We start from the raw sequence: 69,683 nt of genomic DNA, 5'->3' as shown, positions 1-69,683 counted from the left end.
TCTCTGCTCCTCAACTGTATCACTACCTACAACAACAACAAAAAAAAAAAAAAAAAAAAAACCTTCTCTGATAAGGGCTAAGTGATTCACTAATCGAGGAGTTGGTTTAATACTACACCAATATAGCACAGTAATAGTTGTAGGTTCTCCCATAGAGCCTATGACCTAGCTAACCACAAGTTCCTGACTCTGATATTATTGTCAGATATTGTTTTCTTCCAACTTGTAGATAAGGCTTTAAATCCAGTCAGAAAGTGGTTGGTTACTCCCAAGATATTCATGACACTATCGTACCAATAGGCGTATCTTTCCAGGGCAGTAATTGCTGCAGCTCAAAGTACATAACTAGGTAAGATTGCTCATGACTTTTCTCCTCTGGTAGCATGCATATCACCTTCCAGCACTATGAATTCTTACCAGTACTGATGAAGCTCCCACATAAGTGGCAGCTTGATTTCCTTATGTCTTGGTGGCTCCTAAATATGACATCTTCAGCAATGGTTTTACCGTCAAGTTCTCAGGGTAACCAAAACGCATTGGCAATATCCTGTAATTTGGGGGATATCTATGGGACTTCACTGACCAACAACTCCAAAACGGTAACCCATTGCTGGTAACGGCTTTTTATTTGTTGGCCTGTGGTATCTGGTAGGGTTGCCTAGCTACAGGGTAACTCCATTTAATTTCCATTTCTATGTGTGTGTGTGGATGTTTCAGGAAGCTTCTATGGCAGTAGGCTTCCATATGACTTTCTCAAATATCTTTAATGGTAGTTATCGGTCTCCACTCTAAATAGGACATGTATATCACAGCACCCCCACCCAAGGCTTAGAAATCATGAAAGAAAATAGGGCAGAAAGATTGTAAGAGCCACAGTCAGTGGCAACTATATGGACACAGTGTTTTCTAGGCATCAGCATTTACAGCAGTCGAAACAATGCACATAAGACCTGCAAAGCTCAATCCAGTCGAAATCTCATCATGGAAAGGAGAGGTGGTAACAAAGTCCCACCTGCAGCTGAGGAACAATTGGCAATTGATGGCTTCGAGGAGAGGGTTGACCATGTTCCAGTGAAGATCATACATCCAAGAGCATACAGGAACGCAGCACTTGATGTATGAATAAAAAAGGAAATAAGAAGGAAAGGATGTGACTACTCCAGGGTATGATGGAGAATAAAGTTTATTACAGACATGTAGGACAGTATAGCCAGAGGCAGACGCAGCTTGGAGAGTCCAGAGTGGACCTGACCAGGCTGAGCTGGGCCGTGTGGGAGATGGGGAGGGGAAGGGAGAGGGAGAGAAAAGGATGAGCTGCAGCAGCCAGGAGGCCAAAGGTACAAAAAGGGTGGGGAACCAAAGTGTCTGGAGTATATAGAGAAAAGCCTCTGTGGGAAGGGCAGCCCAGCCCCTGAGCTGGAGAGTTCTCAGTAGTGGGCAGGGATGCCAGCCAGATCCTGTAACAGGTCAGGACTGAAGGATGCTGGGAGAACCTGGAGGCTAGGTCTGCTTTGATATGTTAAGTAGGCACCTCAGCTGTTTGTCCAGGGTTTGAAACTTAGCAATGTGCTTCTTAAAAGAAGAGGACATAAATTTGGGTGGGCAGGTAAGGGGAAAGGGTGGATCTGGGGGGAACAAGGGGAAGGGAGTAAGTATGATCAAAACACAGTGTACAGAATTCTCAAAGGAGCTGATTTAAAACATTCACTCATGAAAAAAACAACATCTGCCAGCCCCAGCACTCTTCCACTCTCTACCCTTCTTGGGCCAGCACGCTCATTAATCACCTTGCTAACAAATTAAAAAACATGAACTGGGCATGAGATCAATTGCTGAATATTTCTTAAGAATGACTATGCTAAAAATTCAGATTAATAATGAACAGGAAATACTAAAATAAAGGAGAGAAAAATACCTCTTAGTAGATGCTGACTTAAGACTTTGTATGGCCCCTTTCTTTCTCTCTTTTGCTCTTTCTTTCTTTCTTTCTTTCTTTCTTTCTTCCTTTCTTCCTATTTAAAATTTTTTTATTCTCTAAGAATTTTATGCAGTATAGTTTCACCATATTCTTTCCTATCCCCATCCCCATCCCCCAATTCCTCCCAGCTCCTCCCTCCCCCGCCCACCCAACTTTATGTGAAAACAAAGATAAAAACAAGGGCTAGGTAGATGGCTCAGTGGTTAAGAGCACTGGGATGCCCTTCCAGGTGACCTGGGTTTGATTCCTTGACCCTGGTGGCTAGCAATCTTCTGTAACTCCAGTTCCAGGAGGTCTCTGCAGGCACTAGACACACATGGTGCACAGCCATTCATGCAGGCAAACCATCCATACACATAAAAATAAATTAATCTAAAAGGGGAAAAAGCCACAACAAAATGGTGTTCAAAATGTGTGTTAGCCAGCTACTCCTGAGCATGGAGCTTGCCCTGAAATGTAATTGATAATGGACAAGAAATGTGATTCAACAGAGTCACTCCACTGAAGAGAATTGATTTTTCCCTTCCTTAGCTATAATTTATGAGTAACTGCCTGGCTAGGGATGGAACTTCATGGCTGTTTCCCTTCCTTTGTGCTGGGTCTGTGTCTGGCTTCCGCTTGCGCAGATCTTGTGCATGCTGTCGCAGTCTCTGTGAGTTCAGATGTGCATCTGCCTTGCTGTATCTGAAAAACAGGTTCCTCAAAGTCACACATCACCCCTTCCTCTCACACTCTTTCCATCTCTTCCTCATAAACTCCTGAGCCTTGACAGGAGGTATGTAATAAAGTCAGACCATTCAGGGCTGAGCACAGTAAGGCCCACTTCTTTTCAAATAGACTTCAGATTGTAGAAGAAACTCAAAGTGGTAGACTTGTGTTATAAAGGACTCACTACGAGATTTGCTTAGGAGACATTAAGCCACACAAGTGGAGTTTAGTTAAGAAAGTACTGCCTCCAACACACCCAAGATGATTAGTATGCTAACCAGGCCTGTTAGAAACAAAGGGAAGCTAGGTCTCTAGGCTGTAAATGTTTATTCACAGACTAAAGCAGCCAATGGGCACCAATTCCTATATCAAAGACATACCTCTAACAGGCAGCTAAAGGTGGGGGACAGTGTATGGTCACAACCATCATTAAGTCTAGGTCAGCCATCAAGTCTCCTGTGCTCTTATAAGGAAACACACAATTCTTCCAAGTGGGCAAAGATGACCCTAAGTAACAACTATTCACAAAAGAACAATGCTCTACTTAAAATAATTCTGACAATATTAACATCTTTGTTGTATAAGTCTTCAGTCTCCTGTCCATGTTTAACTTGTTCAGTGTAACCTGGGGCTGAGACCCTAAGATTTAAGGATGATTTAAGTATGTAAGAAGCATAAGCCAAAGGTGTACATAAACTAATGAAGTCTTCTGTCAGTTCAACTGTTATTTTGGTGTTAACCCCAGTTGGCCGCTCACTTAAGTAAAGATGTTACCTTTATCTCTAAGAGTAATTTCTCACTGAGAAGGCATATTGTTTCTACAGCAAGATCACATACTCAATATGTCAAAGGAAGGCATGTTAATTTATCAATGTGTCAGTATTTATGACAGATATGTCCTCCAGAAAATTCTATATTGTTCCTTGGAACTCTTAGCTGTGTTTGGAAAACATAGTCTTACTTCAAAGAGAATAAGAGATAGTTTATTCTTAGCTAAATATAAAAAGCTGTGGCCCAGAAACACATATTCAGAATAGACCAAATAACATGTTCCAACATAGAAACAATTCACAAGGCTTTTATAGTTACAAAAAAAAAAAAAAAAAGAAAGAAAGAAAAACCACAAATCAAGTCATATATTTCTTGGGACGGCATGAGGAATGGATGGCTAACACAGAACAGGGAAGTGTGATAGGACCCAGCTGCTACCTGGTGGCGTTCTTAGGGGCTGGTGGAAGCTAGTGTTTACAAAAGGTTTTATCCTGCAGAAGGATGTGATTATGTCTGACACAGGATGAGCAGTGGGTGCCTACTAAGGGACCTAAGGACTGCCTATGATAATTTCATCTCTGGTTCTACAACTGACTCTCCACAAACACTTCCAATCAGTCGATCAACCTCACAGAATGTGATTTTTTTTTTTGAGGGGGGAACTTTAGTTTATATAGCTATTTGTTATAAATTGGTTAATAATTTTTAATAATGACCTAAAATCTTATTGTAAATGAGTCTGGATAATAGCTATATCCATGATGTCCACAGCAGACCCAATAGTTGTCTGATTATAACAATTTTCTGGGATAAAAAATAGCCATGTGGTCAACCTTATCACAGTAAAATTATGGAAGAGCTAATCTGACTCTTAGACAGCAGCTGCCTCCTTCTACTTCCCTCTTGGATATTCTAATACCCCCCCAAAACACACACACACACACACACACACACACACACACACACACACAGCAAATATATTGATGATTAGAAGTTAGAAAGAAGGGAGAGTTATTAGCATTCTTGTGTTTGTTCTATCGGGTGCAGCACTCCTGCCAACTCATTTCAGAATCCTCAGACTTCTCTCTGACACAGTTTTAGGATCTACAACCTCAACCACTGGTATAATTCACCTCAGGCTGACACAAAAGCCACACAGAGAGAAATAGTGGGCCTTGCCCATCATCCATTGTCCTGAGCACCAAAACTGTACAGTCAGAGGCTCCAACCACTCTTGGTCAGCTTTAGCTTTAAAGAGATTACCCAAAGTCTGTCATTACTGTGTTCCTGAGTACAAAGGAAATAGTGTAATATTCTTTACCACACATAAAGAAGAAAGTGCACAGCATACACAATGTGTAGACATATATGTATGCATGTGTGTACACACACATGCAACCTAGTCTGTGCACTTTGGCTGTATCATTTTTATGTCATTTGGAATTCTGTACTTTCCCACATAACTGTCTACTTTTTTGTTTTTGTGTTTTTGTTTTTGTTTTTTTCAAGACAGAATTTTTCTATGTAGCCTTGACAGTCCTGGAATTCACTTTGTAGACCAGCTGGCTTCAAACTCAGAGATTCTCCTGCCTCCGCCTCCTGAGTGCTGAGATTAAAGGCCTACACAACCACTGCCCAGCTATCTCCTTTTTTCAGCATTTTCCTCACACACAGTTCAGAGACACCCGCAGATGGTACTTACCTGCATTAGGTATACACAAATCTAATCCATTACAAAATCAAAGACTTTGTAATTAAAAATCCATTACAAAATCAAAGTCTTCTAATAAACAAACTGTCTTAGGGTTTATTGCTATGAGGAGATACCATGACCACAGCAACTCTTATAGAGAAAAACGTTTCACTGGGGCTGGCTTAGTTCAGAGGTTTACTCCATTGGCATCAAGGCAGAAAGCGTGGCAGTGTGCAGGCAGACACGGTGCCAGGAGAGGGATCTGGGAGTTCTACATCTTGATCACCTCACAGGCAGCAGGAAGAGAAAGAGCCACACTGGGCAGAGCTTGAGCACAGGAGACCTCAAAGTCCTCTGCCCCACAGTGGCACACTTCCTCCAACAAGCCCACACCTCCTAATAGTGCCACTCCCTGTGGGCCAAGCATCCAAGCACATGAGTCTGTGAGGGCTATTCCTACTCAAACACAGCATTTTCATCCCTATTAAGTATTTTTAATGCAGCTAGTCCTTATAATTTCATAAATGTGGTTGTACCTTTGAATGTCATTGATGAGGGTTCTTTATTATTATTTGATGCTCAATAATTGGACCAACTATAAAGCCAACTATGGTTTTAAGTGTTATTTTCATGCCTGTAAAAAATACAAAGGTTGAGACAAAGTCCAAGACAAACCTTGATCACAGCAAGAACCCGGAGGTGTATAGTGTCTGTCTTTTTACCTTGTGTTTCACCTCAAACACACACATACAAAAATCTGCTTCAAAGACTCTCCTATCATTAGCTCAGACCTAATCAATAAAACCCACAGAAGGCAGCATCCCTCCATACCATCAGAAAGAAAATGCACTGTCATTATTGAGCCAACCTGGAAAGAGAAAAATTACTTTTCTTTTACTTGAAATAATAAGAAACATAAGTTCAAATATTTGGGATCCAGTGACTTTCGCAGTATGGCTGGAATTTATTCGACAGGATCTTTATAAACTCCTTTTGTGGCTTTAAATTTACCTGCAGAGCTTTGTTAGTCTGATGGTAGATATCATTCAAATGTTTTCTAGGATGGGATATAACAGCGCATTTTCCTCTGCTGGTGAATACAGACTTCAGTGCTGCAGCTGAAGCTTTTCCTTCTCATCTGCAGAAGCAGTTTTTCTCCAGAATCTGGAGCAAGACTGGGTGGTTTGTGTAAAGGGACCTGGCAGATACCAACCAGCATTGCTTGGTGTAGCCATTTGTAACTCTTTGGAGCAAAGTCAGCTGGACCAGGTTCTTGTCCTCCTGGCTTCCCATTGAAATGTGTGCTTGGGCCAAAGTAATTGAATATGCAATGAGAACCATACAGCACAGGGAACACCAGCCCCTAACCCCCCCCCCTTCCCTTTAATTAGATAGATGTTAAAATGTCCTCTCACAGAGAGGTAGACATTTCATATACATATGCCAAGGAGTCCCAGGCTTAGTTACCTACTGTATAGAGGATCTCTCTCTCTCTCTCTCTCTCTCTCTCTCTCTCTCTCTCTCTCTCTCTCTCTCTCTCTCTCTCTCTCTGATGCCATAGCTTTCAGAACTTGGAAATCTTGGGATTTCCATGAATGTGAGAATATAAATTTTAAGATCTACAGTACTACCCACTGGCCATAGGGTCCAGCCTGGTGAGTGTACCCCTAGTCCAGTTTACACTGATCTTAGCAGTCCAGCCCAGTTACAAGCTTCTGTCACCCCTATTTTATGTATCCAGAAGATCTGGACAGAAGATAGTCACCTACTATATAGGTGACTATACACTACTATACTACTATATAGCTACCATTTCTCCTGTCTCAGTTAGTACTCTATTGTTATGGAGAGACACCATGACCTTGGCAACTCTATAAAGGAAATCATTTAATTGGGGCTGGCTTACAGTCTCAGAGGTTGAATCCATTATCATCATGATCAGTAGCATGGCAGTACACAGGCAGACACTGTGCTGAGGCAAAGTAGCTGAGAATACTATATCCAAACCCTCAGGCAGCAGGAAGGGAGAGCAACACTGGGCCTGGCTTTGGCTTTTAGAACCTTAAGGCACACCCCCAGTGACACACTTCCTCCAACAAGGCCACACCTACACCAACAAGGCCACACCTCCTAACCCTTCTCAAGTAGCACCACTCCCTGATGATGAAGCATTCAAACACGGATGAGTCTATTGAGGCCATTCTTATTCAAACTACCACATCTCCATTCATCTTTTTACCACAGATTTCTCTTCTCTCAGTCCCCAAATTCTACTAGTCTGCTGCTGCTTCAGTTGAACTCCTGGGCAGAGCCTCCCCATATTCTGACCTTCTAGTCTTGGTATTGTCTCCACTTCTCATCCTTTTCTACCTGTAGCTGTGACCACACAGCCTGGATTTTCCCATACCACACTGATTTAACAGTTCCATCTTCAGATCATTAGGCCCAACTTTAAATCAGAAATATAATGTAAAATAGATTTATTGTTTCTAGACATCTTTTAACTGCTGTCACACACACACACACACACACACACACTGGCAAATTTAAAATCCATCAAAGAGTTCAGCATACAGAGCAGTCATAACCCAATGTTCCCCAGGCCCTGTGATCCCCTCAGTTCCCTAGTCTACAGAACAGAAACTGCAAGTATCTTTTTACCTTCCAGATGTAGTCCAGGAACCTCTTGTCCTAGTTAGAATTGCTCAGGGCCCAGCAGCAACATTAGCAAATTCTTAACCATTTAAAAGCTAAAAATACTTAAAGAGAGTCAGGGATACAGCACAATGGAAAAAGAACTTGCCTCCAAAGCATGAGGACCCGAGTTTGAACCTCAGAATCCATAAAGCCAGGCCCTCTGTGTGGGATGAAGAATCCCTGGAAGCTTGTAGGCCAGCTAGCTTTGTGCTCAAACCACAGAACACAAAGTCTCAAACAAGGTGAAAGATGAGGACCAACAAGGTTCTCCTCTGACCTCCACATATTCATGTGTGTGAGTGCACAGGCACAGGCACAGGCACACGCACATGCACACACACACATGCACACACACACAGGCACACACACAAAGTGGCATCGCATTCCACTTCTTTTCTACATAGACTGTTCCAGTTTGAATATGGAATGTCTTCCACAGGTTCCTGTGTTGACTCCATCTCCAGCTAGTGGTACTATCTGGGAGGGTACTGGGAACTTTAGGACACAAGGCCTACTTGGAAGATCAGTAGAGGCATGGTTTGTAGGTTATGTGGTCCATCCCCTGCCCTATAATATTGTTCTCTGCTCCACCTCCGACATGAGATAAACAGTATTCTCCTCTACACCATCCTGTTCTGCTCACAACAGTCCCAGAGACACAGAGCCAAATAACCTACTGAGCCCAGAAACTAAGCTAGAGTCCTTCTCCTCAGTTGTTTCTGTCCTGTGCTTTGCTCACAGCTCTGTAACACACACACACACACACACACGCACACACACACACGCACACACACGCACACACACGCACACGCACGCACACACGCACACACACACATACTCTTTTTCAGTGTTTGATTATAAACGCTATTGTGGTGAGATCAGTTCTACTTGTATTGCTCATCCCATAAACACTTCATTTTGTTTGTTTTAAGGGGTGTGCTAGTCTTTCAGGAGGTGTTTGTTTGTTTGTTTGTTTGTTTGTTTTAATATGGATCACACTGTGTACTCCAAGTTGGCCTCCAACTCATGATCCTCCTGCCTCAGCCTACAAGTTCAAGGATTTCAAGTGTGTGCCTAGCTATCATCTTTGTTGTTTTTAGTTAATATTTTAATTTTATATATAATATAAACTTACATTCAATGGTATTTTCATAATATTATAGATACTTTTAATAGTACATAATATTAATTTAATGTAATAATACACTATTTTTTAGGGAAAATTCAACTCTTGGGATTTTTAATTTCTTATTTATTCCTTTGTGTATACAAGTTTTATAAGTATGTGCTTGTGAGGGTGTGTGCATGTGTGGTACAGAGGCCAGAGGTCAATGGGTGGTATCTTACTCTTGAGCTCTACCTTTTATTAATAACTTAAATTTGTTCTTTGAGCAGTTCATACAAGCGCATAACACATTCTGATCAATCTCACCCCATATGCCTCTCTCATCTCCCTCCATTCCCATCAGCCCCTGCTCCTCCCTACAAGTCCAGATTCATGATTTTTTTTTCTTTTATGACCTACTGAGTTGAAACAGGGCCATCTGTGTTGCCACAAGTATGGAACTGCTGTCAGAGCCTGGTAGGCACACCCACAGGTAGACAACTGTAAGCAGTGACTCTCCCCCTCCCACAACCCATCAGTATCCGACAGCTCAGCAGTGAGGACTAGAACCTTATGAGGTTTTTTTCCTATCTACATCCGACTGTTTACTGGTCCATTCTTGTACAGGCTCCATGCAATCACGTGAGTTCGTGATTGTATTACCCCCGCTATGCCCGATAGACGGCATCTTGCACCCTTCGCCCTATCTTCAGCTCTTACATTATTCCTGCCCCCTTTTCCACAATGATCCTTGAGCCTTAGAGAAAATGATATAATTGTCTTGTTTAGGGCTGAGCATTCAACCATCACAAATTCTCAGAACCTTAAACAGCCATAGTCTCTACATTCATGGCCATTCACCAGGAAGAAAATAAAATAAAATAAAATAAAACAAACTTCTCTGATTAAGGTGAAAGTAACATTTGTCAGTATAAATGTAAATATTTAGAGCATAGTCTTATGTCAATTTAAGCGACAGAAGCAAGTTCTCTCCCTGGAGCCTGTGACCTCCCTATGCATATAATTTTTGTTTAGATGATTATTTTTTAATATTTATTTATTTATTTTATGTATATAGGTACTCTGTCTTCTGGTACACAAGAAAGAGGCATCAGATCCCATTACAGATGGTTGTGAGCTACCATGTGATTGCTAGGAATTGAACTCAGGACCTCTGGAAGAGCAGCCAATGGTCTTAACTGCTGAGCCATTTCTCCAGCCCTGGACAATTATTTTTTTAATTGGATTGATAGTACCAGTCATGAATTCCGTCCTGTAGAGCAGGCCTTGAAATCAAACAAAGAGTAGTTGGTAACACTCATAACAATGGTACCACTAGTACACAGGTGTGCACATCTTGCCTGTGAAGTTGGTATTGCTGGTGAGTAAGATGATTTGACACCTTTGTTCCTCTGAAAACCTACATAGAACCTTTCAACACTATAAAACCTAGACAGCAGAGAGTTAACTTCCAGTTCATTTCAAGTTTGACCTCTCTGTGTCTTGCAATCAAGGTATGTGATATCTTCAACATTAAGATCCATCTTTCATTGTGAAAATGTGGGTGGATGTGAGAACAGGCTTTTTAAGTCATTTTCTCCTCAGATATCCTTAATTACTCTGTTAAAACATAATTCTTCCTACTTTAAAGCCTAATAACCTAAAGGTTATGAGAAATATTGTCTCCTTATAGGTTCAGCACCTTCTGTTTCCTCGGCTTATTTGGGTGTCTAACTGTTCAGGAGTTGGAACACTGAACTCTCTCAGGTCTGCTGAACTGTTTCATTTTATAACTTAGTTTTCTAAAAGTCTGGATACAGTGCTCAAGTTATTTTTTATTGACTTAAATGTCACTTCTGCCTTGTGTGGCTTAAAGAACATTTTCACCATGTCCTTTCAAATGATCATTGTCTTTGCTCTATTTTTATTCTAATTTTTCCAAACTAAAATAGTTTAAAAATCATCTTTTTAAATAATAAGGAATTGTTGCTGAGAGGATATAATGTCTACTTAATTTCTTTGAAGAAAAATAGAAGGAGGAGGAAGGAGAGGAAGAGAAGACGAAGAGGAAGACAAAGAAGAAGGAGAGGGAGAAGAAAAGGAGAAGAAGAGGAGGCAGAAGAGGAGGCGACTATAACCATATTCTGGACTTCGTGTGGTTCCCCATGGTCATTCCTTTTATCAGGTGGTTCATGCCTGTGATCCAAGCACTTAGAAAGTTGAGGCAGGAAAACACCGTAAGTTCAAGGGTAGCCTGAGCTACATAGTAAGTTCTAGGCCATCTTGAGCCACAGAGCAACACCCTTTCTAAAAAATAAAATAAATAAGTTAAATAAGGTTTTTTAAGTTCATTGCTCTTATTAAAATTTTTTCCACCCCTCACCCCTCAAGAAAAGTACATATGAATGCTTTCCTACATAAATCTATGTACACCATGTGTGTGCTGGTGCCCAAGAAGGTCAGAAGAGGGCAGTGGATCCCTGGAACTGAGTTACAGGCAGTTGTGAGCTGCCTTGTGTAGGGGTAATATTTTAAAATGGCACCGGATCTGGCTTGTAGTTACAGAGCTGCCATGTTCCCAACTAACCTAGGCCTGTGGCCGCAAGTGAGCGGCAGCAGCGGCGTATTCTCACAGCCACTCGGCTCAGGCGGCCAGAGACACTCGCCTTGCCACCCACAAGATGCCAGCATGGGAGACGGCTCTGCCAATCTTCCACGCTGTTTGCACGAGCTGGGCTGGGCCCAGACCATCCAGCCATCCATGCGGTACCCAGTAGAAATGAGACTCTAATGGTTAAAGATTATCCAATAGCTTTATATATTTGGTAATGCTCAAATATTCAAGATGCCCACAAAATTGGAAGTGTTAACCAATTAACTAACCTAGATATAAGTTGTTACCCAGGACTGCTCTCAGTACATGCGTGGTCATCCATGCCTCCTACATCTCTGCCTCTAGCTCCTCCTCTTCCTTACTCCTCCCACCTTAGCTCCTCCCAACTTGTTGGGAAAATATGCAGCTACACCTTGTACTGGGTGTTTAAACTTTTTAGGGAGCCATTTTAATGCATTCTCCCTTAAGTTACCTTGTGATCTATCTTCTGTATCACTGGAAATCTTTAGTAAAAATTTTAAATTCATTTTAATAGAATTTATAATTATGTTTAATGAGCTCCCATTGCCTCTATACCCCTGGATTATCACACACACACACACACACACACACACACACACACACACACACACACACGCCATGTCAGGCCCTTCTAACCTCTTACTCAAAATATCTTACAAAGAATACAAAGATGAGGTTAGTACTGGCAAGCCACACATTTGTTGTTAAAAATAAAAAACAAAAACAAACAAACAAACAAAAACTTAGAAGGAGCAGAAGATGTAGCCCAGTGGTAGAATGCTTGTCTAGCAAGCACAAGGCCCTAAGTTCAGTCTGTAACACACACACACACACACACACACACACACACACACTTTCTGTGTTTTGTTGTTGCTCTTAAAGTCTCAGAATAAGCCTAAGAAAGGAGAAACAAGGCTGGAATACTGAAATAAAATCTGACCACACACCCCTACTTGTTAGCCACAGTCTAAAGTTTCTGAACCTTTCAGGCATCTGTCTGTTTCCATGGCAACAAATGAGAGAAACAATGAATTATTTCCAAGGTCATTTTTTCAGCTGTCAGTTTCTACAGCGTTAAGTAATGTTTACATTGCAAATGCAAACACTAAGTAAAAAGTTCATATGTATGTGTGCACATGTGCATATGCATGCATGTACACACCACACACACACACACATGCAAAACCTACTTTGATTTCTCTATTTATAACGTTTTCAAATTCACTATTGTTAAGCATAAAATGAATGAAGTAGTGTAAGTAGATGAATAAAGAGGGTAAATAAAGGAATAAAATAGAGAATTTCTCCCTCTGGAACCAGAGCAGCCTCTCCTCCCAGAGACATGCTCCAGTGCATGAGATACCTAGAAGACAACAGGCAGCACCTTGTCAGGCACCAACAAGGCACCAGATCTCAACCCAGTCTGTATGCCAGGGAGGTCTGAGAGCCCCCTGGTGGGCAACGGTGTTATTGCCACCTTCTTCACATCCAGAAGACAAAGGGGGATGGAACTCCCCAGAAGTCTCCAGTGAGGACTTCTAAGAAACACAACCAAGGGCCAGTCCCAGGGGAACAGGCTTCCTTCACCCGAAAAGTGGTCCTTTTGCCATTTGAGGGACATCATTCCCTCACATTTTAAATGTGTACCTCAAAAAAAAAAAAAAAAAAAAAAAAGCCAAATGAATTCCAAACAGGGCGGGGTTAAGTGACTTACACTTTACCAGATTTTGGTCACTCCTAGCAGAAGTAATTTCATTAATTTCGAATAACTAAAATTAATTGGCCTCCCACAAGACTCTTTCTTTTTCTCCTTTGAATTTTATTATACATCATTTGCGCTGTCAAAACACATCTCAAAAAGACATCCCTGGTAGCTGTGGCAGAGCAGTGAGGGATGGGGCTGTTTTGACAGGCTGTAAATGGGAAGGTTGCAACTACTCCACGTTACTGAGCAATCTTCGTGTGCCTCTATATGCCTATTCATTAATGCAAACAGTAAATACTGGCTCAGTTCCTAGTGGGACAGTCATGGCCTAGGTAAGTTTCCCACTTATCCCAACCAAGTCTCTTGCAGATAGAATGGTGGCCAGTAGGGGGCACTAGGAGGAGACTGTAGGTTTAGAAGAGGGAAGAAGTGGGGACCTTAGTGTGTCTAAAAGCCATAGCTCAACATCACACACACACACACACACACACACACACACACACACACAAGCAAGCTCTGCCTGTCCTTCAAACTCCAATTTCATTTGGTCAACACTGGCAAAGCTGTGACTCAAACAATTACTATGGGTTATATGTGACGAATGAAGCAAGCCAAGTGGAGAAGTTTGGGTCTTGCTTGAGAACTTGACTACAATCTGAGAGCCTTTCTGAATCCAGGATTGTGAACCTTAATACCCCAAAGCATCAACTACATCATCATGAATCAGTTTATATCTTTTCCACAGTAGAATGGTACTATGAACCATCCTGGAGGTAATTGAGAACATAGTCACCTAAATTATACTCTGTAAATCTGAATGGGCTCCCAGAAACTGTTGAAAGGGCTGGCCCAATGCTGGTTAAACCTGTCTAGTTCAAAGGAACACACAAAGGATCAGACTCATATAAGCATTGTTGTTTTGTGAACTTATGTTGTGTGTGAAAGTTTCTGGAGGACAGAACCATGCACTGAACCTTCTTCTGCAAAGCTCATTAACCAATTAGAAATTCAGTGATTGTGGAAAGACTAGAATGATGCAAGTCCAGACACAAATTATCTTGGGCCACCTTTAGTCCTCTTAATGGCTGTGTATTGATCTCTTCTGCATGTGAGTTAATATCTTTGTGGCCATTGGGTAAATTTTGGGAATATATAGCAGATACCCAGCTCCCACCAACCAAAAGGCCAACAATGCCATCAGATAGATCTGAGGCCTATAAGAGAGATTTCACCATTTGGCTTTAATCTTCCCAACTGATGTGTACACGAATAAAGATTTATTCCTTTTTATTTTATGTGTGTAATGTGTTTTACCTGCATATATGTACACATACTATGCACATGCCTGCTACCTACAGAAGTCAGTAGCAGGCATTGGATCCTTCTACTGGAGTTACAGTTACACTATGTGAGTGCTGAGAACCAGACCTGGGTTCTCTGCAAGAGCAGTAAATGCTCTTAACCACTAAGACATCTCTCTCCAGCTACTCCACCAATGTATTTTTAAGTGCTTTTATTATTACTTTCTTTGTTCTGTGTTGGGATGATATTTAGGAAACAGCGCCAGGTCTGGCTTGTTCCCAGGCAGTCACCATGTTCCTCAGCTCTGACTGGGGCTCTGGCTAGCTAGATGTGCAGGCCCTGGTACCCACAAGACACCAATCCCTCATGCTGCATCCACAAAGCTCAGCTGAACCCGACAATATCTGCCATCTTCGCAGTACCCGGTAGAAATGAGACTCTTAAAGCTTAATGATTATCTAAAGGATTTATATATTTAGAAATGCTCAGTTAGTAAGATGCCCATACAATTAGAGTTGTTATCCAATATCTAACCTTTTGATAGAATTTGCTACCCAGGACAGCTTTTGACCCATCCATGGTTCTCCATGCTGATAGCATCCTTCTTCTCCTCCCCTCCCTCTTTTTCTCCCCTCCCCTTCCTCTCTCTCTCTCTCCCAGCTCCACCTCCTCTTCTATTGCCTAATCACCAAGCTCCACTGCGAATACAATGTAGCAGAATAAGTATCCTGCTACAGTTCTGTTACTATAAAAATGTTTTTAAAAAAAAAAAAAACAACTTTGTCAAACATTGGAACGTGGGACTTGGGTAGACCTAAATCTGTGTTCCCAAACCATGATCACTCATATTTGGGTCCAGAATAAACTGTTATCCCCTTTGAGAAGAAAACTATGTTTGAGCATTGGACTTCGTGAGTTTATTGAGCTTACTCACAGAGCATGGGCAAGGGTTTACTTAGAGGAATGTGAGTGACCCCAAGGTTCTACACTCTCAGGGATGGCACCCTCATGGAAGCTGCACTAGGGGACCCCACTCGGCCATTTTCCACACACTCTAACACCTCCCGAGATCACTTGCAGCTAGGGGCCGAAAGAGGAGTAATGGCTGGCTGGACAACCCAGTAAGAATACTAAGACATTCCTCTCCTTGCTACAAAGGGATACCAGCAGCTCCACTATTCTTCCCATGATAGACCTAACTACCTCTGTATTGCTCCACTTGATTTTTTTGTACCCTGCCTAGGTAATTTCTACTCGAATGTGGCCATTGCGGAGATAAGGTGTACCCTACTCTAAATTACACCATATTGTTTAAGACGATAGTTTTTCAGACTGTGTTTTGCCTAACAGACTCCATTTTACAAGTAAGTTGGTGAGGTTTGTTAGTTGGTTGGTTGGTTGGTTGGTTGGTTTGGTTTGGTTGGTTGGTTGGTTTTTTTGAGTCTTGTTTTGAGTTTTATTTTGTTTTGTTTTTTGGCTTTTTAAGACAGGGTGGGGTTTTTGGTTGTTTGGTTTGATTTGGTTGGTTGGTTTGGGGGTTTTGTTTTGGGTTTTATTTTGTTTTGGTTTTTTGGCTTTTTGAAATAGGGTGTCTCTGTATAACCCTAGCTGTCCTAAAACTATATAGACCAGGTTGTCCCCAAACTCAAGAGTTTTCCACTGCTTTTGCCTCCTGAGTGCTGAGATTAAAGGTATACACCACCACCACACTCAGCACAATTGTTTTACACAAGCAATTTTTGTACTCCATTTGGAGGGTGGGGATGATTATGCATCATGGAGATTTGCCCAAATGCCACCATCTGTCTGATACCTCCTGTGCCACACAGACTGATGAATGACTTGAGAGGGTAACAAGGCTGCTGCCTTATAAATGCATTGGGGTTAACTGAGCCTGGAGCACATGAAAATCATACCAGGGAAACCAGGCCCTCAAACTTATTTGATTCGCCAAACCTAGAAAAAGGTGTAACTCCTTCACTTGAATGCTCCCACAAAGTGGTAGATACCTGTACCAGATGGCTTTTATGTCTATTTGACACAAGCTAGAGTCATCTGAGAGGAGGGAACCTCAACTGAGAAAAATCCCTTCCTAAAACTAGGCTGTGGCAAACTTACTGAGCATTTTCTTAATTGGCGATTGATATGGGAGGTTTCAGCCCATTGTGCCATCCCTGGGCTGATGGTCCTGGGTTTTATAAGAAAGTAGACTGAGTAGACCATGATGAACAAGCCATAAGCAGCACCCCTCCATGGCCTCTGCATCAGCTCCTGCCTCCAGGTTCCTGTCCTGACTTCTTTTGATGATGAACAGGGATATGGAAGTGTAAGCTGCATAAATCTTTTCTACCCGAGTTTCTTTTGGCCACCGTGTTTCACCACAGCAGAGGAAACGCTACGACAACATCTATCACGATGGTGGCCTGGGCCCATTGACTGTCATCCGATGTGTGCTGTGTTCAGTGCATCAAGAAATGACAGAGTACTCCTGACTGTCCCTGGGTTTTCCAAGTGGCTCAGTCCTGGGTCCCTCTGGTCACATGACCTACTCAGCATGGCTCCCACTGGTCACATGACCTACTCAGCTGGACAGGTCCACCTGTCACCCGTTTGGATCTGAATCTGCTATTCCTGCCTCAGAACCAACTGTTTCTCTTCATCTCTGCAGCTGACTTTTCTCTCATCCCCACCTGTCCCAGAGCCTGACAGCCACAGCCTCTTCCCTGAAGTCCATTTGAGTTCATCATCTTATCAGTACAGACTCTATTACATTTCTATCAACCCACCTCTGAAACTTCTTGAATATCTTGTAGCTGCTTCAACTTATATTAATCCTTCAACTTATATTAATTAATTATTAATTAATCACATACATACATACTTACATACATTTACTATGTGTTATATGATATGAAAATTAATTATTAATAATTAAAATTGGAATAAAAGAACTTGTGACCATCTTGGTCAGATGACCAAGGTAGGTGGGATTATCTGGCAAATCAGTACCTTTGAAACCACTGTATCTTGTCATCAGTAAAAATCTAGCATTGTGGAAAGACACAAACGTGTTCATCTATGTTTCCAACATGGTGTACTGACAACAGCCTTCATGTCATGCCCAGAGGAAGAAGCCATCCTAACCCTCCACCTCTCCTTTGACTCTTTCTGCCCCCTCTTCTATGACGTTCCCAAGCCTTGGAAGAGGTGATATGTCCATGATTGGTTTTTGAGCGCTGGATAATCATGGCAGCAAAAGTCACTTGTTCCCAGTCCTTTAAGTTATGAATCTTCCCATCAGCAACCATCTCCCATTGTATGCTTTATTCCATAGCTGAGTCAGACAGCACCAACTCTCTATGGACATACGCACAAATGTTAGAAAACAATTTGACATGTGCATCACGGCAACTTAGTAAACCAAGAGCAGTTGTTCCCCACTGGAGCACCCTCAGCCACAGGTTTTTGCTCTGGCTTACACGCCCAGGCATGAATTTCCTCTGTGGAACAAGCCTTAACTACAACCAGAGAGTTGTGTGTTCCTGTAACAGCCTGTACCACTACCACACCAGCTGGCACATCTTGCCTGATCTTTGGCTAGTGTAACTCACGGAGTCCACAGCTAATCAGAGTGATTGGTTACCATTCCCCAGAGCAGCATTCACAGCACTACCCAGCACCTATGAGCCAGCCAACAGGGAGAGGCTCCAGCTGGGCCCCACCCTGATGTGTCTATGCTCTGCAATCAAAACCTGCAGACGTCTTCAGCAGTGCCTCTTACCATCTAGTTCAGGCTTGTAGCAATAGTAGTTCCTGTTTGAGGAGTCTCAGGGTCAGGAACTCGTAGAGAGATAGCCCATCCCTGGCACTGAGATTCTCTTTTAACAGCTTATGGCTTTAGAGCTTGCCTTTCTCACTCATGCAGGATACTATTTAAAAAAAAAAAAAAAAAAAAAAAAAAGTCTTCTTGTTTTTCTACCTGCTTTTCCAGCTCTGTAAAGCACTCTAAGGTTAGCATTAAAACACCCATGTAATAAAACCCACATAGTCGTGGATCTCTGAAGGCCTCACCTCTGTCTACTCCAAGCCAGTACCCGTTACTTTGAGAGTGAGGAGCTAACATAAAGCGTTAGCCAGGACCTATGCAGCAGGGAAAGATCCCATCTCTTGTATGAATCGTGTCTTTGGGGAGCAATGCTGGGTAGGGAGACCTGGATGAGAAACACTGCCTAATTTACCTTTCTATAACTCAACCATTTCCCGTCATCCCTGTCTCCTCTGCACCTTGAGGAACTGAAGTAGCTGTGTACAACCCCACTCTCAGTGTTCCTGGTTCAAACTGTTAGACCCCTCCCAAGGCCAAGGGGGAACCGAGCTGCCCTCCAGGCTGTAGCACCTGTCACTCAGGTTGGCCCCTGATCCGTTGTGTCTGGGACAGTGCTGTGTCTAGGGCAGCAGCACCTTCATAAGCCATACCAGGCTGCTTGGAGAGCCCTGGATGAGGTGAATAATTTCCATCTTCAGCCTATCGTTTTGCAAGAAAGAAAGAATGAAGGAGAGAGAGAGAGAGAGAGAGAGAGAGAGAGAGAGAGAGAGAGAGAGAGAGAAAGAGAGAGAGAGAAGAAAGGTGTGCAGAGCTTACTCTGGGCACACAGCTACCCTCTCCTGAGACAAGCTTAGTCTTTTGACTGCAAGGGTTTAGTTTGTGTTTGTTTGTTTAACTTGAGTCCTCTCCCTTGTGCAGAAAATACTTTTAACAAATGAAAATCCTCCTCAGCCCCAACACCTGCTCTGTTTTATCAGTTCTCCCATCTGTAAACTATTCTTTGGGCTTTAAAGTCTACCAGAAGCTTGCCAGCGAGCACGGGGCTTTCTGTCAACTCTTCCTTAGGATCTCCAGCTCAACAGAAATCCTGAGGTATTTGCCTTCAAGTAACTGACAAACCCCCTTGTCTGTCTTGCCGGTCTCCTCTCTCCTTTTGATTGCTTTAGCACATTTAGAACTTGATTCACAGGCTGCTCTAAGTCAGTTGGGGCCATCAAAGTTTCTCCTACATCATAAACATCTCGGCGAAGCTACTAAAACCCCATACCAGCTCTGAGGTCCCTGATCAATTTTCAACTCTCCAGTAAGCACAGTCCTATCTGGCAAAAAGCAAAACAAAACAAAAACAAAAAAAGAAAACAAAACTGGGAATCAAACAGTGCCTTTCTTGTGTCTGGTTCTCTCAGTTCCTTCCCATATTGTTCCAATCCTTGCTATTCACAGGACCTGCTGAAAGCCAAGTTCTCTACTGTCTTGAATGAGCCAATCTGAGAAAACAAGAGCATGCCTCCGAGGCAACCGTATCCATCACGAATAGTCCCTAGTCCCTCTGTGTCAGCTTTCCTAGAAGTCAACTTCCTGAAGCTAGTACCACACATACCATTCCTGGGCATCCTGCTTTAAGCATTAATACGGCCGCTGCTCCACCCAAACTCTGTCCTTTGAGGAAGCCCTCCTCAACCTCTCTGAGCAGCTTCTGGTTTATTCTGAAATGACTCTGTCTTTAAGGTACTTAAGCAACCTCTGCTTTGTTTTCTTCTTACACAATCCCCAGGGACAGAGTTCTCTAACATTACAAATTGTTCTGCCTTTGTCTGGAGGAGGCATAAGTTGTTACATTCTCTCCTTTCTCTGCTTCCACGCCCTTGAGGCTGGTTTCATGAGCCCCCACCCCCATAGCCTTGTAAGCCAGTCTTTTCACTTGTTCAAAAGTCCTTCCCAGCAGAAGCAGTTAACTTACTTGCTATCATACTTTCTCACACTGAGCCCTTGTTAAGTTCCCCACTTCCATTCTGAATCACAGATATTTTTTCCTACTGATTTCTTGGGGGAGTCAGGGCGCAGGCAGGCTTCAAGGACAGTTTTCTCTGTGTAGCCCTTGCTGTCCTGGAACACACCAGTCTGGCATGCTATCTGGGGCTTTCCCTCAGCGATTTTCAGACCCTTACAATGTACAATAATTATTAATTAATATAACCAAAGACAAATTTAGGAGGAGTGACTTGCATGGTCCTTGCTTTGGGTAGCAAGGCATGTAGCTGAGGTTGGACCCTCTGAGAGTAGAGTATCAGTGGAGGCATTGGTTCAATGAGTTGACTTTTCCTAGTGAGATGTACACAAATATTTATTTACCCCCAGATAGAGCACCAATGAGAAACCAAGATAAAAGTCCTCCAAATCCCAATTTGGCAAACCAGCGGGTTTATTTGGCTAACGGAGCATGGGAGAAGGGCCTCAAAACAGTTGCATCACTGCCAAGTCCCACTCAGTCATGCTTGACAACCTCATGGGAGCTGTGTCCTAATGAGCACCTTCCAGCTAACCTTCCACTTTCACAATGTCAAGTGTCCCCAAGGTCACTTGTAGCTGGGGATGGCAGGAAGAAATAAAGGCTGAACTTCCCTCCTTCCTTGTACTAGAAAGATTCAATATCTCCATTACTATTACCATCGACCTAAATAACTTTGTATTGTTCTGTTCAGTTAGTTGCCACTGCTACTCGGCCAAGGTAATCTATACTCCAAAATAACCATCACGTTATGCCCAAAGAAAAAAGTTATAGCACAAAAATTGTCCAAGATTGGTGTTTTGTAAAAATACGGGACTTTTCTACACCTTCCCACGTACCTGAAAAAATGACATGGAGACCTGGTATTTTTATGAATGAACTTCTTGCACTATAGCTGGGCAATCACTGAACTATTCTAATCTGACCACACTGGCCTGGCCTACTTCCCAGCCATGTAGTGCTATCTGCTATCTTAGTCTCACTCAGGCTGCTCCCGCTTTGGCCATCCTCTCCCGGAGACTCTCTCATGACAACCTCCCTTTTGATGACTTCTTAAGGCAAATTGCTTCTCTCTCTGGTCCCCACCAGAGATCCTCTCACCAGAATCTCTTCTGCCCAGCTATTGGCAGATCAGCTCTTTATTAACCAATCAGAGGTGATGGAGAAAATTCCACAACATTGAGCTAGGAGATGCTTGACAATGCCAACATCCAGACTGCAACCAGATCTCTGGGCACAGTAATCAGCTTCTGAGTGCACAGTGCACAGAAACATTCCCCAACTGTGTTTATTTGCAGAATATGGGTTTAAAGGCATGGGTTGCTTCTGGGTGCCCAGAGGAGCCCTAGGAAATCCATGATACATCTCTCAGGGGACTCTATCTGCTGTTTGCATGTACAAAACTCAGAGGATGCTCATCCTGTCAACAAAGCACATCTGAACCATGTGATTAACCAACTCCATTCAATTTCAGCCAAAGAAATTAAACCTATTTCATCTGAAGATGTCTGCCTTTGCAGGATTCATCTTCCAGACCTATGCCCACATGAAAACACCCTTCTCTGCTTTACCCTTCACACTCCCCTACCCAGCCCACTGAGCCCTGTGGGCAGGGAGGGAATGAAAGACTACAAAGAAATTGTTTATGAATAGTAACTATGTTGGTTACTTCCCTGTTTCTGTGATGTTGCTTTTCTGTCACTGTGATAGAATACTGTAACCAAAAGCAACCTATGGGAGAAGGATTTATTTTGGCTTACAGCTCCAAAAAGATTAGAGTCCCTCATGATGAGGAGGCGAGGAGGCATGGCAGCAAGCAGCAAGCATGTCTACAGGACTACAGAAACAGAGATCACATCTTTAACCACGAACAAAAGAAGAGAGCTGGAAGTTGAGAGAGAAAACCCTCAAAGCTGCCCCCAGTAACATCCTTCCTCCAGCAAGGCTGCATCTCCTAAAGGTTCCATAACATCCTTCCCTGCCCTCCTCCACCACAAACAGTGTACCAATTGGAACAAGTATCCAAATATCTGAAACTATGCAGGGCGTTTCTTACTCAAACCTCCATAGCAACTAAGTTTCATGGGATGGTGAACAAGTTGGAGAAAAATCCCTTCAGCTGCCCTGTGTCTGTAAATACGAGGTTGAGCCTCCCCACGGGAGAAGAAGCAACGAAAGGCTGGGCAAGAAGCAGGGATAAATTTCACTTAGTTCATCACTTTCAAGATGCTCCATTGGCATCCTCTTCCCTCCACTGGATTGTAAATCCTCCAAGTGCAAGGACAAAGCTTGTACTATAAATCTTTAATCTCCTGTAGTGTTTAGCACAGTGTTTCTCCTACAGATGCTTAATCAGCATACAGTTGATTAGTTACAGGCTGCTTTGGGGGAAAAGTATTATATGCTTGTAAAGTTTAGGCAAACATACAGTATGAATATGTGTCTTAGCTACTGTTCTCTTTCTATGAAGAGACACCATGATATAATATTGTACACCATGTTCCAAGGATGTCCCTCCTATCCAACACCCCTGTACCTCATGAGAACTGCCATCCAGAGAGTTAGTCAGTGATACAGTCCTGATCTGAGAGGACTTATCACTCCTGGGATTAAGCAGAGCTTCTCCTGGGAAAAAAGAAATCCTGAAGTCACTTTCTTACCAACCCCCCACCCCCCAGGAACAGCAATCAAGTAAAAAACTACAGCTAAAAACCAACCCTCCATTTTTTTCCACCCTTTCTGTTCCCCAAAGCCAAAGGTTTGTCTCCTCCCCTACATGCATGAGCCCTCTATCACTAAACTCTAAAGTCTCCCCAACACTCTGGGCTGGTTACTCCCAGCCAGCAGTCAGCCTCCTCAGCCTATACCCAGAGTTTGCAGCTTGGCTGGGAACATCTCTGGCATGCTCCTCCCACTCCTCCCTGTGATCTGGCTTCTGGTTTCAGGCTGTGACTAACACAGTCCTGATCCCTGACAGAGCTCTCAAAGCAGTCAGGAGGTGGACACTCAACAACTTGGAGGGTCTGGTAGTGAAAACTGACTCTAACAACCCAAACTCATTAGGCATGACTTAGTCTCAAATGCCAATGAATTCAGTTCCTGTGGAGAATTTGCCCTTTCAGTGATGAGAAAAAGGTGCTTCCCACATACCTGCAAGAATATTCAGAGAGACAAAGTGGATGAGGAATCAGACGGGTGACTGGTACTAAAGAATCCTCAGCTAGCTAGGAGGACAAGCCCCGGAGTAACCTTGGCCAGCATGCTCTGGCTTGCATGTCTCAGACAGCATGTACTGGAATGTGGCAGGTAAGGAAGAATACAGAGGAGTCCCAGTTCTATCCTCCCTCCTAGAACAGGATGACTTTACACACTTGGCTCAGAAATTCCAGAGCTCCTTAGGATAGAAAACCCAGAACTGAGTGCTTCCAGGATCCCACAGGCAAGACTCCATGCACTTGACAGTTTTCCTGAACCCTGGGCCACCAGCTCATTATGGTTTCTAGTTTGCCACAGGTTCTTGCTCTATGTCATAAAATAAGAAAGTTACTTAGCCTTGCATATATCAGTATTGTCTCATCCAACTAATATTTGAACAACCAAGTTTGTAGAAAATCTCCTAGGAGTCCTGGTAGAAACTGACAAAATGTTTAGCATCCTGCCCTGGGATTGGAGACAACCGCTCCCATCCAGGGACTGAAACCCATACACAGTATTTGGCTTCAGAGAATGTTGACAGGGGCTGATGAATAACAAGTCCACACAGTGCCAGCATGTCATGTCTATATGAGGAAGAATGGCTGTCCTCTGAGACGGTAGCAAAGACTTTATATAAAGACTCTTAATTCACAGCCATGATTATCTTTCGTTGGTGAGCTCAGAACGCTCCCTCTTGCTAACCGTCCCGGCAAGTTCTTATTTTCTCACATGGAGACAATGTTCCATCATATGCTGACAGACAAGGGCTGCAACTGGCACCCACGTGGCCTGTCTCCCAGTTGTCACCTCCATGCTGTACTTTAGGATCAGATGGTCTTGGCCCTACTCTTAGCAACACTTGTCTTCTGGGACAAATGTAGAGGAAATTTAAATACCTCCCTTCTCCCCACCCAAACCAAGCCAGGGGCCAGACCTCTGGGGTGACTCCCTGCTTGGTTGTCACTGACTCTGCTGTTGGGTAAACATTTTCCTCTTTCTGATAGTCCGAAAAACCATGACAATCAACTATCGTTACCTTTACACTACATTTATCAACTTTGACACAGGGAAACCTGGACTTTGATAGCTATTTGGACGGTTGACTGCCTGACAAGTCAAAAGACCAGACTAGCCAACTGTGTCAAAGTTGATGGCATTTTTTCAGACTCTGAACTAATACATTTTATTCGATATATTTTTAAGTCACTTTACTCAAGTAGGCAATAAAGACCTGGAATTTGTTCTGCAGTTCTTTTTCTGGGGCACCCAAAAAGCTTTCCAGCTCAGTGAACTGTACACGAAATGAAAGAGTTTAAAGAGGTACAGGTATTGGCAGTTCTGGTCTAACCTTTAAAGACAGCTTTTTAAATATTTTGGCTTCTCGGTAAGAAATGAAATTTAAATAAGAACTAATACACAGGCAAGAGTGTGCATATGAGTCACACCTCCACGCCAGCTCCTGGAGTTCACGAAGAGGTGGAGCATGTGCAGCTCCCTACCGTGGATCAGTTAAGGGTCAAGGGGTCAAGGAAGGCACACTAGGGCCCAGGGGCTTTTACCTCCTCTGCACCATACAGTACCTGGCTTTGGGAAGCACAGAGATGGAAAAGTGACCAGCAGAAAAGAGCAGCCCTTGATGCAAGGGCCCTACCCATGGTGATGGAGCAAGTATACTCTCATCCTACGTTTTATGATTGGCAGCCATGGATTTCAGTTTCAGTCCAGCCATTTATATCTGTTATTTAACCTACTTGAAATTTTTTCTTCATTCTTTTCTCTTTTTCTTGATTTTGTTTGTTTGTTTTGGGGGGGGGGGCTTGTTTTTGAGATAATGTTTCTCTGTGTAGCCCTGACTGTACTGGAACTCAGATCACATCTGGCTGGCCTTTAACTCAGAGATCCAACTGCCTCTGCCTCCTGAGTTTGGAGGTTAAATGTCAATGTTGAGAGCTAATCTGGTGCTATATATACAAATGCTAAATTCTGAACTCCAAGATGTGGTTGCCCCCAGACAAGTGAACTCTCACATATACTGGCCTTTGTTGTTTAAACTTTGTTCCCCAATTTAAAGCTATTGATTAAATAAAAATGGTTACAGCCAGTTACTGGGGAGAATAGAGTTAGGCGGGGCTTCAGTTACTGGGCTGGGGGGTTGCAGGTAGGGACCAGGAGGGTAGGAGAGAAAGGGGAAGAAGAAGAAGGGATAGGATAAGAAAGAAGAAGGAGAAAGAAGACAGAGAGAATAAGAAGTCTCCATTAGACATGATGGACCAGGAACTCAAGTGAAATTCCCCCATGAGGATGGACTGACGGAACAGAAATAACCCAGGTGTGCCTCAAACAGTGAGTACTTGGGGAGCTCGGCTGGGAAGCAGCCAGTCTAACATTAAAAAATTAGATTGGGGTGATCTTCTGGTAATTGTGATAAAACTGAATAAATAAATCTAGTAGGCCTCAGTCTCGATTACTGGGGGCTGGCCAGGTCATGTTAAGAACTAATAGAGTTAATAAATAACCTGAAGCAACAGGTGTGCTCCACTGCTGCCCAGTTTCTTTCTTCGTTCTTAAAACAGAATAAAAAGTGCCAGCATTGTTCATTGCAGTGAAATCCTTCCTAATGACACTGATATTTCTAGAAAACAATAGATGCTCAGTGAATAGACAGCTACCGTGAATAATAAACGTGTTTCCAAAATGGCACTAAACTCAGCTCGCAGAGCACTGCCTGGTCCCCTCAACGCTGCACAAAGCAGGCATGAGGACACACGGCTCTGTCCCAACACCCAGACACTGCTGGCGGGAGGTTAAGAAGTTCATCCTCGGCTACACAGAGAATTCAAGGCCAGCCTGGGATTCTAAAGAGTAATACAAAAGTGTATGTATGCTCCCTGTATTAATTGGCTTTCTATTGCTGAAATAAACATCATGATCAAAAGAACTCTGGGAAGAACAAGGGTTGTTTGTCCTACACATCTCTGTCACATTCATTGAGGGAAGTCGGCAGAGCTACAGACTGGGGGGGGGGGGGGGGGGGGGGGCAGAGGATTAAAGAGGAGTTGGTTCTGCTGGAGAAATTTGATCTTCCTAATGGAAGGAAAGCACGGAAATAGACAGCTTTGTCCTCTGGCAAGGTCTGTGACCAGCTGCTTTATTTGTACCTTAGGTATCCTGTTCTGTTCCCAAAGCAAGGGGAGGCAGCTGAAACTACTGTGCATGATAATGTCAAATGTTATCTCCAGAGAGGCCAGACTGGCCACCTCTAGGGAAAAGCTTCTCCATTTAATGTGGATTTAGATGTCAGTATCCCTGAGAATTGCTGCTAATTCCTGAAAGGTAGGGGTGTGTGTGTGTGTGTGTGTGTGTGTGTGTGTGAGAGAGAGAGAGAGAGAGAGAGAGAGAGAGAGAGAGAGAGAGAGAGAGAGAGAGAGACTGAGAGACTTCTGTGGCCCAGTACATCTTTGCTGTAAAATAGAATGCTTCAAGAAAAGGGTACTTTTTTTTTTTTTTTAACAGCATAGCATCAGAGGGCTCTCCATGAAAAGACCCATGAAACCAGTCTCTGACTGCTAAAGCCCAACCCTGAATTCTCTGTATAGATCCTCCTTGAACAAGTCAAGCTAGCAGAAGCTATAGTGAGAGGATTTTTTTTTTTTTTTTTGAAATCTCCACTTCGGGGTTGGGGGCAAGGAGGATGATTTTTAAGATGATGCCCCAGAAATATTAGGACTGGCTGGGATCTACATTGTAAGACTTAAGAGGCTTGGTTGGGATGTGTATAGTATTTGCTTGGTATGCACAAAGCCCTGGATTCAATTCCCGGTACTATGTAAACTAAATATGGTGGTGTATTATAGGTCTGTAATCCTATCACCAGGGTGGTAGAGACAGGAGGATTCAAGATCAAAGTCCTCCTCAGCTACATAGCAAGTTCAAGGCCAGCCTGGGGAGAGAGGTAGGAGGTAGTTACAAAGAAAGCACATGTATACTCAGCAAAGGGGACACATGGTAGGCAGTTCTTTTGAAGTGACCCCTTGAGAGGGGAAGGAAGACAAGAATGGAGAAGTATGTGCCTGCTGTGCATAGCTGGCAAATGCCAGTCCACCCAGGACCTCCAAAGTGAAAGGGATCCTTAAAGGGGCCAGTGTTAGGCAGAGATTCAACATCCTGTAATGCTGTCTTGTTCAGTAACTCCCTGAGAAGATTGTTACCTCCATTCAAAAGATCAAGTGGACCTGAAGGAGTTATCAGCTGGCTCAGTGCTCACAGCTCCACAGGATTCCGCAGCTGGGCTCTGAATTCCATCCAAAAAGAACTGAACACTACGTCTTCAACATCAAATGCTGCCTGCATCTCCATGTCGGACACAACGATCATCTATGCAGGACAGGAAAAAACACAGTTCTGAAAACAGGGCTAGAAATCTAGTTGTGACCATGACGGACCCAGTGGGAATTTATATCCAGTATCCCACCTGGAGGGAACAGGGCCATGTGGTAACCTGGGCTGTGACCCATTCCACTTCCATATCTTCAATGGACTTCTTGGCATTAGAGGAATAAGAACTGGGCAAGTATGGCTGTTACTATCTTAGCCCTGCCCCAGAGCCTGCATCTCTGCTCTCACATGGACACCACACAAGGACCATAATCCTGGAGTTTCTGGGACTGGCCAGTAGAAGAGAGCACAAAGGCACTGCCTGCTTGCTGGACAACCCCCACTCCCAAACACAGCCAAAGAAAGCAGCCCGGAGCACAAGGGGAAGAAGAAGCCCATGCCTGACCCATGGGAGCCTTCTACATGGGGGCCGTGGGAATTCCTGAAAAGGATGTCACAGAGACTGGATAGATGGCTGCCAAATAGTATTCCCAAATATCTGCCTGAATATGGGCTATGAGGAAAATTAAAAATCAGAAATTTAATAAATTATACAAAAGAGCCATGAAATGGTACACAGGACAATACTTCACAAAATTAATAACCCAGACCCTTATGTAGGCAAAGATTGTATCCATCTCTGGCAATTATAGGTCCATTCACTGTTTTGTTTGGGAGAGAATTCTTATATTAGTGAAGGTTATACTTGTTCTTTTATAGTTTGGGATTGTTTGCTTTTATTCACTTTTTTGCTGCTGCTGCTGCTGTTATTGTTGTTGTTGTTGTTGTTTAAAATAGGGTCTTACTATGTAGCCCTAATTAACCTCAGATTCATGATGATCCTCCTGTCTCTGCTTCCTAAGAGCCAGGAAGACAGGTGTGTCCCACCTCAACTAGGTATTTGGTGGTGGTTGTGGTTGTTTAAAGCTAATTAGTTGCCAACATTTTAACAGTCAGATTCCAGGCTTTTGTTTAAAAATTCATGGGACTCAAACTCCCTGTGCATTACACAGAAAGTTGATATTTACTCAGAACTTAAACTATGCACGGGTTTAACCCATTGTCCATTCTGTGCATCCATGAGTAGGGTGGTAGGTGAAATCACCTTTAAAGGAAAACAAGTCTTTAATCCCAGCACTCAGGTCTATCTCCATGAGTTCAAGGCCATCCTGGTCTACATAATAAGTTCCAGACAAGCTAGAGCTTAGTAGTGAGGCTGCCTCTAAAAGGAAAGAAAGAAAAAAGAGAAAAGAGATACAGGGAGGGAAAGGGGGCATCCATCAAAACTGATTATATCATTACAAAGGAAATTTGACTTTCACCAGTTTAAAACATTTGATCCAGACTGCAAATACATGTACAGAAAACATAAGAGAAATATATATCCAAGATGGTCCCGCTGTAATATTGTTTGAAATAGCAAAGCCCTGGAAGCCACTAAAATGTTCATCAGTAGGAGACTGACTAAATACTACACTATACAGACGATCCACACAGTGGGGGTCCTGCACAGCTATTTTTAAAAGCAAGAAATACAGTAGCTCTATTATATACCACTCACAACATTCCCCAAGAATGTATTTTAAAAAGTGAAAGAAGAGGTAAAACAAAAAAAATATATATGAACAATCTGAAGGGTAGTGTATACAGTGTCATTCCACTTAAAAGAATGATTTTTTATGCATGTGGGTGTTTTGCCTGCATATACATCTATGCACTGTGTACAGGTCTGATACCCTCAGAGGCCAGAGAAGGGCATCAGATGGATCAGATTTCCAGAGACTGTGGCTCCAGAAAGTTGTAAGCTACCATATGTGTACTAGAAATTGAACCCAGGTCCTCTGGGAAAGCATCCAGTGAACTTAACCAATGCGTCAGCTCTTTAGTCCCTATGAGAAGGATTTTTAAGAGAAAAAGAAATGCATGTAAATGTGCAGAGAATTAAGGATGGGTACATAAAGCCAACCGGGAGCGAGTTCAATCAGCAAAGGGAAGAATAACGTCTACTTTTCTTTTTTGCCATGATTTATTTATTTTTATTTTTTATGTTCATTGGAGTTTTGCTTGCATGTAGATTACCTAGAACTGGAGTTATAAAGAGTTGTAAGCTGCCATGTGGGTGCTTGGAATTGAACCCAGGACTTCTGGAAGATCAACCGGTGCTCTTAACCTCTGAGCCATCTCTCCTGCCCCTAACTTCTACTTTTCACACCTTTCTATCTCTTTTTAAAACTGTGACATATATAATAGTTATCACTTAAAGAATGTGTATTTTAATGATTAAAACAAAAACAGGAGCTTTTTAAAAAATGAAACAGGGGCTTTAAACCAATGTCTCTCACATACAGAGGGCCGGGCTCACCTACCATGTACAAGATCCTAGGTTGATTCCTCAGCACCACAAGAAAACCAGCAAAAACCAAAACTATAGCAGTCTTAAAAGTAAAATTCTAAGTAAGAGGAAATCACTTTCTGCAGAAGTTAACTTATGTGAAAACCCCAACAATCCTATGGCTATATATATATATATATATATATATATATATATATATATATATATATATATATATCAGCACTGACAGTGGCAGGCTGTTGTGACTCCACCCAATCTCACACATGGAAATGTCAAGGCCCATGGCACTCCACTGGAACCAATAATGGGTTAATGGATATATAAAGCACTGGACACTTGACAACCCTGAGTGAGGCCTCCACAAGTAATGTCGTTAACACTCTGAGTATTGCCTGTTGCTTGTCCCAACCACACATCAGCCCCTCCACGTTATCCAATCCCGACTGATCTGAAGCTGCATGAGTCAGTGATCAACCAAGGATCTCTACTGCAGAAAAACCCAAGCTCTTCTGAACCACACAGTCCTGCCCTGAAAATGGAAGCGTGGCTCAGTCTCAAGTGTTTCCTCAGGATAGGCAGAAGGTATCACATCTCAAAACTTCGTGTCCTAGTTCCCACTCCAGAGAGGTACTGCTACACAAGTGTGTATCCCCAAAAGATGCTCTACCCCACCTTCAACAACATCTTAGAAGACAGGAAGCTTGAGACCCCACACTTGGCTTCCTTATGCCCTTTTCACAAATCCCCTCCCTAACATCCCTGTGCTCTTCCTAAAGAAGTGGCACTAAATGCCAATTTCCAACCTTGCCCACATGAAAGGACACTATACTACTAGGACATGACTCTCTTCCCTGAATCTTTGTCTCCCTCACCTGCTCACCATCCACATCAGATATGCCCTTAAGGCCTGTTCCACTAAGCCAGGCTTTGAGAGCAGTCCACCTTACATCCCTGGGTCCCGGCTACATACACAGGTGATGGTCTGGGAAAGGTTCCCACGGTGCATTAGCTCCAGACAGTGAGACAGGAAGAGTGTGGCGCTTTCCAGCCCCTTCTCAATAATTCATGAGGCTCAAACTGGGGGACCTTTTCCTCCTACATGAGGCAAGCTGTCTTGTCTTATCAGCATGCACTGAGTAACACAACTACAATTTCACAGCTGAGGAAGCCCCGCCCCCCATCCCATAGACCTAGTTCTTGCTGGTCACATCACTGGCTATCCATATGCAGCCCACAGCACACCTTGTATGCTGGACTCCTGCTTTCTGCTTTGTCTTCTTAGCATATATGTGTGTGTGTGTGTGTGTGTGTGTGTGTGTGTGTGTGTGTGTGTGTGTGAAATGATTCTTCCTCTTCCTCTTCCTCTTCCTCTTCTTCTTCTTCTTCTTGTTTGAGACAGGGTTTCTCTGTGTAGCCCAGGCTGTCCTGGCAGATCAAGGTAGCCTCTCTCCAGCTGTGCAGGGCAGAGCATTGCCCTTGGTCTCTGCTTATATACTGTCCAATGGGTGTCATGGGGCGCTAGAACTGTGTCTGGTTATCCTGAGTGGGTGATGTCACTGGGTTCTGCTTATCAGTACAGCCTTGGGTGTCGTGGGGTTCCTGAATAAGCTATTTTTACATGTCTAGAGGCGTTTTCTACTATGCTCATCACAGTGTGTTCATGGGACTACAGGGGTAGGGGTATCACACATGTGCATGTAGAAGCCAGAGGTCAACATGGAGTGATTTCTATCACTCCCCATCTTTTTCTTGAGATAGGGTTTTTCACTGAGCCCGGAGCTCATGGATTAACAAGACCAGATGACCAGAAGCCTCAACAATCACATTGTCTGTCTCTCCAAAGCTAGGAATACAGCAGTTAGCTGCCACACCCTGCTTTTTATGTTAATGTTGAGGATCCAAACTCAGGGCTAGCATGCTTATTCTACAAGCACTTTACCGAATGAGTTATCTGTGCAGTCCTGCATATAAACCCAGGGTTTGTTTGTTTGATTGATTGTTTTATTTTGTTTTTTTGAAGGAAGAATTATTTGGAGTTTAAGGAAGCAAAACAGAAACAAAAATAAATCAATAAAATCTCAAAGCTTCCCCTACAGAGACTGTCCCACGTCCCCACCCCCAAAAAAGGTGGGCCAACGGATGTGTGAGGAGCAGCTGGAGCATGCGAAAAGCTGAGGGTTCCTGGGAAGCCTTGTGGGTGGTCTTGCAGGAAACTTGGACTGAGAATTTGCCGGGAGTCCCAAATCAGGCAAGGGGGCGCGGGGCGCCAGCAGGGAGCGCTCGCAACCGCCGCGGCTCCCGCCTCGTCCCGGGCCGTCGCGGAGCAGGTCCTGGAAGCCAGACAAGCAATCTGGAGAGGCAGGACGCTCGCAGCTAGACCAGCCTCCCGCCCTTTGAACTGTCCCCTCCCCTAGCAGAGTTCAACCCAGCCCCCCGGCCTGAACTATGCAGAAAGCGGGACTGCTGGTAGGTGGCTGGACTCGAGCGTGGAAGTCGGTGAGGATGGCCAGTTCCGGGTTGACTCGTCAGAACCCTCTCGCGAATAAGGTGGCCCTGGTCACAGCCTCCACCGACGGGTGAGTACCAGAGCCAGAGTCTCCATCCAGAAACAAGTACTCTTTAACTCCTGGACTGTTGTCCTGGAGCTTCAGATGCGGCCAAAGGCCTTCCCGGGAGAGAAAAAGGAAACCCACATGGTGGACCAGAAATCGCTCCGAATCCCCGACCAGGCTCTGCCACGGGCTAGCCTTGTGTCACTCCTTCCTTCGGCTTTGTGACAGCTAAACTCTGCCAGGTGGACCCAGGTTCCCTTGCTTCTGGGCTGCCCCAATCGACAGCTCCACCTAGAGTCTGGGAAGACCAAACCAACCAGTCAAGTCTCCCCAGAGTCCTCACCCCTTACCTATATCCTGTGCCCATATCTTTACTTCAGTGTGTATATTTTGGCCTCCGTGCCCAGCCCATCTCACCCACCAGACTCAACTATCCAGTTTTTTTTTTTTTTAATCCCCACAGGACCTTGGTAGATTAAAGCTCCCTGAAAATCTGGAATACAGATGTATATGAAAAGCTAACATCTGACTATGATAAAATACGTAATTGATATTTACATTTTGAGCCATACTTTTTGGTGAAGGCCCCCAAATATAACAAAGGATAGAATTTTGAGGTTGTAGTGTGGTTAGAGAGATATCTGGGGATATGGGCTCCTTCTGACAAGGTCCCTAAGCCACTGCCATGGCAATGACTGAACACTCATCCATTTCTCTCCCCTCTGTCCCAACTGGATATAAGTACAGTACCGGTCATGAGGGCTGTGGTAGGTGATGTCAGTTCTGGGAACTGGGGTAAAAGACAAGATCATAATAAAATGATCTGAGCTTGTCCTTCTGCCTTCACTGTTAAGCCTCCTCTACCTAGTAGAAATGCGTGAAGCTCAAATACAGGGAGAGCAAGGGTCCAAAGCCCACGTGTGCTCTCACTCTTTTCCCTGCAGCAGAGACCTTGACAGTGTGTCTCCTTTTGCGCTTGTAGGATCGGCTTTGCCATCGCCAGGCGTCTGGCTGAGGACGGGGCCCACGTGGTCATCAGCAGCCGTAAACAGCAGAATGTGGACCGTGCAGTGGCCACACTACGGGGAGAGGGTCTGAGTGTGACTGGCATCGTGTGCCATGTGGGGAAGGCAGAGGATCGAGAAAAGCTGGTAACCACGGTGAGCAGGCAGGATATGGGAGCTGGGCCAAGGCGTGGCAGAAGGGAGGCAGCCTGTGCCCTCCTGCCTGATATCTAAGAGAGCACTGGTGAGATGCAACCTATGCTGACCCTTGCCAGCACCCTAACGCTCATACCCAAGCTAGTCTACCAATAATGTTTTAAACATTAATTTTATTATGTTTCGTTGCGAGTATGGTTGGGAAGTACTTGTTCGTGTAGGTGCCTGTGGAGGCCAGAAGAGACTCAAATCCTCTAAAGGTGGAGTTACAGGTGGTTATAAGCCACCTGATGGGGGCGCTGGGAACTGACCTTGGGGCCTTTATGAGAAAAGTACATCCTTTGGCCTACTGAGCCATCTCTCCAGACTCTCACCAATACATTTTTATCGTGTGCCCTTTTCGGTTATGTCTGCACCCCAAAGTCTAAGCATAACCAGATTCTCCCAACCAGAGAGTCAAAAATCACTCTGGTCCTTCAACCTTGCATGATCCCTTAGACACCACACACACACACACACACACACACACACACACACACACACACAAATGCCTGCTCCTGGTTCCCTGGTCTGAGTTAATAAATGCTCTCCTGTTCTTTGGCTCACAGAGCTGTTGGGCACTGGGAAGAGGCAGTTCACTGTGTTTCATTCACCTGCTATGAACCAATCTTGTGTTCAGAACCTTATGTGGTTTTTGTTGTTGTTGTTGTTGACATTGATTTGGTTTGTTTTAGAGGGGCCAGGATCTTGTGCTGGAGCTAAAGTGGTATGTAATTCTTTTTTTTTTTTTTTTTTTTTTTTTGAGACAGGGTTTCTCTGTGTAGTCCTGGCTGTCCTGGAACTCACTCTGTAGACCAGGCTGGCCTCGAACTCAGAAATCTGCCTGCCTCTTATAATTCATTTTTCAACCCTGTCTAGCCATGAACTTGCTCCAATACTGGAAGTACAAGTGTAGGCTACTCCACCAGGCAGGGACTGTTCTCCCTGTATTTACAGAGACTGGATCATCTCATCATCCAAAAAGGAAAAACCTGTAACTCAGGCCAGGCCTACCCTTTCAACACCTACAAGAGCACCAGAAACATCCCCCATTTATGTAGTGCCAAGCCTTGGGTGCCCAAATAGACTTTAGTCTAAGCCCATCAGACTTGACACTTGGCACCAGTCTCCAGCTGTGTAAGAAAATATAAATCAAACTGCAGAGGAGTGTCTTCCCCCCGCCCCAAGTTTCAAGGTGTGCACTATTCCCCAAAATCCAAGGGAGGACCCACCAGCACTGAGAAAGTACAGCATGTGTGAACACATCAGACAGTTGGCAGAAATAATGTGGGCAGCCTTCCTGGAAGAGGGGGCCCTAACACTTGACTAAAGTGTGACAGACAAAATAAGACAATTCCATTATTTTTTATGTTTATTTTATGCATATGAATTTTTTGCCTGCATGTGTGTCTCTACACTATGTGTGTCCCATGCCCATGGAGGTCAGAAGGTGGTGCCATATCCCTTGGAATTGGAGTTACAGGCAGTTGTGCCACCATACAAGTGCTGAGTACCCAACCAGGGTCCCCTGTAAGAACAGCCCGTGCTCTTACCCACTGAGCCATCTCTCCAGCCCCAAGATAAATCTAATTGATTTTTAAAGAACTGTGGACAGAATCTTAAATGTGCATTGCAAAGGGTCAGATATGAGTCTGAGAAAGTTTGCATTGCCTGCCATAGGCTGCTGGAAGAGCCTGGGACTATAGTGTTTGTCTTGAGAAGTAAAGGCCGATTAGTGACAGCCATTTCACACACACACACACAACGGTGCTATTGTCAAAACCAGAGCCATGCACAATTTCATGTCAAAATCCTATGAGGTGGGGAGGGACTTGGGAAATGGTCCAGCTATCAAATGTCTTGCTCCGTCAAGGACTGAGACTAAGACTAAAACTTCCAGGCCCACATAAGTCCCAGGTGTATCTGGGGGCTCACCCGTAATTCCAGTCTCAAAGCAAGCTCTAGGTTTGATTGACAGACACAGACTCAAAAGAATAAGGTGGACTAGCAGCCGAGGAAGATCCCTGATATCAACCTCAGGCTTCCACACGCATATGCACCCACATATGAACATGCAAATACACAGGAAAAGAAGAAAAGCCTTATTAGAAAAGCATGCTCTGGCCCCCAGCAAGTCCACCTAGCTGATCCTGCAGCCCTGGCTCTGAAGTGGAGCTTGAGTCAGACCTTGAAGAGTGAGTGAGTAGTACTAGGTAGCTAGGATGAGGTCAGGGCTCCAGTGACCCTGAAATATGAGCAAACAGCCAAGGACTGAAGAGAAGAGGGGAGCCCTGTCAGTCCTCAGCCAAGAGCTAGACCTGTCGGAAGAGGGCTGCATGGGTGGGGTTCAGGGACTTCCACAGGCTCCCGAAAAAGTGTCAATAGTTGTGAAGCAAATAGAAGCCACGTGAAGCTTGGAGCAAGATGAAACTGACTTACAGAAGGATAATCTGGCAGTAGTGACAATGAATGCAGAAGATGCTGGACCAAGAACATCAGTGAGGAGGCCGTTGGCTGTCATCCCGGTCTAGAGCTGTGGCTAAGGGACCAGTATGGGTTACTCAAGAGACAGTGTGGAGATTTTTCTAACCACGAGTTACATTATAAAATGAGAATAGAAGAAGTATACTCATGCATAGACACGCACACGTACACATATGTAAAAATCTTAAAAGAAAAAACTGTTGGGAAGGCTGAACAGCGGATGTCAGGGTGGAAGGTCACAGAGTGACCATCAGCAGTTTGAGGGGTTCTTTTGTGTCAGCTGTTACCCTGCAGTGAAAACAACTGCTCCCCAAAGGTGGCTGCAGCTCTCACAGCCTCCCACTCTGCACCACAGTCCACAGGCAGTGCTGTGGTGGCACAAGCCAGGCTCCCCACTTGATCATACTCCTGAGGCTGGAAAGATGGCTCAGTGGTTAAGAGCACTGATTGCTCTTCCAGAGGTCCTGAGTTCAATTCTCAGCAACCACATGGTGGCTCACAACCATTTGTAATGGGTTCTGATGCCCTCTTCTGGTGTGTCTGAAGAGAACAATTGTGTGCTCATATACATAAAATAAATAAATAAATAAATCATTAAAAAAAGAAGAAGAAAATTTAAAATAAATAATTGTTGAAACAGACCAGTCCAAAGCACGCTAGTGTGACTGTACAGTTTAAAACAAAGTCTGATGGTCATCAACATGGTCTTTTCTCTTTTGGCATTTTGGAGGGTGGCTTTTTATATTGGGGATTGGGGTTGTGAGGTAGGGTCTTGCTCTATAGCTCAGACTACCTTGAACCTGTGACTCGCTGCCTTGGCTTCCCTTGAGCTGGGATCACAAGCATAGACTCTCATACACAGTTTCTCATGAACATGTATGATTCTATGATGCTCAGTCAACAAAGGCTTCTCCCCTGTGTTTGCAGACAGGCGTGAAAGGGGAGGGAGACAGAAGCCAGAAGACGGCAAACACCCTCTGGCTCAGTCCATACCCTCTCCCCTTTCCAGACAGTTACAGAGCATGGCACACATCACTTTCCTTCTGTTCTGTTCTTGCCTGTCACATGTCAGCAGGCTTTTCACGCAGAGGAAAAGCAGGCGACTGAGACTTTCGGCTACAATACCAGCATTTAGAGCATGAACAAGTGCATTGGTGTGGTTTTAGTGGAGTCTATGACTTTAAATTTTTGTTAAATGAACACGTTGACAGCCTGGGTATTCCTCTAGCAGTGTAGAAACAACTGAGCTTAGCACCTAGTTAGCAAGAATAATTAGTTAAAAGGAGAAGCTGGCAGATGGTGCGCATTGTTAATGACACCCCTCCTTTGCCAAATTGGAGGCACAAAGTTGATTGAGGGCCCATTACATGCTATTTGCCCAGGGCTTCAAAATTGCCTGGTCTGGGCAAATACAAAGCCTGGTTTTATGATAGCTTCTAATTCCTGACAATGCTTGTCGGCCTGTTCTCCCTGGCCTTCACCACCTACTTAGAACTTACTGAGAAGGTGAGATACCTCCTTTCTTGGCTTTCTCAGTTTAAGCCTCAGTCTCTGCCTTGCCTCTTCTGTACTTCTGGGCCAAAAAAGAGAAGAGAAAATGATATCAAAGCTGAGTGTTTTACTGCTTCAGAGCCGGGCTAGTGTTTCCACCAGCACACTTCTCCTGCACAGCTGCTTCATATGCGTCCCGACCTGCTTGCAGAAGGCTCCTAGAAATCAGCTCTCTGCTAGAACTGGAGTCTGGCCTCAGTTCAGCCATCACTTTGTAACCTGAGGTAGGGGGATCCTTTTACTTTTCCCAAACACCAAAGGAGTGGACCTTCCCTCTCTTAGTTGCCTCTACAAAATGATTGCTGAGTTACAATCTTGAAAAATGAACTTCCTCAGACCTAGGTGTCATCACTTCCACCATGAGGAAATTGGGCTAGAACAGTTCTTTCCCAGGATCTCTCTTCATTTGGTTACATGTGGACAGGCCAGCTTTGAGGTCATGGCAACGTATTCAAGAAAATGAGCAGTGGGTGCTTGAGGAAATGGAGCTGGGACTCAAGAGGAGATCTAGAAATAGATTTGAGGTGAAAGGTGAAGGTGTGAGGATGGAGGAACTGAATAAAGAGAAGTGTAAAGGAAAGATGGAGGGGTCAGAGACGCCCTTCAAAGAACAGGCAGATTGGGAGATGCACAGAAATAAAGGCTTCAAATGTCATCAGACCTCAGGGGGCCTTTAGAGAGAATGTGCTTCGAGAAAGACATTTGACAACTGCTTCCAAGAAGAAATTCCATATCAACATTGACAAAGGAGCAGCCATCTCTTAGCTGAAGCCCTGAATCATGCCTTCTTCCTCTCTAGGCTCTGAAGCTTCACCAGGGAGTTGATATCCTGGTCTCCAATGCTGCTGTCAACCCTTTCTTTGGAAATCTAATGGATGTCACAGAGGAGGTGTGGGACAAGGTAAGAGGAGATGAAGGCAACCAGGGACTGGCCTCAGCCCAAGCTTGGCTGGCCTAGAAAATGCCCTGCCTTCCTCCAGGGCATGTGTGAAGGGCTCACCCTGTTGTGGACTTGGTAAAGCATTTGTGAGGGTTAGAGTCCAGTGTCCTGCTCCTCCCCCTCTGTTTTTTCCTTGCTGAGTCTGTCCTTGGCTCTATGCTAGCCGCATCTGCTTCATTTCCCCACCTCTCTCTCCCTAGGCTGCTCACCCGTGCACTTCTTCCTGGTTTATTTCCAGTAGAAATATGGTAGCTAAGAGACCAATAATAACTACTCTGCTTAAACTTACCCACCCACCTATCCCCTCCTCGGCTGTTGGGAAAGAGTGCCTTTTCATTAGTTGGGAATGTTAGTAGCTGCTGTTGAATGAAATACCAATTTTGGTGGAATTACAAACACTGACACTTTATAGCATACAGCCTTGGGATATGACATGTCCTTTTCTCTTCCTAACTGACATTGAACAAGAAAATTGTTCAATTTCTATTGAAATTGCTAGGAGATTTCAGGTGAACGTGTCTTATCACATCATATTCATAATGTAGTTTGTCGATCTATACCCTTTGATGATAAAGCTTTAATTGTAGTATTTGTCTTTGTTTTCTAAGTCACTATTCCCACATGATTTGGATATGGTAAATTTCTTAGGATCCCCTGTGGATTTCCCAGCATGAGAGTTTAAGGATAGCAAGAATATTGTAGTTTATCAGAGCTTCAGACATAAAGACCAAAGTGCCAAAATGTTCTTCAGTGAACCAGTTTCTGGTTATAGTATTTTTTAAAGTAAAGAATCATCTTTTGGAAAAAAGTTAAATTAGTTTGTAGCTTGGTGATTTTTTTTCTTCTCCTTTTTATTTGAAAGGCTTTTTTATTATTTTTTAAATTTGTATGTGTGTCTTGTCTGTATTTGTGTCTGTATACCACATGCATGCTCACAGAGGCCAGAAGAGGGCGTTGTATAGCACGGAGCTAAAGTTAAAGATGGTTGTGAACCAACCTGTAAGTGATGGAACCAAACTCAGGTCCTCTGCAAGAGCAGTAAGTGCTCTTAACCACAGAGCCATCACTCCAGCCCTGCTGATTTTTCTTTTCCTTTTACTTTTCCTTATTTTTTTAAGTCAGAATTTTGTTAAATAGCCCAGGCTGGCTTTGAACTAGCAATCCTCCTCCCTTAGCTTCTAGAATACTAGGATTTAGGGTATGTGTCACCATGCTTGGCTCTGGAATCTTTTAAAAAGAAAATTTAGAAAAAAGCCAAGTGTTGAGACACACACTTGTAATCCCAGTACTTAGGAGGCTGAGACAGAAGGACCACTGTAAATTTAAGTAAATAGACTATATGGTGAGTTCAAGACTAGCCTAGACTATATACTGTAAAGCCCTGTATATAGCCTAGAGTGTATACTGTAAAATGGTGGTATAGTATATAAAATTCTGTCACTGTTACTTTTTTGGGGTATAATAATGGATAGTAATTATGCGAAAGGAAATTCTTATTCTTTGGGAAAGCATTTGGGCCAAGAGCATTGTCAAGTCTGCAATGCTTCGCTTAAAAACAAAAATAGGGGCTGGGAAATGATTCAGTGAGTAAAGTATTTGCCACACACGCATTAAGACCTGGGTTAAGATTCCCCAAGCCCCACCTGAAAACCAACATAGTTCATGAGCCTCTAAGCAGGACTGTGCAGACTGGTAAAGACAACCAGATCCCCAGAGCTTGCTATCCATCCAACTAGACTAGCTGAATCAGTAGCACTGCCTCAGAGAACAAGGTGGAGAGCAATAGAAGAAAACATTAAGCATTGACCTCTGAGACACACACACACACACACACACACGCACGCGCGCGCACACACATACACACAAAGAGAGAGACACATACTTTCAAGAAAGAAAGAAAGAAAGAAAGAAAGAAAGAAAGAAAGAAAGAAAGAAAGAAGGAAGGAAGGAAGGAAGGAAGGAAGGAAGGAAGGAAGACAGACCCAGGGGCTGGGCAAATAGCTCAGCAAAATACTTGCTGTAAAAATCATGAAGGCTAGACATCAGACCTTCAATGTTCCTGTCATCCCAGCATTAGGGAAAACAGACCGTGGTATGTGCTTACTGACTAGTCATCTGAATCAGTGAGCTCTAGGTTCAGTGACTGAGCCTGTCTCAAAAAAAAAAAAAACAATAATAAATTAGAGAATCACAGCCCACTGTAGTGTAGGTCCAGGCCATGACCCAATTCCAGGTTCTCCGTACTTGGAAAAAGTACAAAAATCCAGCTCAAAACCAAAGCAGGTAGTCCTGAGAGGTCAAGCTGCCTGTGGACCAGCTGGGTATGAGAGATGAACTGGCTTCATTCTGCCTCACCTAACCTGATGTGCCACCAGCTACTTAATGGAGCTGTGAGAGGCACCCACTCAACCTTGAACCCTAAGTGGTTCCATTGTTAGGCCAACCCGAGGTTTCTATCAACCCCAACAGGCATTTTCAGAGACCATGTGAGTTCTCATCGCTGGGCCCCTGTGACAATCTTCTTATGTTGCCTTCCTCTCTGTCGCCTTCAGGTTTTGAGCATTAATGTGACTGCTACAGCCATGATGATTAAAGCGGTGGTGCCAGAGATGGAAAAACGAGGGTACCGATACTGAGAGGAAGCTCGGGTGTGGGGGTCCCCTCAGGGGCAGCGCTCTTTATGCTGAAGGGGGTCAGCTCTCTTTCCTTTTCAGAGGCGGCTCAGTGGTGATTGTGGGTTCCATAGCAGGCTACGCTCGATTCCCTGTGAGTACCTGTTGCTCCTGCCTGCCTTCCCTCCTACACCATCCACCCCTCCCACCGCCCAAAGAAGTATTTAGCATCATTCTGCCAAGTCCCCTCCCACAAGAGAAACACCTTGCTTCCGTGAACCCTAACCTATATGAGAATGCACGGCGGTTTCTGACTGCAACCTTCCCTAACAGGAGGTGCTTTTTTGGGCTCCTGGCCTTGTTGTACAATAAGAACCAAAAACGACCCTACAAACTAACAAACGAAATCAACTCTCTTCTTTCCCTAGTTTCTGGGCCCTTACAATGTTAGCAAAACAGCTATTCTGGGTCTTACTAAGAACTTTGCCACAGAATTGGCCTCGAAGAACATTCGAGTGAACTGCTTGGCGCCTGGACTCATCAAGACTCGCTTCAGCAGTGTGGTGAGAAGGAAGAACATTGTACCCCCAGATCTCTTGAAAGAATAGGGAAGCCTAGGCCCGAGTCTTAGCCCAGCCCCCACCTCCATCCCTACTGCCTGTGCTTCCTCATACCCATGTCCTCACCAGACAGCTTCCCAGGCCAGAAGCCCACATCCCCCATCCTACTTGGCTCTACCAAGTGAAGCAGGGCCAGGAATTCAGACTGCACCCGTACTGTATCCTGTCTCCTAAAGTGGATGAGAACTGAGGAGACCTAGCAAGATACCTGAATAAGACTTGAAAAGATGAAGTAGAGGGCTGGCAGTAGAGAGAGAAGAGAGTGGAAAAGCAACAAGAGGTGGACATTGGAATCCTTCCCTAACAGGCTATGGGACAGAGCTCCCTCCATTCTCTTCCCTGCTTTCCTCTTCTTGCGCATAAAAGTATTTCCCTTCTTCCCACAGTTGTGGAAGGAGAAAGCAAGAGAGGACACCATGAAAGAAACCCTGCAAATCAGAAGGTAAGCAGGTTAGGGTTACTGTGGATAGACAGAAAGCTCTCCCCTGGCTCTCAGTCCCACAGATAACACAGCACGTTCCTTTTTGACATCACAGATTCATAGACCCTATCACTCCTGTCACCTGACCAAAGATGCTGCTTTCATTACAAAAACCAAAGGCATTAGAGCCAGCTCAAAGCAGAGCTCTCGGCCACTGTCTGCCTCTTCTGGCACCTGTGGAGACCAGAACCCAGGAGACAGTGGTGTTTCCGAAGTTCAGCCTGATGTTCCTACAATCCAAATAAATCCACTAAGAAGCTGTACTAAAGCCCCAGACTATGCCTGTGGGACTTGCTCTCTTCCCCAGACAGTTTTGCTAGGTCTCCATTGCTCTTGGTCCACTGCCTCTCTCTGCCTTCTGACTGCTCCAGCTTGACCCCTCAAGGACACATGCTGGCAGTGCCTACCTCGTTACTCGTCCAAACATTCCCACACTTCCTCAAGTCCTCCCAAAGTCAAGCATGAGCTTTACGCTCAGTTAACAGAGTCTTGCCATCCTAAAGCCCCCAGTGAGTGATCTAACCCCAAGTATCTGAATCCTGGCTGCACATCTGAAGCGTCTAGGGGAGCTTTCCCTGGTGCACTTGCTTACTGCACACTCCCAGGGACTCTTCTTCAACTGACCCATGGTAGAATTTATACATCTTTTTTCCTTTTCTTTTTATTAACCCTTCCAGGTAACTACACCGTGCAGAGAGGTTGGAGAAACACTAGGTCTTCCAGTCCCTCATACCTCTAGATGTGATTTAACACATTCTTATAAAACAAATGTGTTCATAAAAGGACAAAAAAATAGATCCCTGAAGAGGTTCTGTACATTGAACCTGTACAAATGAATTGCCTTGATCATGCCACTTCTTATCAACACAGACTCTCTGACACTCGAATAGTATATATACATGTTGAAATAATTTCTTTTGAAACATCAAATAATTGTTCACCATTTTATCGGTCTGACCTTGCATTTTAGTATCTAAAAACAGTGTTTACATATTTAAATATAACACGGTTTTGCAGGATACAGTATTTATGCTTCTATAAATTATAGCCACATAATCATAACCACCCTATTTAATAGGCAAAAAAAAAAAAGTCTGCACAGTGGTTCTGAAAAATCACCTAATTTTTTTTTTAATTTTAAAAATACCTATGGGTGTTTTGCCTGCATGTATGTCTGTGTGTCTGTGTTCCTGATGCTCTTGCCCCTGTAAGGCAGAACAAGGCATGACACACCCCTGAATTGGAGTTTTGAACTGTTGTGAACTGTGTGTATCCTGGGACTTAAACCTGGGTCCTTTGGAAGAGCGCTGGCCAATGCTCCTAACTGCTGAGCCTTCTCACCAGCTCCCACCTGACAATTCTTAAGCAAATTTCATGCCCTGTGGGGCAGATGAGAGAGGCTAGCCTGTTTGACATTTGCTCTCTTCTTGGTTCCTGTTTCCCAGGCTAGGCAAACCAGAGGATTGTGCCGGCATAGTTTCCTTCTTGTGCTCTGAAGATGCCAGTTACATCAATGGCGAGACAATAGTGGTGGGGGGAGGAACTCCTTCTCGCCTCTGAGGACCCAGAGACAGCCTACCAGGGCAAGTGTGTGGGGAGGGCACAGTCCACCCTGCCTCTGTCGCCCTTCCTTGCCACTGCCTTACATCTTGTTCACCTCACAAAATCAGCTCTGCCCAGTGATAAGTTCCTGCTTTCCCTGTGGTCAAAGTGTGGTCAGATGAGCATCCTTGCTGTTGCTATGGCCTTGAAACCGGCTTTGGGGAGGGGGCGGGGAGCTGGGGAGATAGGTAGTGGAAAGAGGGCTTGCTGAGAAGACTGTGGCTACTTTCGTGAAGATCAAATCCCTCTCATCCCCTGGAGTCTCTGGAGATTCTGAGGGGAGATAGAAGGGACGGATCTGAACAGAGATGGACATTAACAATTTACATATACGGTACAAATAAAATGAAGATGATCGCGTTGCTCTGAATCAGTGTGTGTTCATTTCTCAATGTGAGGTGTTTAGTGTATCTGAGAAGTCTAGGCAGTGCTGAATCTCTGGATTCTCCCTAGCCCTCCCCCCTATCTCCAAGGGCTGAGCTTGCCGCCCAAGGGTGGTTGTGTCTGCCTGCCACGGAGCTGCCTGCCAGCTGTGGGGGGAGGTGGCTCGGGAACTCCCAGGTGCTACTCTTAGCCTCACACCCCCAGGGACGGTGCCAAGGACGCCACGGGGATCTCCGAGACTAGACTAGCGAGCAGAAAAGAACCAACTCCCTCCCGCACATTCGGACAGGTCTTCTTGCAGCATCGCCCTTGATTCAGAGTTCCCTCCAGGGTCAGCAAGGACGAGCTGGACGGTTCCTGAGCTGGAAGGAGTGGGAGGGCGGGGCCATACAAGGATGACCCCGGGAGGGGGTGCCGAGGCACATAAACAAAGAAATTGAAGAATCCTGCTCCGGGTGGCCGAAGCGTGGGTGGCACGCCAGTAGAAACGCTGCACCCCGCCCCTGAGATAGCTCGGACACCAGGCGCCGCGCTCTGGGCTTCTCACGAGGTAGCCCGCGGGAGGGGTCGTCGCGAGCGCGCGCGGGGTCTCACGCGGCTCGGAAGCTCAGCGCGCATGCTCCATTGGCCAACTCTCCGGGAGGGGCGGGAGACCCAGCGCTCAGTAGCCGGGGGGAGGAGCGCTCGCGCAGCCGCCCCTGACGGGAGCGGGCTCCGCCGCTACTGCAGCGCTCAGCGCCGGGCCCTGCCGGAGCCGGGACTAGCATGTGCGGCGCCTCTCGGGAGGCGGCGGCAGCGGCGGCTCCTCTGCAGCAGCAGCAGCGGCATCAGCGGCGGCCGCCATGGCCAAGGCCAGCGTGGAGCTCACCCGCGAGCTGCAAGGTACGAGGTTGCCTTCATCTCCGGACGCCCGGTCCGCGAGCATCCAGACCCAGTGCTTTCCTGCGGTACACCCCAGCCCGGCGCCTCCCGCCCCCTCACGCACCCTCGCTCTTAGCCAGTCCTTTCCTCTGTATCTTAGTCCCAGCTTTTGCTTTTCGTGGAGCATCCTTCTCTGCCCCACTCGCCTCACCCTATCAGAACCTTCCTGTCCCGGAGCCGCCCGTCCCGCTCTTCAGTGACAGGAGCAGTTCCCTGGCGCTCTTGGGGGCTGATTCTCAGCGTTCTTGACCCATCCCTCCGCAAGGCATCCAGTCTTCCCTCCGGAGAGTCCCAGCTTTCCCCCACCCTCGCCGGGCGGGGCCAGGCATTGGGAGCTGCCCCTGGTCCTGACTGCTGCTTCTCTCAACACCCTCCCTCCTCCCGGCCCCGCCCCGGAACTGGCCCTAGAGAGGCCCCTAAGAGCCCAGCAGCGCCTAGGCCAGTGGAACATAGGGGGGAGTCCGGCAGAGGCCCCGACTGAAGCTAAAACCAAAAGCTGGGTTTCTGCGGCTCATTTCCCACAGCCCCCATCCCATCCTGCCCCCTTCTCCTTACCCACCATCCACATCTCAAGACCTCTTTGGACCAGTGATTCACAGATGTATTTCTTCTAATTGCCCCCCACACCTCCCAGCACTGCCACAACCCTGATCCTCAAAGGCAGAAGCACAGGCTAGCCCATGCAGAAAGCAGGACGCTCAAGGATACTCAGAGCTCTACTGCACTCTGGAGATCTCTGACACCTACACATGCACTTAGAAGCACAGTCACGAGATGTTTGTACACACAGCTTACAGAAACTGCACCCCCACCAAATCTACGCACACTATCACACAGGCGCATGGGCGCGCTCGTGTGTGTGTGTGCGCGCACACACATACACACACACAGTAGGGTAATTGGATGGGTCTGTCAGAAGATGGATATGGGCTCACTGGGATGTTAAATCCTTCTCTCACCCCACCCTCCACACAAGAGCTGTCTGGCACTGTTCCCCTTTCATATGCAAGCCAGCACTCATTCACACTTTCCTGTCCCCACAAATGCCATACTTGGGTTCCCCGGAATCAGAAGACAGGCATACAGCCATAATAAAAAGCAGATTCTCATACCCAGAGCACCTAGGATACAGTCAAGGGACATTCCCATCCCCTACTCCCAAACCCCTACACAGAGAGAGAGAGAGAGAGAGAGAGAGAGAGAGAGAGAGAGAGAGAGAGGAGAGAGAGAGAGAGAGAGAGAGAGAGAGAGAGAGAGAGAGAGAGACTCACTGTGTATGTGTTGATGGTTACTGTAGTGCATGGGTGGGAAAATTCTTCACACTTTCAGAAGTGTAAGACACATGTTCCCACAGACAGTGTCATTCAGTAACTATCCCCTGACTCAGGGACACCAGGAGCCAGAGTTTTCTCCCCACTTTCCTCCAATAGCAAAGTCACCCAAAAAGGAGTATCTCTGTATCTCTGCCCCATACCTTCCTGTCTAGTATCTGTGTCTCTGTTTCTCTCCCCTCATCTGTCCCTCTCTGGAGAGCGGAGTCAGGGTGGGGGATAAGAGAAGTTCTAAGCAGGTCCCACCCGTCTGCAGACAGCATCCGGAGGTGCCTGAGCCAAGGGGCTGTGCTCCAGCAGCATCGTGTGAAACTGGAGACAAAACCCAAGAAGTTTGAGGACCGAGTGCTGGTGAGAGCATGGGTCCTGGGGAAGAGAAAGGTGGGCTAGGGAAAGGTGGGCCAGGGAAACGGTGGTGCTGAGGAGGCAAAGCCTAAGGGAGAGGGCAGAACCAGGCTGGGCTGGTGTTGGGGGGGGGCTGAAGGTGAGGCAGAAGACATGCTGGGGGTGAGGCATCTTGGAACCCAGCTGAGGAGCTAGAGGAAGACAAAGACCCTATGGCCCAAGAGGCTATGCTAAGCTGTTAAAGTTCTGCTCTGCAGGCCCTGACTTCCTGGCGTCTCCATCTTTTTCCCCTTAAAGTCCCAGCCAAGGTAAGAAAGGCTCAGGGAGTGGAGGGGCCTTGCCTGGCATGCTCCCTTCAAGTCTGGTGACAGGCCCTTACCAGGAGCTGAGCATCCAACCCACCCACTCCCACCCGCTCCCCACCAGGTGGAAAGCTCATTCAATGTCCTGGAGATCCGTGCCTTCAACACACTCAGTCAGAACCAGGTGGGTGTCAGGCCCCAGGCCACTGCTGGACCAACTAGAAGGAGCGGATGTCTGAGGCTCTGCTGCTCCCTCCCCCTCAGATCCTGGTGGAGACTGAGCGTGGCATGGTGAGCATGCGGCTGCCATCAGCTGAGAGTGTGGAGCAGGTGACACGGCATGTGAGCTCTGCCCTCTCCAAGGTCTGCCCTGGCCCTGGGTGAGTGGCAGACAAGGGGTCTCCCAAAGGATTAGACTGAAGGTAGATTTCTCCTTCCTGTTGATCTGGTCTCCTGGAACAAGAATGTTCTCTCTGCTCTTCCCTGGAGACTCACACCGTAATACAGGAAGAACTGAGAGCTTCTTTCCACTTTTCTCTGGGACGACTTATTGGTATTCCAGGTGTTTGATCCGGCGTGGAAATGCAGACACCCCAGAGGGGCCCCGAGACACATCACCCAACTCTGAAACTTCCACATCTACCACTCACAGTGTGTGTGGTAAGTAGGGGCCGACAGACATAAAAACTCAGGTCTTGGAGCACCTTGCCCCATATCCAGAACCCTCTATGCATGGATTTTACCTAAGGGGCCTTTCCCCCGTCCTGAGGACTTCAGGCTCCTGGACCACACGAGGTTTATGACATGAAAGGATGCTCAGACATTAGCACATGCAATGACCTTGACCATACCTTGAAGCCCAACACTATTTCCCATCCCCCGTCACCAACATGGAAACTGCCCATCTCCTGCCCTACAGGTGGCTTCTCTGAAACCTATGCTGCCCTATGTGACTACAATGGACTCCACTGCCGAGAGGAGGTGCAATGGGTGCGTTGGGCAGGGACTCGCCAGGGATAGGTGGGGTCCACAGGGAGGGGACAGAGGAGGGGGCTGAAGCAAATGTGAGCCACTTCCACTCTCCAAGGATGTGGACACCATCTACCATGCGGAGGATAACCGAGAGTTCAATCTTTTGGATTTCAGCCACTTGGAGAGCCGGTAAGCAGATGGGCAGAAACTTAACTCCCAAATTCCCAGCCTCGGCTTGCCCCTCTCAGGGTTCCTCTTCTGGTCCTACCCACAGCCCCTGCTCTACCCTGAACTCCAGCCATCTAGCTTTCCCCAGCCCAGCCATCCCATTCCTAGACACTTCATTCTTGCCCTGGCCACCGGTTCATCTTCTCTTGTCCTATCCAATATCCCCAGAGATTTGGCCCTTATGGTGGCTGCCCTGGCCTACAACCAGTGGTTTACCAAACTCTACTGCAAAGACTTGAGACTGGTAAGAATGAGGGCTGGGGAAGGGGGACAGAGTAGTGTTCTTCTTGGCTCTTGATTGCAGGACCCCTCTGTCCCCAGGGCTCAGAAGTGCTAGAACAGGTGCTACATACCCTCAGCAAGTCGGGGAGCCTCGAAGAGCTGGTGCTGGACAATGCTGGGCTTAAGACGTGAGGCCAGGCTCCTCCGTGGGCAGCTGTACCTTCTTCATTAGTGTTAGGGTCATGGAACATCAGAGCATGATATGAGGCCCTGGGCTATTTCATCTCGTCCCCCACTTTATAGTGGAGGCTGGTGCTTAGACAGGCATAAAGCAGGCTGGAGGTCAAACGGCCTCAGGTCTCAGCCCCTGATGTCCCTGCAACTTACTTTTCCCCACAATGCACTTCATATCCCACCAACTTCCAAGCCGGATGGGCTGTGCCAGTCTTAAGAATCCAAAGCCGGGCTTTGCCTCAGCATGTCCTCCTGGGGTACAGAATGCCCACAGGTATGGAATGCAGGATGTGGACCCTCCTTCCAGCTCCCACAGACTCGAGTGAAAAACCTCTTTGGTCAGCTCCAAGTTGTTCCTCCATCATGGGGACCTCTAATATTATAGACTCAGACAGACAGGCAGATTGGAGATTGGGGGAAGCCAGGGGCTGGAGACTTGGGGCTCAGCTCAGGACAAATCCTTCCTCCCCTTCCCTGAAGGGACTTTGTCCAGAAGCTGGCCGGGGTATTTGGGGAGAACGGGAGCTGTGTGCTGCATGCGCTCACTCTGTCCCACAACCCCATCGAGGACAAGGGTGAGCCCTACCCCCAAATCCTATCCCCCACTGCAATGCAGACCCTGATCCCAGCCCAGAGCCCAGCCTAGCTCTAAATAGAGCCTTTGCAGGCTGAAGATCACCCCAAGCCCGAGTACCTCCATCCTTGACCCCAAGCCTACACCCAACTCCAGCCCCTGCCTGACCATGGCACCTCACCCACCAGCAGCCATTCACCAGCCACGTTCTCCACTCTCCAGGTTTTCTCAGCCTGAGCCAGCAGCTTCTCTGCTTCCCTACCGGCCTCACCAAACTGTGCCTGGCCAAGACTGCCATTTCCCCTCGAGGTACTCACACCAGGACCCCTGGCCTCTGAGATATTGAGCCCTGGAGGTGTACCCACATACTCCCACACCATCCCAGGGATTGAGAGAGGGAAAGAAATCATACAGGGGAGGGGGTGATCATCATGTATGAAGAGTATGAGGTGGGGATGGGGGCCAACCCAGCCCAGTGCCCGCTGTACTCAGGGCTCCAGGCACTGGGCCAGACCTTCGGGGCCAACCCGGCCTTTGCCAGCTCCCTTCGATACCTGGACCTGAGCAAGAACCCAGGGCTGCTTGCCACAGACGAGGCCAATGTGAGTCCATGGAATGTAGCCTCAAACACCTACAAAAGCATGCTTGGGTTTCGGGGGCCAGGGAGACACTCTCCCATGGCCCCTGGGGGTAGGGAGATGCTTCCACACATTTCTCTTCCTCTATTATTTTTTTTTCCTCAGGCCCTCTATAGTTTTCTGGCCCAACCCAATGCCCTGGTACACCTGGACCTTTCAGGGACGGACTGTGCTGTCGACATGGTGAGGGGTTGGTGGTGAAGGGAGCCAGACAGAAACTTTAGAGAAGATCGGTAGGGGGCCTTCCATTTCACTCTCCATCCCTGAGCACAGACATGGACATGGTACAGGGGTGACTTTAGGTTCAGGCATTGTATACACCGTATGCTCTTCGTTCAGATCACAAGGACACACTGGCTCTGCCTAAAAATAGACCCTCACGCCATTCCTGGCACAGGGCTATGTCCACTAGCAGGAAAGGACATTTCCCCTAATTTAAGAAAATGATTCTTAGAGCCAGCAGCACCCTGTTATACAAATACTGCCTGTGAGTCTCTCCATATCCTTACATTCCTCCTGCAACAGAGCAAGCTGGAGTTTTAAAAAGCCGAATGGGCGTTCTCAGTGGAGCCTTAGAGAAAGAATACCTGGAACAAGATGGGGATTCACGATCTTAAGAGCCACTGTGTCTCTCCACAGCTCCTGGGCGCCCTACTTCACGGCTGCTGTTCCCACCTTACCTACCTCAACCTGGCTCGAAACAGCTGCTCCCACAGGTGGGGCGGGGCAACGGTGCAGGGAGGGATAAGTGAGCCATGCCCATAGCCCTCCCCTACTGACTCCCGGGGTCTCCACAGGAAGGGCCGGGAGGCCCCACCAGCCTTCAAGCAGTTCTTCAGCAGCGCCTACACCCTGAGCCATGTCAACCTGTCAGCCACAAGGCTGCCCCTGGAGGCCCTCAGGTTGGGTGGGTGAAGAGTTGGAAGATGCTCAGGGGAGCTATGGAAGTGTTGGGGAGGGGTAAAGGTGGGCCTACTGACCTTCCTACTACAGGGCACTTCTTCAGGGCCTCTCCCTCAACAGTCACCTCAGTGATCTGCACGTGGACCTTAGCAGCTGTGAGGTGAGCCTCATGTCTCCCATCTCCCAGCCACCAGACCAGTGTCCCTCAGTCAAGACTGAGCTCTATGCTGCCACCCCACTTCTCTCTCTCTCTCTTTCTCTCTCTCTCTCTCTCTCTCTCTCTCCCTCCCTCCCTCCCTCCCTCCCTCCCTCTCTCTCTCTCTCTCTCTCTCTCTCTCTCTCTCTCTCTCTCTCTCTCTCTCTCAGAGTGAGTGAGGAACAGAGAGAACAGCTCTCTAGCCTGACCACACCCCTTTTCCCTCTGAAACTGGCCATCCAAGTTCAGACTTCTGTATCTCTCTGCCTCTAAAGCTTTGGGTGGCTGATACCAGGCTTGCCCAGCAGAGGGCAGGAGCGAGCTGTCTGCAGAGCAGCGGCTTTTGAGGGAGAGGAAACCCCTAGGGATGGATACAGTGCAGAGAGGTTTACACCAAGACTTTTAGCTCTTGAGTGACTAGTATGATATCTAAGGATTAACATGTTCATCCAGCCACCCGTTCTCTGGCCTCTCACCCCCACCCCCTGTCCCTGCAGCTCCGCTCAGCAGGAGCCCAGGCCTTGCAGGAGCAGCTGGGGGCTGTCACCTGTATAGGCAGCCTAGATCTGTCTGATAACGGTGAGTAAGACCTCTCCTTGAGCATAGTGGTGAAACTCCGAGGAGACTTCTGTTCGCCTTGGGCCTCAAGGCCAGGACTCTCCCGTCTACTGAACAGGGTTTGACTCAGACCTCCTGACGCTGGTGCCTGCACTTGGCAAGAACAAGTCCCTCAAGCACCTATTCCTAGGAAAGAACTTCAACGTCAAGGCCAAGTGAGCCCTTCCTATGCCCACAGACCCTGTTCCCGCCGTCCATCAGTGCTCTTGGCTTACTGTATGACCTCTGGCCACCCTTCTCCTGCTCTAAGAGCAAGTCCCTGGTCCCCTCCCCTCCTACTCTGACCCCAACTCCCAACAGGACTTTGGAAGAAATCCTTCATAAGCTGGTGCAGTTGATCCAGGAAGAGGACTGTGTGAGTGGCCAGGCCTAGGAGGGACCTGTGGGTAGGTGGTCTGGAGACCGACCCTAACCTCCGTTCGCCCATCCAGTCCCTGCAGTCACTATCTGTGGCGGACTCCAGGCTGAAGCTTCGCACCAGTATCCTCATCAACGCCCTGGGCAGCAACACCTGCCTGGCCAAGGTGGATCTGAGCGGCAACGGCATGGAGGACATCGGGGCCAAGATGCTATCGAAGGCACTGCAGATAAATTCTTCCCTCAGGTGAGGCGCGTATCTCCAGCCTTCGGCCTAGATCCCTGACCTGCTGACACATACGTGTATTTTCCCTTTTGGTCTCCATGCCCTCCATTTCTGGAGCCATGTCTGAGTCAGCCTCATTATCAGGGGAAAGGGGGGGACTCAAGAAGGTCACACCTCTGGTCTTTACTGAGGAGCTAGAGAGAAAGGTGTCGACTGGTGTTTACCCTCCCCAGAACTATCCTATGGGATCGGAACAATACGTCCGCCCTGGGCTTCCTGGATATTGCAAGGGCCCTGGAGAGGTGAGTAGATCAGAGCTCTGTCCTGACACAGGCCCCTAGCCTCCCTGTGCCAGGACTGGGATTAAACTACCCTAGGTCAATCCCAGTTCCCTGACCTACCAGATAAGAAAATCATGGGCAAGAAGAGGCTTGGGGGTGGGGCTCCCCCATCTTTTCCCACCTAACTATATAAACTACTGTCTCATAGCAATCACACCTTGCGCTTCATGTCCTTCCCTGTGAGTGACATCTCTCAAGCTTACCGCAGCGCCCCTGAGCGCACAGAGGATGTGTGGCAGAAGGTAAAGGGTCATGTTTTGAGCAGGGTGAGACAGCAAGGGGCAGAGAGGCAGCTCGCATTCTCAACCCTGAGTCTTCCCACTTCATCATCTCTAGATTCAGTGGTGCCTGGTGAGGAACAACCACTCCCAGACATGCCCTCAGGAGCAAGCCTTCAGGCTGCAGCAGGGCCTGGTGACCAGCAGCGCCGAGCAAGTAAACATTCCCTCCCAGGAACAAGGGGCATGCAGGGTACAGAGGTGATGTGCTGACGCACATGGATAGGCATCACATGGTGCCCCAGACTGGACCTGAGCAAAAAAGATAATCTGATGATGGGCCCCAAAATACATGCAGGCAAATAGCAGCCAAGGGGTACAGAGCATTCCAGGGGTTCAACTAGGTATTCAGGAAGGGCATTCCAAGGAGAGAAATCGGGCCATGCGGAGTATCACCACCACTACTATAAATGCACAGCATGGCCCAAAGGGTCCGACCTGGGACCCCTGACCTTCTTTGCCACTGTGCTTCAGATGCTGCAGAGGCTGTGTGGGCGAGTGCAGGAGGAGGTGCGGGCCCTGAGACTATGTCCCCTGGAGCCTGTGCAAGACGAGCTGATTTATGCCCGAGACCTCATCAAGGACGCCAAGAACTCCCGGGCGGTGAGCCCTCCATAGCCCCACCCTTCCCTACAGTCTGGAAAGCCAAGAAGGCCACCCAATTGTAGACCAGGAGTATCTAAGTACTGTCTATTCCATGTATGTGTCCTCCATGCCTGAGGACCTAATGGGGCTCGATCCTGACCTCTGAAGAGAACCTCTTCCTTCCCAGCTGTTTCCCAGCCTCTATGAGCTGGGCCACGTGTTGGCCAGTGACGGGCCTGTGCGGCAAAGACTAGAGTCGGTAGCCAGTGAGGTATCCAAAGCTGTGGACAAGGAGCTTCAGGCAAGTTCTGGGAGGGGATGAAGGCCATTGGTGGGAGCCCAGTGTTGACTAAAGCAGAAGTCAGAGCAAAGAGACTGGAGGGCACAAAGGAAATAGAATGGAGACTCCCCCATAGTCCTCTGTGCCTGCAACATAGAGAGCCTTAGAATTCTTTTTTTCTGCTAGCTGAAGCCTTGAATCCTGACCTCCAACTCCTCCCTTTCCTGGACTTTGATCCTTGGGCTGAGTCTTCCCTGTCAGGATGGTGGAAGGGCATTGATGGAGGCAGGGAACCCTGGCTATCCAAGGCTCTGACACTAATGGCTGTGTGACCTTATCAGGTCCCCTCTGTGTCACCATGGGGAGCTACATAGATGAGCTAACAACTTCCACTGTGGTGCTAGCGCTGATCTTTTCCCACTGGGGAATCTGGCCTTCCTTCTTCCTCATCAGGTGATTCTGGAGTCCATGGTCAGCCTAACACAGGAATTGTGCCCTGTGGCCATGCGGGTGGCAGAAGGGCACAACAAGATGTTGAGCAACGTGGCAGAACGTGTCACTGTGCCCCGGAACTTCATCCGTGGAGCGCTGCTGGAGCAGGCGGGACAGGACATTCAGAACAAGCTGGAGTGAGAGCCGGGCGTAGGGTGGAGGAGGCTGGATTTGGCCCAGAGCACTTAGGGAGTTTGGAGCTCTCAGTGATGAATAATGAATGGAGAGCCTTCCATTACAAGGGATAAATCTTTAACTATTGCAGTCATGCTATTTGGGGTCTGACTCATGTTTGCCCTAGAAATCTGGGGGCTGAGATGGAGTCCAAGAGGTCAGGGTGCCCATAGATAGGTATATACTCCTGGATAGTACACATACACCAGGAATCACCTCCTGAAAACAGAACAGAGACATGAACAGAGAAAAGTATGTAAATCAGGAGTATGACTGCCCCCTTCTTCCCAATCCTTGTTAGCCCCCTTCATTTTGTTTGGATGTAGGCGCCACCACTGACTAAAGCAAGGGAGAGTTAGTGTACATATTGTGAAATAGCCAACTCAAGGCTTACGTAGCACACAGTTCACCTGGCTCTGTGCTGCTAGTGCTCCTGACCTGGGGCCTCCTTGTTCCTTCTCCTCCATCAGTTCCTCTTTGCCCATTCACACCTAGGCTGAGATGACCACTGTCTGAGTCCTGCACACATGTTTATAGAGATATGGGTGTACTGGACCCAATGTGCTGCCAACAACAACGATGCTGTTTGTAGACAGCCCAGCCAGCTGGTCCATTCTCAGGCATCTGGGGAAGGAAGGGTGGAGGCCCGGGGGTGAGGCAGTAAGTAGCTGAACAGCCCCACCTATGCCGACAGCGAGGTGAAGCTCTCCGTTGTCACCTACTTGACCAACTCCATAGTGGATGAGATCCTGCAGGAGCTGTACCACTCCCACAAGAGCCTGGTAAACATTCTGAGCCCAAGTGGACTCAGGCCTTCCCTCTGCCCTGCACCCTCCTGTCTCTCTAAGCCCCTTTCCTCCAGGATCAGGGAAGTGAGCACGTTCCTCAGGGTCCTGTTGATGCCTGTCCTTCCGCAGGCCCGGCACCTGACCCAGCTGAGGACACTGTCAGATCCACCAGGAGGGGCAAACCAAGGGCAGGATCCTTCTTCCCGAGGCAGAGGCAGGAACCATGACCACGAGGAAACGGATGACGAGCTTGGGACCAACATCGTGAGCCCCGGTCTTCCCTCCTTGCTTTCACCTGAGTCCTCTCCCTGAACCTGTGTGGCTGCCTTTGGCTCTCACCTCTCAGACTTCAGCTCCCTGTGCCCAGCCTCTTCTCCATGCCTGTCCAGACCACACTCTTCCCTCATTCCAGACCCTCAACCACCTGAGGCAGGGTGGATACTAAAGAAAAGGCTTTGAGGGTCTGGTCACTTTTTGTCTCCATTTCTGCAGGACACCATGGCCATCAAAAAGCAGAAACGCTGCCGGAAGATCCGGCCAGTGTCTGCCTTTATCAGTGAGTCTACAGCCTCAGTCTAATGCAATGGTTCTCAACCTGTGGGCTGTGACCCTTCCACACAGGTCCCCTAAGACCACTGGAAAACACACATGTTTACGTTATGGTTCATAAAAATAGAAAAATTATAGTTATGAAGTAGAAATGTCAGTAATTTTATGGTTGAGGGTCCCCACAACATAAGGAACTGTATTAAAGGGTCACAGCATTAGGGAGGTTGAGAACCACTGGCCTAACGTCCCCACACTGTATTCTTCACCAGGCCCTTTGTGCCTTTCTTTCCTCTGCCTCTCCATTGACTCTCCTTATAACACTACTGCATCCGCAGGTGGGAGCCCTCAGGACATGGAAAGCCAACTGGGAAGCTTGGGGATCCCTCCTGGCTGGTTCTCAGGACTTGGAGGCAGCCAGCCCACAGCAAGTGGCTCCTGGGAAGGCCTATCTGAGCTACCTACTCATGGCTATAAACTAAGGCATCAAACACAAGGGAGGCCTCGGCCTCCCAGGACCACCCCGCCAGGACCTGGTCGGCCCAGTGTAAGTGCCAACATCCTTACAAAGAGCCAGCTTTCCTTGGCAATGCCAGAGCTGAGGCTCCAAGCTTTAGGACCCAGCTTGACAAGGGCCAGACATACTTGATAAGAAGTCTGTCCTTTGTGTGTGTGATGCATAAATCTATAGTCCCAGCTATTCAGGAGGCTGAGGCAGGACAGTCACTTGAGCCCACAAATTCACAACCAGCCTGGACAATACAGTGAGACATTCCTCCCTGTCTGAAAAGGGAAGGAGGGGAAGATGGGAAACAAGGAGGGAAGGAAGGAAAGAAGGAAGGGGGATAAACCTATCTTGCCAGCTAGTGACAGTGACATTTTTATTTGGGTGATGGATAAAGCTGAAAGCCTATAAGCTTAGGAAATGTCCTGTTGAACTGGCATCTAAAGTTTCCTGGGGCCAAGTCCAAAGGGGAAGGCCCTGGAATGACCTGAGAAGACAGGAGATGGGACATCCTGCACCTGAGTCTCCTCCCAGCAGGTGCCAGTGCCTGGGCCTCGTCAGGAGAATGGGATGGCCACCCGTCTAGACGAGGGGCTGGAGGACTTCTTCAGCAGAAGGGTCATGGACGAAAGTTCCAGGTATGACACACACTCCACCCCCAAGCCCCTACACACACACCCAAGCAGGCCACAAGCTCTATATGGGCTCCTTTGTCCACCAGTTCCCAGGGGAGTCTCTCCAACAACATTGCCCGCCTTGCACAGTGCTTCTCAACCTTCCTAATGCTGGGACCCTTTAATACAGCTCCTCATGTTGTGGTGACCCCCAACCATAAAATTATTTTTGTTGCTACTTCATAACAAAATTATCTCTGTTACTGTTACATATCTTAATGTAAATATCCGATGTGCAGGTATCTGATATGTGACCCCGGTGAATGGGTCTTTCACCTCCAAATGGGTTACCACCCACAAGTTGAGAACCTGCCCTAGTCAGTCTCTGGAAATGTCCCTAGGCTCTCCTCCTGACCCACTCATCCTCTGTCTTCCCAGCCTGTGACTCTCCTGACGATGGCTGAAAAATACGGAACCAGCATCTCCTGCTGGTTGGAGTCTGGGGTTAGGGACAGGTCAGGGGTGATAGGCCGCAGATGGCATGCCCTTTTGCAAAATGAAACCCTGCTCTATCACTGTCCTGCAGATTCCCCAGGGACTATACAGAAGTCATGTCATTTGGAGAAGCTTAAAAAAGGAATCAGGAGGAGATCTGGAAAAATAGAGTCAATTTGGGTTCAAGAGTTCACTAATGGTTTCTGACAGACACAGTAAGGACAGCATTTGCTGCCTGAGAACTGAGCTACAGTGCAGGGAAGACTAGTTGACAGAGGAGAGTCGGATGTTTGTAATACTCAGAAAGCACCAGCTCTACCCTGAGCCCTGCATGTGGTACTTGTCACTAACCCACCCCCAACCCCACCCAGCTACCCCCGGACTCTGAGGACCATGCGGCCAGGCCTCTCAGAGCCACCACTGCCTCCACTCCAGAAGAAGAGGCGGCGAGGCCTGTTTCACTTCCGACGGCCCCGGAGCTTCAAGGGGGACAGGGGACCAGGGTCCCCCACTGCTGGACTCCTCCTTCCTCCACCCCCACCTCCACCCCCAACTCAGGAGAGCCCTCCCAGCCCAGATCCCCCAAGCCTTGGCAATAACTCATCTCCTTGTTGGAGCCCAGAAGAGGAGAGCAGCCTCCTTCCTGGATTTGGAGGAGCCCGGGGATCTTCCTTCTGCAGGAAGATGGTAAGCAAGCCAGAAGTGCTTTTCCTGACCTACACAGGGCCCCACTCCCTGATCCTAACCCAACCTCCAAGGGAGAATACTAAGACTTAGGGCTCTGGAGAACACTGGCCATTCAAATTTCCTTCTTGAGAATGATCCAGAATATGCTGTGTACAAATGAAGATGTTGGAAGGATTCCCCCTAAGTGTGAGCAGGGCTTCCTCAGAGCTTGGGTCTCCATGAGGCCTCAGACCTCCCCACAGCTCCCCTGCTGCCTAGAAAGCCTCTCATGCCTTTAACAGGAGACTTTGTTCTAGGGCACAGAGAGGTTGGAGGCAGGAGAAGGAGCCCCAGCCCCTGGGACAGCGCAGCAACCAAGGGTGCATGGTGTAGCCCTTCCTGGCTTGGGAAGAACCAAAGGTTGGAGCTTTGATGGAAAACGAGAGGTGAGAGTCCCTGGGGTGGCAAATGTAAGGTCCCATGGGTTCATCTCACTTCCCTTATCCCTGGTGGTCAGTGAACAGAGCACATTGTTGACATGGAGTCCAGGGCTCCTTTACCTAGTAGAGTAGCGGTTCTCAACCTGAGGGTTGAAGGACCCTCTCACAGGGGTGGCCTGAAGACCATGAGGAAACACAGGTAACATTGTGATTCATAACAGTAGCAAAATCACAGTTACGAAGTATCAACAAAAATAACTTATTGTTGGAGGTCAGCTAACTGTATTAAAGGGTCGCAGTGTTAGGAAGGTTGAGAACCACTGTATTTGGGCTTGTAGAATGGAGGTAAGGGTCTTAAAATACTCGCTTTTAGTGTTCTGTTTTCCACAGTTCTGTGGCTTGTGTTACAAACTTCATGATGAGTCTTTACCTCATGCACAAGCACCTAGTTAAAATGTCCACAGTATTTTCATTTAAGTCAGTTCACCTTTTCAAATTTATTCTGGACCTATTCGTTATCATCTTTAAAATCACAGGCACTTTAAAGACTCCTTTTCTTCTAAAACACACGACTGTTAAGCTGACAGTGTGTTCATTGGTTAAACCTTCTTATGCCCCCAAGGTGATATGGGTACGACTCTTTGGAAACAAAGTCTAAGTGTCTAGGAACTAATAACCTGGGAGTGACAGGAGCCTCTAAGGGAGCTCTTTGTCAGCTGCAGTCCCTCTGTGGAGGAGACCTTTCTCACAACCTGACTCAACTGTGCTTTTAGGGCACAGACCCAGACCAGGAGGACAGTACCCAGGCTTGGCAGAAACGGCGCTCTTCGGACGATGCAGGTGAGGTTGGCCACGCTCATTCCTTTAGCCCATTTCTCACCAATGCCTCATAATTTCCCCATCCCTTTTCCCCTTCTGCTTCCCACCCCCTTCCCCCAAATCCAGGGCCTGGAGCCTGGAAGCCACCACCACCCCCACAAAGCTCCAAGCCAAGCTTCAGCGCCATGCGCCGAGCAGAGGCCACATGGCACATAGGTACGTAAAGCCCCTTTCTTGGCCAACAGCATCGAAAGCTTAAAGAGATGAGTGCCATGGTCTTCTACACTGGGCCTTCTTCAACCACGGGGAGGTAGTGGGAAGTCAACGATGCAAACATGCCTAAAGATACATCCAAAAAAAGAACAAACGACTTAATCCAAACCTAGGCTCTGCAGAGCACAGGTGGTTTCCCAGGAGACATGAAATGTTTCATGGATGGTTCTGAAGAATTCTTTGAGACAGGTGGTACCCTAGTCACTATCAGCACAGAGATGCCCTATAGCTATAAAGGAGGCCTCATTCCACACCTTAGCTATGAAAGGGGGCAAATCCAGCTGCCAGCAAATCTCAATTATGTCAGGCCTCTTCAAACACTGCTGCCCTGCCTATAACCCTGTGCTCACAGTTCTCAGAAAAGCATCCCCCACCCCCTGAGGAAACAGCATTGGCTGTCTTGGAGATCAGAGACTTGAGTGTTAGTACCACTCAGCCATCTGGGACTGCAAGACAGTCACTTACTTCCTACCTTATGATTGGGTCGGGAGAGGAAGGGAATTATTCTAGATGTCACCCCCCCCCTTCTGGGTTCAGAAGACCTTCAACCTAAGAAGCCACAAAAGAAATGCTAGATATCCCAGCATCCTCTCTAGTTCCCAAAAACCCTGGGATATGGTTCCTGGCGCCATCAACACAGAGCAAATCTCCCTGGAGACGCAGAACCTCCCCAATCCCTACTCCTAGGCTAGGGCCTAGCAGGCAGGTCTGGTTTGGGGGCCACTGACTCCCCACTGCCCCCCTCCCCCGTTCCTTTCTGTCCTTTTCCCTCCCTCTCCTGTAGTGGCCAGTATAAGCCTTGCACTCCATTCTCTAAGGCCAGCCAGTGCTGGAGACAGCTTCCCTGATTTTCTGTCCCTGGCCCAGACTAGATGTAGTACACAAAGCAGGGCTTCATGCTTCACTTAGGAAACCATGTACTGCACTGAGACACAGACACAGGACCTGTCAGGTCCTGCTCTTCTTTTGTGCTCACATAGCTTACAGTCACAGGGAAACACGATAAGGCACCGCTCCCTAAGGCTCCCACTGTCTAAATCAGACATGCAGGCAGTGCTGAAAAATCCCAGGCTTCAGCCTTGACAGGGCCCTAGGGCACTGCAGTCCTGACTAGACCATTGGGCCTGCGGACCCAGGAGGTCTTTTCTCCTGACTCTGCTCCAGTAGGAAAAAGTCTTAGTACTGCCAGGCCCAGGTGATAGCTTCAGGGCAGTTCTGAGAAGCATTGGATAGGACGTATGAGGACAAATGAAGACCGCAGAGATGCTGGAGCGAATGAGTTCGGATGGGAGAGAGTCCTGACCTTGCAGGGCATCGTGGGAAAAGTACCAGGAGGCTCTGCACAAATGCCAACTCTATAGTCTCTCCTGTCTGCTATTCCCCAGCTGAGGAGAGCGCCCCCAACCACAGCTGCCAAAGCCCGAGCCCAGCTTCCCAGGATGGAGAGGAGGAAAAGGAGGGAGCCTTATTTCCAGAGAGAATGGTCCCCGCTAGGAATGCCAAGGTGAAGTCCAGAAGATAGATGGGAAGGTGTTCTGAGGGGGCAAAGATACTAAAAGACCTAGGAATGTCAGCTGTGGATGGGGAAGGTCCTTTGAAAGAGTCAGAAACTGACTGACCCAACATCTTCCTTACTTGGCTATCTACAGGACCCCCCCATAGGTCCACGTCCCCCTAAGCCAGTGGCTGTGCCCAGGGGCCGCAGGGCCCCCCAGGTTCCAGGAGACAGGGAAGAGGCTGAGAGCAGCGGTGCTATCCCAGGAGCCAGCAAGCCCCGGCTGAGACTGGGCTCACAGCAAGACCAAGAGGAGCCAGAAGGACAAGGTCAGGGGCTTTGGTGCCTACATTAGAGCCCCTTCTGGACCTTAGAATAGGGACAAGCAACAACCAGGAGTTGAAGCTTGGATGAGCGCTCAGCTCATAAGCCCCTTGCTATGACTAATTTCAGGACCCTCTGATCTGGGCCGCCGAACAGCCCCCCTGAAACCCAAGAGAACACGGCGAGCACAGTCCTGTGACAAACTGGAACCTGATAGAAGACGGCCACCTGACCCTACAGGTGTCTGTGGTGAGACACGTCCCCTTCCCACTGACCTGTCAAACATGGCCCCTTCGAGGCCCACACTGAGTGGCTGGCTCTATTTGCCCAAGAAACAGGGTTCCCTGAATTTGTCCCCAGCAGGAACCAGTGAACCAGGAACAGACTGACAGCTGCTGAACACCCTCCCCAGCCTTCCTCGACATGTGCCTCATAAGGACTCAGGCCCCATCCACCCCTGCTCTCCTATCCCGTGCCAGCCCTTGTCCTACAGGGAAGCACCACTAAGAAGGCATAGGGGAGTAGGAGTGGGGACTGGAAGGGAGGGAGTGACCTGAAGCAGAGAGGCTGTCACACCTGCCTGGAGCTGCCTCAACAGAGAGCTTTGGGCAGAGGCTGTCTCTTCCCTGAGGAGGAGGGTAAACCTCTGCCCCTTTATGCCCAGGGGCTCTCTCCCCACTTGTATAGAATTAAAAAAAAAAATCACTGTCTGCCTCTAGTCTCTGCTGCGCAAGCTTTGCATTGTTCCCACCTTGCCCTCTTCCCATGAGCCCCCAGGGCTTGACCACAGTTGAGGAAAGTAAAGAACAGCTCATGCGTCTGAATCTGGGATTCCAAGAGAAGATGGAATAGCAGAACTGCTGACAAAGAGTGACAAGTCGCTGGTTACTGCAGAATTGAGGCTATAGAAGAGACAAATGTGATGGGGAAACACAGTGGTTTTCTGGCTTTTGGAGACTGTGATAGCATTAGAAGACTCCAGTCATTGCACCAGGGAAGCCTGTGTGCGCGTGTGTGTCCATGTGTGTACCTGTGTTTACACATATGTTCACTAACATATTAAATGCTATATTATCCTATGGGTACCCTTTTTAACATTTTATTTTGTGTTTATATATGTGACCACATGTGTCACAGCATGCGTGTGGAGGTCAGAGGACAACTTGTGGGAGTCAGTTCTCTCTGTCTGCCATGTGGGTCTCCAGGATCAAACTCAGGTCCTCAGGCTTAGTGGCAGTAGCCCTTTCCTGCTGAGCTCTCTCCACAGCTCACCTTTAGATTTCATATATATATAAATATATATTTATATTTCATATATATAAATATTTCCCTGTATGTGTATGTATATGTGCCTGGTCTCTGTAGAGACTAAACAAGGCCATCAGATCACCCAGAACTAAGGTTGCAGATAGTTGTGAGCCACCATGTGGGTTGGAAATCCAACCCAGCTTCCCTGCAGGAGCAACAAGCACTCTAAACCACTGAGCCATCTCTCCAGCCCCCTGTAGATATTACTTTTTAAAATCCTTTATCTTATGTGTATGGGTATTGTGTCTGTATGTATGTCTGTGCATGCAGTGCCCACAGAGGCAAAAAGAGGACATTGGCTTCCCTAGGACTGGAGTCACAAGTGGTCGTGAGCAGCCATGTGGGTGGTGGGAGTCGATCCCAGGTTCTGGAAGAACAACCAGCCCTCTTAACTGCTGAGCCCTCTCTCCAGCCCTGCCTGCGGACACTCCTAATAATCCAAAGTCTCAACTGCGTGGCTTATACAGAACAGATCTCTACAACATGAAAAGAAAATACACTGCTTATGTTAACCATTTCCGGCGTGGCCTAACAAACATGATCTTAAAAGTCAGGAACTCCCTCTAAGCCTTTTCCGACCTCTTGGATGCCTTCCTTGCTGTTCCAGACTGAATCTTTATTCCCTCATTATGCCTCCATTTCACCCTGAACATAATTTTGCGTGTTATTTTTAACAGCATTCATATTATCTTAACATCTCTGTGTGGGTCCTTCTAGTTCCTGTATATCATATGTATCTGCCTCCTAGGGACAGGAGCTATCTGACTAGCCCCAGTGCCTGGCCCAATCTCTGGCACTCCAGAGGTAGTTAATAGTTTCTACCTTAATAAGTAAGCAGTTTAAGGGACAGGGATGGAAGGCATCCCTGTGAACGCATTCGAGTACTCCCCCAATCACCACGCCCGGATGTCTCCCCAGTGGCTTTAGCAGTCCAGAAACTGCTCACTGAGAATGGTCTCACTGAGAATGACTAACTTCTGTTTCCTTAAGCTTTGTGCCTGGCCCAGCCCCTCCCACAAAGATGTGGCCATAAGGGTTGGATGGGGGTGGGAGGGGGTGCATTGGGTCTATCATGGTGATGTCCAATCAATACACGGGCTGTATGCCTAGGATGAGATCCTATGGGGGAGGGTGGGGCATCATGCTCATGTTCCAAGTTTCCCTACAAAAGGGTAACTCGGGAACTCAATGTCATTTCCTGAGGTTCAGTGTGGTGCGTGATGGTTTTTAAGGAGTGTATGGATATCAACATTCTGTTGTATCCCAGGTTAGTGAGAGTAGGTGTCTGTGTGTATGTCACAAGTACAGCCTAGTGTTCTTTTCTATGTAGCTACAAATATTCTTAACAAGTGTAGTACTGTTGAAAGTGCTATGAGAGTGTGTTTCCCAGTGCGCATCAGTGGGGCTCTAACTGTCATGGTGTCACCGTGAGTTTATGTACTATCGCCTGCGAGTGTCGAGATATGTGTGAGCCTGTGAGTCGTGGGTGCCGTGTGTCGCATCCTTCCTCCGTGTGTGTGTGTGTGTGTGTGTGTGTGTGTGTGTGTGTGTGCATGTATCACTGCAATATGTGTGTGTCTGTGATGCTGGGTGTGGGTGTGGTGTGAAGGAGATGTGTGTCACTGTGTCTGCGGGGGTCCTGCCTTGGGCCTGCCCCCAGCCCGCCCTCCTCTCTAGTTCTGTGGCTCCCTCCCAGGCAATGTCCCTGTCCCTCCCCTCTCCTCCCTCCCAACCAGTCTGTGCAGGGGGGGGAGCTGATGCTGCGGCCCCCCTCCTCCCCATCCAGGCCCCATAAATAGCAGCAGAGCCGAGCCGGAGCTGGCGCCAGCGGCTGGAGCAGCAAGGAAGTCAGGGGCAGGGCCGGAGACTGGAGACTGGAGAAGAGACCCCCACTAAGAGCCCAGGTGAGCCCACCCTTCCTTCCTAATCCAGCCTGAGTCCTGCCTTCCCTGGCTCAGTCTCCATAACAACATCTTCTCCAGCTCTCAGCAAAGTCACCAGCCAACCCTACCTGATCCCCTCTTCACCACATGCCCCTGCCTGCCTCATGGGCTCCACATTAACTGAGACTTGTGGCTGGAAGGCACTGAGAGCCCCAGCCCAGACCCTCCCTCTCATACCTATAAGGCTTTATCATCGGGAGGCTGATAACCAGCCAGGAAACGGTCCCGGCTTGGACAGAGACACGGGACTGTCACACCCTCCTGGAGATGGACACAGGACAGAGGGGGACAGACAGAGGGTGGGGCACTCAGGCACACCAGTGGACACTCACTCAGGAAGTATGGCATGGATCAGATAGCTTCACCCTGAGATCTGGACAGGCACAGAGAGATGGGTTGTCCAGCCATGAACTCGGGCCGGCATACCCCTGTCTGCTGCTGCCTGGGGCTTGGTGACTCTGCTGGGGGAGGGTGGTGCGCATGCATCCCACGGGCAGCATGGTGGGGGCCATGGCTCCCCCAAAACCCTGTCGCTAAGAGACAGTGCCTGTGTTGCCAAGAAGTGTGAGAACAGGGGAGGTGGGGAGGACTGCAGGCTTGTCAGGCACCCGAGGAGCTCACAGCAGAGCAGTAGTCCTAACTCCCTCCCCAAGCCCACCACCACCCTCTCCCACCAGCCAACCAGTGAGTAGGGGACATCAAGACAACAGGACAGTTTTACACAGACCCTTTCACTGACAACCTGTCTCCTACTGTCCACTGCAGACTCTGTCCCTAAGGCCCACCCTCTTAAGACCTCCAGGGGCATCCCCACCCTCTTCCCCACCCCCTTGCCCCAGTTCAGTTCCCTAGTGCCAAGACTGAGTGCAGCACTGGCTCACATACCAGTCGGGAAATAGCAGAAGGTGCTGAGACAGCAGTAAGCGGAAATCAATCGATGGCCTAGGAGCCGAGACTGCCAGGAACCCACTTCTATCCCAACCCTCCAGTCTTTTCCAGCCCCATCCATGACACCTAGGCTGGCAGAGTGACAGAGACACGGGACTCTGGACTCCTGTTCTTTGCTGCTTAGAGCACCAAAGAAGTCAAACAAGGCAGAGGAAGAGGTTGCCCTTAGGACCCCAGGACCTCAGAAAGAAGAGTAGTAGGTGGGTCCAGGACCCCCAAAAGGCAAACTCCTCCTCTCTCTGTCCAGGCTATCTGTTCTGTCCCCACAGTGCCATGTCGGACCCAGAGATGGGATGGGTGCCTGAGCCCCCAGCCATGACCCTGGGAGCCTCTCGAGTAGAGCTGAGGGTGTCCTGCCACGGCCTCCTGGACCGAGACACACTCACAAAGCCACATCCATGTGTGCTCCTCAAACTCTACTCTGATGAGCAGTGGGTGGAGGTGAGTGCAACTTGGTGGGTTTTCCTTGTCTAACCTTCATTAAACCTAGGAAGGAGGGAGGCTGAGGGAGGACAGGGCAAGCCTTCTGGGGAACGTGAGGATTCCAGAGGACCTTTCCTACCCATGTGGATAACCTCGAACATAAACATGCCATCATTGTAATAAGCCCAAACCATTTTAGCCGGAAGTTCACAGACTCCCAGAGGGCTGAGGTCTAGTGGTCCAGCGTACTCCAAATTCAGAAGTCAGCTAAGAAAGAAAGAAACTAATTGATGGGTCTAAAGAATCCAGGAGAGCTCATTTGCCCAGGGAAGTACAGAACAGGGACAGTAGCCTCAGTCCCCAGAGAATCCTCATCCCACCCACTGCAGGTGGAGCGCACGGAGGTGCTTCGCTCCTGTTCAAGCCCCGTCTTCTCCCGGGTGCTGGCCATTGAATACTTTTTTGAAGAGAAGCAGCCTTTGCAGTTTCACGTGTTCGATGCTGAGGACGGAGCCACCAGCCCCAGCAGCGATACCTTCCTTGGCTCTACAGAGTGCACCTTGGGCCAGGTCTGCACTCCAGCTCAGTCCCTACATTGTCTGCCTTGCCATCAGTTTCTGCCTCCAGAGCCAAACTAAGAGAAAGGAGCTCTTTCTGAGCCTGGACCCCTCCCTTCCATCCATGGGATGTGTAGCCTTGGACCACATACTTAACCTACTTTTCCCATTTGAAGGGGGGGGGGGCAGGTGTACTTATAGTATTCCTTTTGTTATTATGGATGTTGTTGTATTTGGTGCTGGGGATTGAACCCATGGCTAAGCAAGAACTCTGCCACTGAACTACACTCCCCTCCCCAGCACTCCTCTCTTCAGGCTACTGTAGAAATTGAATCTGCCTTATCCCAATCAAAGGGCCAACGTTATGGACATGTATAGCCTTGGCCAGGGCATATGCATACATTACAGCCAGACTCCTCTCTACCTCTGTCTTTAGATTGTATCACAAACTAAGGTCACTAAGCCATTACTGCTGAAGAATGGGAAGACGGCGGGCAAGTCTACTATCACGGTAGGCAAAGTCACTCTTGGGCCAAGGTTCAGTGTCCCCGTATGCACATCCATTTGATACTGTGCTTATGACCACCTACCTCATTTATGGGAAGCATATATGATGAGGAGAAAATTCACAATCCTGTGTCCCTTTTACAGATTGTGGCTGAGGAAGTATCAGGTACCAACGACTACGTGCAACTTACCTTCAGAGCCCACAAGCTGGATAACAAGGTCTGAACCCCAGGTCCACACCCATCCATGCCCCATTAGAGAGCCATAGGCTTCCTGCCACAAAGAGACCACAGGGTCCCAGGCCAGTTCTCTTCTTAGTGTTACTCCCTTCCCATCCCTCCTCAAAGATCACGCCAGACTCATGAGACCTTTCCCCTGCATCTCCAGGATCTGTTCAGCAAGTCTGACCCCTTCATGGAGATCTATAAGACCAATGGAGACCAGAGTGACCAGCTGGTCTGGAGGACTGAGGTTAGTGAACAGGGATATGGGATAAAGGTGGACAGCTTATAGTAAAAACCCTAGAGAGTTGGCCACAAGGTCCCTTGTGCCTCTCAAAGGTGGTGAAAAACAACCTGAACCCCAGCTGGGAGCCATTCCGTCTGTCCTTGCATTCTCTGTGCAGCTGTGACATCCACAGGCCGCTCAAGGTAAAGCCCCTTGGAGTTTGCTGTCTGAGACCTTCCCCAGGGTACAGCAAGCCTCCTCCCTCTCCCTCATGTGATAAGCACTTGTCTCTGTGGGATAAATAACAGCTCACAGCTCCGTGTTAAGCATCCCACAGAGGTACCTTTATGTGGGGACAAACTCTCTACCAGATTGAGCTAGAGAGTAAAGTTTAGCAGGTGGCTTCTGGGTATGTTAAGGACTTCTATTGGGTCCTAGACACTGTGAGGTCCCTACTGCCCTGTCAGATGCTTTGGAAACCCTACAGAGAAAGCATCCCTAGCCCTGGCCCACACCTTGCCTCTCCCTTTAGTTCCTAGTATATGACTACGACTCCAGTGGAAAGCATGACTTCATCGGCGAGTTCACCAGCTCATTCCAGGAAATGCAAGAAGGGACTGCAAACCCTGGGCAGGAGGTGCCAGAGACCCCATCCTAACCCCAGGACCCCGGGGGAAGTCCTGAGGGGGGAGTGCCAACCACCTCACTCTAGGTGACTGGAGATAAAAAAGGGTGAAAATGCCCAGGCTTGGCAGAAGGACAGGGTCATGAGGGTCTTCCCCGGGAGCATCGGCAGGAAGGGTGATGTCTATCTGATGAATAGCTGACTCTTTGATGGGGGCATGTCTAGATGCAGTGGGATTGCATCAACCCCAAGTACCGAGACAAGAAGAAGAATTACAAGAGCTCAGGGACAGTCGTGCTAGCCCAGTGCACCGTAAGTCACAGTTCACAGCTCAGATGTCTCTGCCCCTACCCGACCACAACCACAGCCCCTTGCTTCCTTGTTTTTTTAATTTTCTTAAAATTTATATTTATTTATTGGGGGGGGGTGCACTTGGGAGGACCCAGTGTCACAGAGCACAGGTGGAGGTCAGAGAACAACTTTTGGGAATCAGTCCTCTCCTTCCACCATATTGGTTCCAGGGATCAAACTCAGGGCTTCAGGCTTGGCAACAAGCCCCTTTACCCACTGAGCCACCTCTCCAGCCATTTTTTTACACTTATTTATTTGTCCAGTGTGTGTGTGTGTGTGTGTGTGTGTGTGTGTGTGTGTGTGTGTCTGACTGTCTGTCTGTCTGTCTGTCTGCCCTTCACTTGCTTTAAAGACCTGCTCTGGGAATTGTGAACCCTTGTTCCACCCCATCCTCGGCAGCAACCTTTAAAACTCTCCCCTTTCCCCACTGAAGCCTTGCCAAAGCTCCATCTCACCTGTCTCGTTATCTTTTCCCATCTGCCAGGTGGAAAAAGTCCATACGTTCCTGGATTACATCATGGGTGGCTGCCAGATCAGCTTCACGGTAAAGACCCCGGGCACAAGAGAAGCAGGCACAAGGAAAAGGGAGGGGCCAAGTCCACACAAACTGAAGGAAG

At 47.5% G+C, this 69,683-nt stretch overlaps 3 protein-coding genes across 11 annotated transcripts in view; all 3 read left to right on the top strand.

Moving 5' to 3' along the window:
• Nucleotides 1–32,606: 32,606 nt before the first annotated feature.
• Nucleotides 32,607–44,761, top strand: LOC117706355 (dehydrogenase/reductase SDR family member 4). 2 transcript variants are annotated; one of them, XM_034499310.2, is made up of 8 exons: nt 32,607–32,926; nt 33,885–34,062; nt 38,936–39,037; nt 41,629–41,699; nt 41,791–41,842; nt 42,117–42,251; nt 42,695–42,750; nt 44,235–44,761. In XM_034499310.2, exons 1-8 carry the CDS (start codon nt 32,796–32,798, stop codon nt 44,347–44,349), a joined length of 840 nt encoding a protein of 279 aa, XP_034355201.1. In that variant the 5' UTR covers nt 32,607–32,795; the 3' UTR covers nt 44,350–44,761. The 2 variants fall into 2 exon arrangements, with proteins under 2 accessions (XP_034355201.1, XP_076787106.1); XM_076930991.1 differs by lacking the exons at nt 32,607–32,926; nt 33,885–34,062 and adding an exon at nt 34,706–34,828.
• A 798-nt stretch (nt 44,762–45,559) lies between these two features.
• On the top strand, nt 45,560–63,036 carry Carmil3 (capping protein regulator and myosin 1 linker 3). 7 transcript variants are annotated; one of them, XM_076930990.1, is made up of 40 exons: nt 45,560–45,657; nt 47,284–47,378; nt 47,630–47,680; nt 47,799–47,858; nt 47,939–48,054; nt 48,237–48,334; nt 48,594–48,664; nt 48,762–48,835; nt 49,043–49,118; nt 49,196–49,284; nt 49,811–49,905; nt 50,127–50,213; nt 50,397–50,506; nt 50,648–50,725; nt 51,182–51,258; nt 51,340–51,444; nt 51,536–51,605; nt 52,139–52,220; nt 52,318–52,414; nt 52,560–52,614; nt 52,691–52,863; nt 53,076–53,144; nt 53,332–53,425; nt 53,520–53,618; nt 53,936–54,064; nt 54,234–54,347; nt 54,780–54,955; nt 55,687–55,774; nt 55,910–56,044; nt 56,273–56,336; nt 56,665–56,873; nt 57,369–57,469; nt 58,312–58,627; nt 58,924–59,052; nt 59,820–59,886; nt 59,992–60,081; nt 61,524–61,642; nt 61,788–61,962; nt 62,087–62,206; nt 62,321–63,036. In XM_076930990.1, exons 1-40 carry the CDS (start codon nt 45,618–45,620, stop codon nt 62,344–62,346), a joined length of 4,119 nt encoding a protein of 1,372 aa, XP_076787105.1. In that variant the 5' UTR covers nt 45,560–45,617; the 3' UTR covers nt 62,347–63,036. The 7 variants fall into 7 exon arrangements, with proteins under 7 accessions (XP_076787105.1, XP_034354915.1, XP_034354914.1 ...); XM_034499024.2 differs by having other exon boundaries at nt 62,318–63,036; XM_034499023.2 differs by having other exon boundaries at nt 57,366–57,469; nt 62,318–63,036.
• Nucleotides 63,037–64,852: 1,816 nt separating this feature from the next.
• Cpne6 (copine 6) overlaps nt 64,853–69,683 on the top strand; it is a 6,890-nt gene continuing 2,059 nt past the window's right edge. The window contains exons 1-10 of one of the 2 annotated variants that reach the window (XM_034498945.2): nt 64,853–65,169; nt 66,426–66,597; nt 66,969–67,148; nt 67,573–67,647; nt 67,788–67,862; nt 68,031–68,114; nt 68,204–68,293; nt 68,623–68,727; nt 68,941–69,027; nt 69,551–69,610. In XM_034498945.2, coding sequence (XP_034354836.1) covers nt 66,430–66,597; nt 66,969–67,148; nt 67,573–67,647; nt 67,788–67,862; nt 68,031–68,114; nt 68,204–68,293; nt 68,623–68,727; nt 68,941–69,027; nt 69,551–69,610 — 924 coding nt within the window. In that variant the 5' untranslated portion in view covers nt 64,853–65,169; nt 66,426–66,429. Of the gene's footprint in view, nt 65,170–66,403; nt 66,598–66,968; nt 67,149–67,572; nt 67,648–67,787; nt 67,863–68,030; nt 68,115–68,203; nt 68,294–68,622; nt 68,728–68,940; nt 69,028–69,550; nt 69,611–69,683 lie in introns of both variants that reach the window. The other variant, XM_034498946.2, reaches the window with a different exon arrangement.

Source organism: Arvicanthis niloticus, chromosome 3, assembly GCF_011762505.2.
Source record: "Arvicanthis niloticus isolate mArvNil1 chromosome 3, mArvNil1.pat.X, whole genome shotgun sequence".
Classification (NCBI taxonomy): domain Eukaryota; kingdom Metazoa; phylum Chordata; class Mammalia; order Rodentia; family Muridae; genus Arvicanthis; species Arvicanthis niloticus.
This window is presented reverse-complemented; position numbering and strand designations above follow the sequence as displayed.

What these genes read in the sequence shown, in the direction of transcription:
- LOC117706355 (XM_034499310.2), top strand. Translation starts at nt 32,796, where the DNA reads ATGCAGAAAGCGGGACTGCTGGTAGGTGGCTGGACTCGAGCGTGGAAG. An exon ending in GAGAAAAGCTGGTAACCACG is followed by an intron (nt 34,063 to 38,935) that starts GTGAGCAGGCAG and finishes CTTCCTCTCTAG; the next exon opens with GCTCTGAAGCTTCACCAGGG. An exon ending in CAGAGGAGGTGTGGGACAAG is followed by an intron (nt 39,038 to 41,628) that starts GTAAGAGGAGAT and finishes TGTCGCCTTCAG; the next exon opens with GTTTTGAGCATTAATGTGAC.
- Carmil3 (XM_076930986.1), top strand. Translation starts at nt 45,618, where the DNA reads ATGGCCAAGGCCAGCGTGGAGCTCACCCGCGAGCTGCAAG. An exon ending in GACTGCCATTTCCCCTCGAG is followed by an intron (nt 50,214 to 50,375) that starts GTACTCACACCA and finishes GGGCCAACCCAG; the next exon opens with CCCAGTGCCCGCTGTACTCA. An exon ending in GACATTCAGAACAAGCTGGA is followed by an intron (nt 54,956 to 55,686) that starts GTGAGAGCCGGG and finishes CTATGCCGACAG; the next exon opens with CGAGGTGAAGCTCTCCGTTG.